Here is a 72,089-nt window from a genome sequence, read left to right as displayed (position 1 = left end):
GTCTTAGCTGCACTGGAATTCACAAAAACCTTTATTGTCAAATGTGATGCTTCAGGAAATGGAATTGGTGTTGTTTTAATGCAAGATGAAAGACCCATTGCTTTTGAAAGTCATCCAATCAAGGGAAAGTTTTTACGCAAAGCCATTTATGAGAAGGAAATGTTGGCAATACTACATGCACTTAAGAAATGGTGACTCTACCTAATGGGAAGACACTTTAAGGTAAAAACGGATCATGATAGCCTTAAATACTTTTTAGAACAAATATTATCCTCTAAAGAGCAACAAAAGTGGGTCACAAAGATGTTGGGTTATGACTTTGAAATCATCTACAAAAAAGGGAAGCAAAATGTGGTGGCAGATGCACTCTTAAGAAAGGATGAGGATGTGGAAGCACTGTTGTGCACCATTTCTATTATCCAACCAGATTGGATAAACGAAGCAAGGGAGGAATGGAAGAATGATGAAGAAGTGTGGGCACTTATTCAAAAGTTACAACAAGATTCCAATACATCTGATACATTTAGCTAGCAAAATGATTCGTTTTGGTACAAAGATCGCTTATACCTTTGTAAGAATTCCCAACTCAAACAAAAGATTCTTATGGAATTGCACATGTCTCCCTTAGGAGGGAACTTAGGATTTTAAAAAACTTACCACAAGGTTAAGAAGGAATTTTTTTGGGATGGCCTTAAATCAGATATTCAAAATTTTGTGGCAGAATGTTTGGTTTGCCAACAAAATAAAGTTGAAACAATTAAGACCCCGGGTCTATTAAAACCTTTATCCATTCCAAGCCAACGTTGGGAGGAGGTTTCAATGGATTTTATCACAGGTTTACCCAAGTTTGAGGGAAAGACTGTCATCATGGTGGTAGTTGACAGACTTACCAAGTATGCACACTTTTTTGCATTATCACATCCATTTAAATCCAGTATAGTTTCTATTGCATTTATAGAAACAATTCAAAAGCTACATGGAAACCCAAAGATAATTGTAAGTGACAGAGATCCCATTTTCATTGGAAATTTTTAGACAAAATTATTTTCTTGTCTCGGTACTCAGTTAGCTCATAGCTCATCTTATCATCCTCAATCTGATGGTCAAACTGAGATAGTAAACAAATGTTTGGAAGGATATCTTCGTTGCTTTGTATCTGATAAACAGACACAATGGGTCAAATGGTTGCCTCTGGCTGAATGGTGGTATAACACTTCCTTCCATACAGCAACAAAAATGACCCCATTTATGGCACTTTGTGGATACCAGCCACCATCCATCACATCATATTTAAGAGAAAATTCTAAGGTTCAAGCAGTGGAACATCACATAGAGCATCAACAACAAGTCCTCCAACTCTTAAAGGATAACCTCGTGTTGGCGCAGAATAGAATGAAACAACAGGTAGATCAACATCACAGCGAAATAAGTTTTGATGTAGGTGATTGGGTATTCCTACGACTACAACCATATAAACAAATGTCCCTCAAGCAAGCTAAGAAGGATAATAAATTATCACCAAAGTATTACGGTCCATACAAGGTGTTGCAAAAGATTGGTACTAAGGCATACAAATTGGAGCTTCTTGCAGCTTCTCGAGTGCACCCAGTTTTCCATGTTTCATGTTTAAAGAAGGTTATAGGCGACAAGCTCCCAGTTCAAACAATATTGCCAGAACTTGACGAGGAAGGAAAAATTATATTAGAACCAGAAGCAGTCATAGAAAAAAGAACTCGACAGCTACGAAATCGATCAATTTCAGAGTATCTCATCACGTGGAAGAACTTATCTGCTAAAGATTCCACATGGGAGGATGAGAATTTTATACAGAAGCATCCAAAACTACTCAAGTGTTGAGGAATTTTTTTTTTTGAAGGAGAGGGGCATGTTAGGTCTCTATAATACTAGTGATTACCCCATTACTATTGTAGTTATATCTGTTATTAATATTGTTGTGCCCCTATTATCCCCATATTGTTATTACTATGCCCCATAGAATCCCTCTATTGTTATTTTTGTGCCTTTATATTATTATTGTTAGGTCGGCTGGGTTATATTGTGGCTCCTTAGACTCCTATATATAGAAGGGAGGCTTTGTCATTTGAATCATCAAAGAATCATTCGTTTGTGTAATATAAAGGAGGTTTCCCCCTCGAAGAAGCTGAATTCTAAGGCGTTGATCTATCTTTTCTATCTTTTTGTGAGATGGTTTCATAACGTAACCCCATGAATGCTATGACCTCATCCATATTCTTAGGAGTTTCCCACTCCATGATAGCCCTTATCCTTTCTAGATCCACTATTATGCCTTCCTTGGAGAAAACATGTCCCTATTAATGTACTTCTGTCTGAAATAAATTGTACTTGATAAGCTTGGCATACAACTGATGCTTTCTTAGCAATCTCAAAATATTATTTCTAAGTGTTTGACATGCTCTTCCTCATTCTTAGAATATATTAATATATCATTAATGAATACAATCACAAACTTGTCCAGATAAGGACGCAATACATTATTCATCAAGCACGTAAAAGTAGCTAGGTCATTAGTTAAACCAAAAAGAACCACAACAAACTCATATTTCCCATACCTAGTCTTGAAAGAAATCTTGTAGATGTCCTCTTCTTTGATGCATACCTGATGGTATCTTGATATTAGATCAATCTTCAAAAACATTATTGCTCCCTTAAACTGATCAAACAAGTCATCAATCCTTAACAACGCGTACCTCCTCTTAATCGTCACCTTATTCAATTTTCTGTAATTAATGCACAACTTGAGAGTACAATACTTCTTCTTCACGAACAATATTGGTGCACCCCAAGGTGATAAAATTGGCCTAATATATCCCTTATTAATCATTTCCTTAAGCTGCAACTTCAACTCTACTAACTCTGGTGTGATCATCCTATAAGGTTCCTTTGATCTTGGTATTACTCCTAGTAGAAACTCAGTAGAAAAGTACACTCCCCCGTGGGGAGGAAACTCTGGAATATCTACTAGAAATACATCCTAAAAGTTTTGTAATAAAGGGTACCTCTTGAATATTTCTGCATCCTCAACATCCTTACCCATGTAACTATAAATATGAACTACAAACGTTAAACACCCTTTGCTGCAGATGCACTTAGCCTACATAAAAGTGACCATCCTAACTGATGTAGAATTATTCTTTCCTTCGAAGATTATCTTCCCCATTATCATCTAGGCACTCAATGGCCTTGTCATAACAATCTACTTTCTTCATGCGAATTTACAACCAATATATACCCAAAATCATACTATATGATTCCAATGGTAGTACATTCATATGTGCTACTGTAGACATACCATTCAACTCAATTGCACAAGCTCTTACCCAGTGATGAACTCTCTTCTTCGTACTTTTATCCAACCGCACCAACCAAGACTTTGCATGCACTTATTTTCTCAAGCCACACTTATTCACCAAGTTAGGATTAACATAACTATAATTAGGTTCATGGTCAATCAATATAAAAATGAGTTGACCACAAATCTTACCCTTCATTTCAATAATGGATGCCTGGTGATCTTCCTGCTTGTTGTCCACAACTTCATAAATCCAAGGAATTCTATGACCAACATCCCCAACTGTTTGCACCTCCTAAGCACTATAGATTTGAGGCCTGCCACCTTGGTACAATGGACAATCCTTCTTGCGATGATATTTTCCACATATCCAACCCTGAAATGGTCATGTACCATCAACTCTATTCTACTGCTCTCTAGGTTGTGACCCATGTCCCTTCTCAGTTGCATTGGACTTCTTTTAAGGAGCAACATTTTCTTTCTCACTTTCATCTTGAGGTCTTCCCCACTTCAGTGGCTAATTCCCTTTAACTTTCTAATTCCCCTTCAAATCCTGCTCAGGCTGAGCTTTGTGCTTTGACTTCTCATAACAATGCTCCAACTTTTGGATGGCCTCCTCCAATGATATGGTATCATTAAACTCAATCCAGTATCTATATGATGTCGGTAACCCACTAATGAATCTCTAAATATTAGCCTTCTCATCCTTGAGGTAAGGCACATTCCTCAACATCTCCAGGAACCTGCTACTATAATCATCATTTTTCATAGAACCCATCGACAACTCATATAATTTCTTAGCTATGTCATCATAGTACCTCTCCGATGGGTACTTATTCTTGAAGAGTCTCTCGAACTCATCCAAAATCAACTCTTCTTCTAAAATACCCTTGAATTTTTTCACATCTTCCAACCAAATGTTTGCTTTCCATTTAAGACTGAAGGTGGCTATTTTGGATTTCATGTTGTCTGAGTAGTTATGCAATATGAATAATTTCTTCATCCCAAGCAACCATTCCTATGCATCTTCTGACTTCTTCATCTCTCCATCAAATGTAGGAGGCTTGACTTTCTTGAACTCCTCAGGAAAGTACTCACTCCTCCTATAAGTATGATGATGGTGAGGATGATGATAATGTCTCCTGGATGAGGAAATAGAATGATTCTCATACATACCAGTCCTCCTGTCAGGGATATCCAGTGATCTACCACCTTTGACTATATGCCCTTTATTCAACCTGTATCCGAACCGAGACCTAAAAACATAGGGTCCATTAGTTTTCTCTTCCTACTCTTAATTGATCCTCAACTGTCCCTATCTCTACAAATCTGACAAGCTCTTAAGACTCACTGCATTAACTTCTTTCTTCTTTTCTTGAGCCCTTACAAGTCTTTCCTGAGCCTCAACCAACTTGTCATTGTCTTCTTTACAACTTCTGATCTCTACCCTCAAACTCCTCAATATATCTACTATCTATAGGGAGAGTCACGGGATATGTAATCTACCATTTTTCTCGTCATCTTTGACTCTATTCTTCCTGCAAGTAGGTCATATCATATAGACCAAATAGATATCAAAGTCATTACACATTAACATGATACTATATAGTCATAATCATATCAATATAACAACATCATGTATGACCATATCGACTATATACCATGACCCCATGCATGACAACCATAACCTTGCCAACATCATATTTTACCCAAAGAGAGCACAACTCACTCTAATACCACCCTATAACCTTCCTCCTCCAACATTTACCCACTTTCACTGGTTTTCCTTGGGTAAACATGAGATGAGGGTCACTATGATAAGACTCAACCACATATATAAACTTAAGGAAATGGAGTCGATGACTTAAGACCTTGATGACTTCCCTAAGGTGTTATAGGACCTCCAGGATCTACCCAACACCTCCAGGTGTCCAACCCTTAAGCTAGCTCTCTTTTTTGCTGACCTGGTCTCTCACTCGTTCCCTTGACAAGGCCTCCAAGCGATTGTAAACCTCTACTCGCTCCCATAGGCCTACTTCCCAGTAACTATGGAATTTTCCAGGCAATTCTGTGCTAGCGACCCCGAATTCTAAGCCACTTTTTCAGGGCTAGGACTTAGACCTCTACCCATAAATCAATGAAATGTCCAAAAATAATGAATAACGTAGGAATAAAGCTTCTAAACAAATAACATGAGAAAAGACTTAACATGACCCCTCCCAACTAGGACATGCATTCTGTCAAACACATGGTAAGCATGCAACCTACAAGTCATGAATGCATATCTGAACATAGGGATTTAAAACTTATCCAAGGTTTAACAAGAAGGACCAATTCCTTCTCAAAATAGTTGTCATAACACAAATTAGGTCATGCATTCATTAACTGGACATTCATTAATTAAAATGTGATCAGAGCCATACTTAGATCTATCATATAACCATGCTTATAACCAGTATATAACCAGGTAGATAACAACGATAAAAGAACCATTAAAGCAACATAATACAAGTACAATTACTTATCAAAGACAAGAGAAACTTTTCTCTTACTAACCATATGCAAAAGCTAACCAAATCAGAGACTTCCACATACCACCCAACCATAGATTGGGCTGAACCAAATCATTATTTTAGCCAATCACCCTCGTGCCATATTCCAAGCATGAATGTGGGATCTCATGGGATAAATCAATCCATAAAAAACTAAGGGAATCTAGAGGTTAAACCACCTCCACCCTCACATACCATAATCTCACCTAAACTAGTCCCGAGATCACAAAACCAAACCAAGCTTGGATGCCTCAGAATTCCTTCACCATACCTTGAGGAATTTTCCTGTCTCCACCCAATTATTGAGGGATTCTCGGAGAAGTCCATATCCACCCCAAACACTTGGTATTTTCTTGAGACCACCTCATCTAGATCCAGAACCTTTTGGCAATCCAAAGCTCAACCAAGAAAGAATCCCATCACACCATGGCTATCTAGAAATGGAAAGGCAAGGCTAAAGCCACTTTCGAAACTTGACACAACCCATACAAATGATAATAGATGAACCAAATACACACATGCACATATCATGCATTCCAAAACCAAGTAGGGAATCATACATGCAACTTGTTACCTACAAGTATTCATGTTGAAGATGCTTTATCTAGCCTTTCCTTGCTTGATCTTTACTTTCCTTGTCCTTCCTTTTCTTGCTTGCTTTCCTTTTCATCTTGGTGATCTTCTGCTCTTTGAGAATAATTCCAAAAATAACTAACAAAAGGCCCCAAATTGATGCTTTGATGTGTTTTTATTATTTATGCCTTAATTTATTCATTTTCCTTAATTTTCCTTCAATTTCCTCCTCACATGCAACATATGACCTTTCACCACCCTTTTCTCCTATTCTCCTTTATTTTCATAAATAAAATACAATAATTCCTTTTTTCATTTTCAAAGCCTTTGCCATTGCCTTTGCTAATTTCCCCTTAGCCATAATACACAACAAATGATTCCCACTAGGATGTTTTTCCCAACATTCAGCTCAGAATATGTGTCCGATGACCTTGGTCTTATTTTTCCTTTATTAATTTTATTACATGAACTTTTGACTCGGGGCTATTATCGATTTACCATGGATCTTTACCCAACACTGGAAACCCCTTTTTAGGAAAAGTGCTCACTAAACCAGGCCAATTTTATGCACATACCTATACTAGAATTGCATCATTCCACAAATTCAAGCATTAATCCTTTTATAATGTTATTTATAAGTGACATTGTATTCAAGAGTACATTAAAGTGTTTTCTTACATGTTTTTAGTCAGGGAAACTATGTCCCTTAGCACCGATATTCATACTTGTAGCCCAAAAATATTAATCCAATAAAATAATATTTAACTCAAGAAACATTTAAATGGATAAGGCATACCACTATGTCCCAAAACCAATGAATCATTTTCTATATAGTACATTGGAAACTATCTCAAGAATATGCTTCTAACCTATGCCAAAATATTTTACAATAAATGTCCCAAGTAGTGTTGGAAATCTACTATAGAATTGTAATAGCATGTTTCCATGTTGATTTTGATGATGAAATGTTTTCATAGAACTAATGATGCCATCCTCCTTCATCATTTTTAGTCAATGCATCATCTAAAAAATCAATAGATTGACATTAGGAATTAACAAGGCACTATTTATTTCACATAATCATTGTTCTTCTTACCATGCATGCTCCAAGTTGTGTATATGGGTTCCAAATCTAGAATGTCTCCAAATATGAGTGTATATATTTCATGAATCTTCCATTTCTAAGAAGAAGTAAATGTAGATTTATCCTTTTTGGCATTATGATGCATGTGTTGTACTTGATGGCAACCCACTTGTAGCAGAACAACTCACTTGTATATGGTAACTAGATAAATCTATAGAAAAGAGATCAAATGTGACAAAATGCATGATAGCAGTATCTACAGATGTCATGAAATGCAGGGCAACTTCAAGGAATCAGTTCAGAAGGAAACTCACTCAGATGAAAGATCACAATATAGTAGGTAAATAGCAAAGAATTGCATATCAGTCTTCACTGAATGAAGAAAGAGAGGTATACACAGGTTCACCATTGAGCAAGTTGCGTATACAAGCACGTTCATGGTATACAAGTCGCGATATGTACACACACACTTTCATAGAAGGAAAAGCACGTATACCTTGGAAAACTAAGTTTTGGTCCGAAGTATTTGGTCCATGGTATTTGGTCCAAGGTATTGACCCTAGGTATTTGATCCAAGGTATTGTTCCTAAGTGGTTGTGGTCTATGGTATTGAGAAAGGCCTAAAACTATAAAAGGAGGAGAAGATCATTAGGCCATGATACACAAGTATTGAATATTTTGATAAAGTGAGAGATCCAGTATGTAGGTTTTGGGTTTATGATGCTCCTCTTGATCTAAACCAAGGATGAACCTTATCCATTGATGGAGGACAAGATCTAACGATGGATCAGGATCTTAAGGCTTGGAATGAATTATCTTTATATGGTTTAATCATGTTTATTCTAGATTTGTACACTGACCCATGTGTTGTTCTATAAATATTATGAACTGGGTATAACTGAAGTCTGGAATAGCTGCAAGATTATGAATGAATATTTACAGATGTATATGCTGGTTGACTTTGGTAAAATCACGTATACACACAGGTTCGACACATCGAAGCAATGTATACCTTATGAACTATGATGTTTCAAGTTACAGTTGGTTCCGGTTGTTGATGTAGAGTTCTGGGTTTCACTTTATGTTTCTGGTGACTCCATTCTGGTAATAGTGTTCAGATTGATTGATTGTGATTTGCTTCAGTGATGATAGATGATATCTAATAATGGATCAGGATCATAATGACTTATCATTATGTGATATGATGGGCTAGATCTGGTTGCTAACACATTTATTATCCTTTATATGTAATGATCTTCCAAGTTGCATGTACACTCTGATGCATGGTGTTGAGGTTACAGCTGGTTCTGAATGATGATGCAATGTTCTGGGATCAAATCTGTGTATTGGTTACAGTGATCTGTCTATTCCAGCTGATTGATTGAATTTGATTAAGTTTGAATGAATGTTTGATTCAGTTGTGTTAGATATTCATGGATGGATTGATTCAGCTATGGTTGATTCAGAAAGTGAGGATTTAGTTTCAGTGATTAGTTGATGCAAATGTATTTGATGGTTGTATTACAATGGTGATTGATTTTGAGCTTCAATGCTTTTGATGGGTCCAGTATGAAAATTGGATGAAACATGGCTTTAAGATTATGGTGTTGTGTTCCAAGAATATCCAGTCTGAAAGTTTATGAAACATGGTCCCTGGAGGAAGAAAGAAGGTTGTAGCCTTTTGTAGGTTGGCGCCTACGTGCTAGTAAACATATCGGTTAGTACAATAGCTAGGGGGTTGTAGCTCCCTTCCAGTAGAAGCTGGAGAACGAGAGAAGGTTGTAGCCTTCTATAGGTAGAAGCCTACATACTGGTATGAGTCTGCACTAGTACAATGTTGTAAACATATTTTCTTATTATTAAAAGAAGACAGAGACGACGGCAGCAGGTGGTTTTCACCCACATTGGGTTTCCACCTTAAACCTTGGTTTTCATGTGTGTTGCTTATGTGTGATGGTTTTCTCTATTATTAACTACATATGGTTACTGTTTAATGTTTAAGAAAGTACTGATGCACAGACTAAAGATCAAGATATGATGAATTAACTGAATCATTAGTTCTTGTTTCCTTAAACATAGTTGCATGTACATGCGGGTTGCCCATATGGATGTAGCATATATAAATTTGAGTATGAAAAGAGAAAGATTATTGACTTGACTAATACTGATTCACCCCCCCCCCCCCTCTTGTATTATTTCCAACAATTGGTATTAAAGCAGGTCCTTTGGTAGAAGCTTGATTGCTTGAAGGACATCCGTAGAACAATGGGAAAGAAGCTAAAGAAGAAAGTGCCTCAGAAGAAGAAGACGTCTCAAAGGAACTATGACAGTGGGAGAATCGATTGGGGATTATGTGGAAGCAACTCTTCATATTCAGGATCACCTCAGAAAGAAGATGAACAAGAAAAAGAACTATCAGGTATGAATTTATTATCCTTTGGTGATACATTTCTCCATCCATTTCAAGATGATGAAAGTGATAGTGAAATAACTGAATTTTCTCTTATGGGTGAGGAAGAAAGATATCAAATAGAGGCATAATTTAAAAGGCTTACGGACAAAATTAGAGATCAACAAGATCTATTGGATGGAAGGGAATGTGCCTTCAAAGAAGAAGCTACCAAACTAAAAGCTCAACTAGAGGAAGGAAACAAAGTAAGGAAAAAATTCAAGGAAAAGGAAGATCAATGTCAAAAGCTACAGGATGAAGTGACATCATTAAGAAATGAAGTAAATGAAAGGAGCACAACAATCAAGAAACTCAAAAATAGATCCTGTTACTATGAAAGTCTTGAAGCTAAGATCCTCTCGCTAAAAGAAGATCTTGAAAAATCAAATAAGCAGAGTGAAGAACTACTCCAAGCTCTTGAAAAACAAGAAAATGAAGTTCTTGAATTAAGGCAACAGATGGAAGAAGGAAGAAAAGCTGAATAAATCATGAAGAAGTAGTATCCTGAAAAGGAAGAGCAATATCAGGTTGAGGTAAATATAGTAAAAGGTAAATTAGAAGAAAAGGATAAGCTCTCACGGTTTCAAGATAGTACTAAGCTCTTGGATGATATTCTTAGTAGTTAAAGGTCTCTTGCCATGAAAACTGGTCTTGGATTTCATGAATCTATGTCAGACGGAATAAGTCGATCTTGCCGACAAGATAGACCTTCCTAGAATCTAAAGAAGACCTAATGACAAGCAAACCAACCAGACACTATCTTTCTCTAAATATGCTTTAATAAACAAAGGAAAACAAGTGTTTTTAGGGCCTACCTTAGGTCCAACGCAAGTTTGTAGATGCCCTCGCTCCTTCAATCCAAATGAGCTCCTTTGTTGTGAATATGAAAACACAAACAAGCAAACAAATTAAATAGCACCTGAAAAGCCAATATCATAAAACATATTCAACATGAAAGTCAAGGAGTCCATGAAACAAATAACATGAGATACTTGTTGAGAAAAATGAGTTTGATTGTATTAATTCAAAAGAAGAAGAACTTTACAACCTGTGCCTTGACGCTGTACAAGCTCCTCCCAGGGTCCAGCAAGAAGTCTCCTCTACTTTGACAAGTTTCACTCACTCCCCAATGAAGCCAAAAAGGTATGTGATCTCTCCTCTTAAGCTCAACTAGGAAGTCTTAATTTCACCAGCATTTACCCTAAAAAATTTTCAGCTTCTAACCACCTTAGCAACCAGCCCAATGCATGAATTTATAGTGCAATGGAGGGAGGTTACTAAGTCCTCCTTCAAAGGGATAAAGCCCTCCTTCAAAGGAAAAGGTCCTCTCATCAAGGGATTAGCTCCTTCTCTTTTGGGATGCATGAACCACCTAAGAGCGGAAAATCCATGTCAAAATTCCTTCTAGAATCATCTAGAATTAACCCAAAATGAGTTTTTTAGAATAAAATTGCGCCTTTTTGACTTTCACAGGGGTCTGCACCCACACCTTTAGGGACAGAGCGGGCAGGTCCGCAGTTTTTGTAAACAGAAGGTGCGGGACCGTAGGTGACAGTGAGAGAAAGTGCAGAACCAGAGTTTCATTGATTTTTAATGTCTTTCTCTTATTTTCAAAGCTTGACTTGAACAGCTGAGGTCTTAGACTTGCTTAGGTGTTGTAGGGAAAAGTATCCGACTCGGATGACCCTATCCCACTCTAAGGGTGACAGTTCCTTAGCAACAACTGTAAAACAAACTACTTAAGGTTTACTTCTTTATGAAAGCAAAAGAGAATGGAGAAAGCACTAACCGTTTCCTTGCGCTTAATGTCGAATCCAAACTCTCCTCTTTGGCCGCTTGCTCCTAGCTCTTTGTTCTTCTTCTCGCCCAGCTACAATGAGATCCTGCACAATAACAAAGAAGGAAACTACAAGAGGCATGCAATCATAACTGGTTCATGGATTAGTGTAAACCAAACATGCAATCATCACAATATATAATTGAAACAAGAGCACATAGAAGAACCTCAATAGCTTTTATTAATGAAGAAATAAAGGTTCTGAGAGTATTACAACCATTGCAGGCTCCAACCCAGCAACACCTCCCAGCAGAAAGAATTGCTCTTCTTCACCTCTCTCAAACAATCACCCAATAACTCAGTGATGAAACCAACAGCATATCATTACTTTGCACAAAATTCCAGCCTCTTGAGCTCATAGGAGAGAGCTCAATATATAGATGAATTGAGAAAGGATGAGTCAGCTTGCAACTGAGGTGTAGCTGCCTTGTGTCCCCTCTCTCTTCAGTTAATCTTCAGTTGATCTTCAGTTCTTGAGTCCACTTGGTGAACCTTGCTTCCACTTGGAGAAACAAAGCCTCTGACTCATCACAAGGCGAAATACCTGACCCAAGTGTCATTTTTTGGAAGATTCCAAAGCAATGACTCACTGTGCCACATGTCCAAACTCGCCCAACGCAGGTGGGCTTTGTTCTACCTGCTTTGCAACGCAGGTACACCATGGAGCAGTTGTGTTTCAGCGCAGAAGCCTAGTGGAGCACCTGCTTTGATTTCAGGATTGCTTGTTTTTGAGTGTTTTCAGGTGGAGAACTGATCTGAGAGCTGTTGGTTTGCTGACCTTGTTCCTCTAGGGGTAGGAACATCATGTTTAGGGAACTTTGGATCCCTTGGATTATTGACAATTCATGCTTATTGCTGTAAGGCACAAAATTGTCTATAACATTAGGAGGACAGTACAAGTGATGATAGACCCATACTGACTGTAAATAATCATGGCGACGATATTTTTGTGTAACAGATTGCCCCCTAAAGTGCGAAGTCTATAGTAGATGAGGATTTCATTTATCATTTAGGAAGCGTGAAGTACTTTATCATTTCGAGGATCATCTTGTGGAGAGACCGGTTGGAACCTGTAAAAACATTCAATGCAAGATATATATATGATATCATATCATCACTGAGGTAGGCATTCCCATACTCAGATCAAAACTGACTTAGAAAACTAACTACTGCTCTGATACAGGAATGATCTTGTAAAACATCACAAATATAGACTCCTGTGGACACAGTATGGGAACAACCATCTGTTTATGAATAGTCCATTATATAATGAATACAAAATTCCTCGCAGCCTGGATTGTGGAAACTAGATCTAGGGTCTTCATTTCTACTTCCCGAAACAATACGATTCTATCCATGCGAATGAATGTGTTGATGTCGAACATGGTAGAAACCACTTGATTACCAGTCATTGATGTAAACTGTTAACAAGTGTGAGAGAAACCACCAGTGATGTCAATGGCTCTCAAAGTACTCAGTAAAATCCATGAAATGTGAATAAATGTGTTGATGTCAAACATGTCATGGAATCCTTTGATTGAAAGTCAATGATGCAACCTGTCGTCAAAGGCGAGAAACCCGCCATTGAGGCATGCAGATCCCAAGGTACTAACGATTTCTAGATCATCTTTCTAGATAATGAGCTGAAGTCGATAGAAAGCGATCCGTCGTAGGCAAGCCCACAACACGAAATCATAGATCAAGTTGAAGAAATTTAGTTGCAAGGATTGACTCAGTGATGGTCAAGATGGATGACAGGTATTTTGCAGATGAATGGCTTATTGGCAGTGACCTCTTGAACACATAACGACACGACAAATGGCTTGGTGATAATTAACCCAAAGTTAATACCCAGAAACCGGCTGAAGACTTTCAATGTGGTTTGATCAACTGTTAGGCAAAGGATTTCCCAACCCAGGTGAATAAAAGTGTCGTGTTCAAGAGCGGTTACAAAGTATGACAAACAGACTCATTTTTCTCTCTTTTCCCCCACCATTTCTGGCAAGTACCTCTTTATTTTTGACAAGCTTGAGGAGGATAACATTTGCTTGATTATAAGGTCATCCTTCGGATGAGTCCAACTTAGTTTAAATTCAAACCCTAAGAAGGAGTGGTTCGTTCCTGTTTGTAATTGAACAGGTCCTTTACTGTGAAATTTTAACGAGTCCAGTATAGGAGAAACTCGGCGTTTTTCAATTTTAGAGAGTCTGAAAAAACTTAAGAAAACTCCATGGTGACCTTTTTCATAAATTTGTGTCTCCCAAGCCCGAAAAAGAATAAAATAATACTTGAGAGAACCATTTGATCTTTTACGACCAAGGAGTACTTTTCGTCATTAGTGCCCTTGACCCGAAAAAGTAAAAAAGCGATCAACGAAACGTCGTTTTATAACCAATATCGAATTTGAAATGACAAAAATCCGACAATATTTTCATGTTTTTACGGTCGGAAAGGAGCTGTAAGTGGACCGTATTTTAATTCTGTTTTAACAAGTTTAAAAGAAAAACTCGGCGATCTTTTCAAGTTCTAGGAGTCAGAAAAGAGCTTAAAGGCGACTCTAATTTTTTTTTTGTCAAAAATGATAGATTTCGCCTGAATAATCCGTTATCCTGAACAAAAATGCAAACATTACTCATAACTGTTTGAAATAGATAAAAATGTCGCAAAAATACCTTTTCAAAGTGAAACATAAACAAATTTGCAATTTATTTACTCAAAAAACTTATAAAAAGGGCCTTCGTCAATTCATTTTTACCGTTTGAGTTTTGGGTGAGAAAATAGTGTTTTTGTTCAGAAAACTTCCCGTGAAGATTGCGGAAAATCTAACCGTCAGAATCGAACGTTGTCTTCTCCAGGTAATCCACATCATCTTACTCTTCATTTTTAACCATTTCATTTTTTGTTTTAGTCATTCATTTCATTTATTGGGAGGGGTTTTAGGCTTAAAACCCGCGCGCGGGGGCCCGGAGGTTTACCACTGCTGGCTTGCGGACCCCGACTTTTCTCCATTGGGGAAAAGTCAGGGGTCTGCACCTTCCATGTAGACAAGGTGCGGTCCCACGCACTGTGTCTAACCCGGAGGGTGTTGTCCCCGCCGCAAGGGTTTTTAACCCAAAAATTCTCAAAATTGGATCAAACAAAATAATTTCTAGCATTTTAATTTATCTTTTTACTTGATGTAGAGAGTACATCATGCTAGATTGGCGTGAACGAGAGCATGAGGACGTGGATGCTGCCGCATGGAACCATCAACCTTCACTTGATGCTTTGAAGGCGTGCGACTTGTACAAATTCTGGGCCATTCCTGGCATGAGGGCTCAGGTGGATTTCTTTACAGTGGCTGGTTGACAGATGGAGCATACAGGACCAGTGCTTCTTCAATGGTGGCCACCCGCTCGAAATCGAGCCGGCGGACATATATTTCTTGACTGGTTTGCCTAAGAGAGGTGAAGACTTGACTCTGTTTGGGGCTAGGCCAGGTGGCCAGTCTGTCGATAGCCTCTGGCTAGAGTTCTGCAACAGCCAGGCTAGAGACAAAGGGATAGACATAAAAACGATATCTCGTCCTGATCTCATGGTGATTGCGTTTACTGTCACTAGACTTTGCAGGGCTACCGCATTACATATTGCCACCAGATCCCAGATGCGTATGGCAGTTGATTGCTTTCGAGGCACCATCTTCAACTGGTGCAATGCTGTGCTGGCCAATGTGAAAGGCCAACTGAGCAGGGACAAAAACAGACAACTAAAGACTTTTGGTTATGGGGCTTTGGTTGTGAGTTTTAGCCTGGAGAGGGTTCCCATGTTGATCCCGCAGCACCTTACTGTTGGAGCTGGGCTTCCTTGAGAGCCCAAACTGATGCGATGGGTCGCAGTTATGGCCCGTCACCCGGATGAGAGGACAGAGGTTGCTCGATTCAAACCTGAGTATTTCCAATGGTTGGAAAACCAGGTCTTTTCTATTCAGGACTTCCCTTACGCTAGGGTAGATTTTCGTGGTGACCCAGACATGGCTCTTCCACCAGGAGAGCAGTGGGATGACTCAGGTAAAATCATTTTCAACATTTTTCCTATTTTAATTTCTTTTTATTATTTTTCCATCGTCTCAAAACTGATAGCAAAAGTTTCAAATGCAGATATGGGTCCACAGCGACCAGCCACTCTCCGGCCTTATGAGAGGAAACAACCAGTTGCAGCCGCTCCAGCCCCACAGGATGAGTCAGCAGAGGTTTTCGCCGAGTTGGAGGGTCATCTGGAGCACTTGACAGGAGATATTCTGGAGACCACTATAGATGACATTCCTCGTCGACTTTAGCGCTATGTGATTGGGGTCCCAGGACCTTTTAGGAGGTTCCTTTGCAAGGTGGCTCGTGCAGTGGTTTCTTATCGAGATCATCACCAGTGATAGGATGATCGCCTATTGTGGGCACATATGACAATTTTGTTTTTTGTACTTATCATTTTTGCCGATCATAAGGTGTTTTTTCCAACCTATGATCGAGGACGATGTATATTTTGACACACTCATATATATATATATATATATATATATATATATATATATATATATATATATATATATATATATATATATATATATATATATATATATATCACTATTGCCGGCTTATTTTGTAAATCATGTTATGGAATGGTTTTAAATTTACATGTATGATTAACGCAAATGTATACATAACATTCGAGAAGCAATTGCATCTGCTAATGTATTTAAAGATCCTGGAATATGTTGATATTCAATATAATCAAATTCACGTTCCAAGAGATGCACTCTCAAAAATAATCTTAATAACACTGGATTTCTAATCGCATACACTCTATTAAGCTGTAATAAAATGAGTTCAGAATCTAACCTCACTATCAAACACCGAATCCCAAATGAAATAGATTCAGATAATAACTCAATCACTGCACTATACTCGACAATGTTGTTCGTTGTTTGACTGAGGCTTACCCCATGCATAGATACTAACTCGTCAGAGGGTGAATAGATAACCCAAGCTGTGGAAGAAATATTTCGTGTATTACGACAAGCACCATCGGCGAAACCATTGTATGTTTGGAGAGGCATCGACATCTGCAATATCAAGAGTAAAACCAAGATAAGTAGGAATAATGACGAAAAAACACTCTCTAAGCTAAGCACACTGTTTAAACTAAAACACACCAGCTAGAAAGAAAAACTATCCTAACTAAAAATCTCCATACCCGTTCTTTAAGCATAATACCTCTTTAAGTAAAGACCATTTATGGGTTTACCCAAAGAGTCCCTGTCAAAGTCTACTAATTCATATGCCCCTTTTGCTAGCTTTCCCTTGAAAACATAGGGACCATGCCACATAGGAACGAATTTTCCAGCGCCTAATTTATCATTAGCTTGATCGTAAACTAAGACTAGATCCCCTTCCGAAAAATTTCGAGGGGTCACATTTCGTTCATACTGAGATTTCATACGTTTTGCGTGACTCTTGATTGCCAATGCAGCATCACATCGATTCTCATCTAGTTGAGCCAAGTATAACAAATGCTTTTCCTCTTCGGAAGTGGCTGGAAGTAACTCGATGGCCATTTACAGTGACGGGATTTCGCATTCAATGGGTAACACAACTTCCAGGCCATAGACTAGTTGGAAAGGAGTGAACCCTGTTGATGTTTTTACTGAAGTTCGGTACACCCAAAGCACTGAAAATAGCATGTTATGCCAATTCGACCGATGAATCCCAATGATTCGTTGGATCATGATGACTAAAACTTTGTTGATGGATTCAACGAGACCATTAGCTTGTAGATAATAAGGGGTTGAACTATCGTGACGCAAACCAAGCTTGCCTGTAAGTTCGGTCATCATAACGTTTCAAAAATGACACCCATGATCAGTAATTATCACTTGTGGGACACCAAACCTAGTAATTATATGATTGAACATTAAAATTGCAGCTGTCTTGCCATCTGCCTCAAATGCAGGCATCGCCTCGGCCCACTTGGTAAAATAATTTACCTCAAGGATGATATACGCATGCCCCCTGACTGAGTGAGGGTTACATGTAATAAAATCGATACCCCATTTGGAAAAAGGACCAACAACAATTATAGGGTGGAGAGGAGAAGGCAGAGTGTGCATCTTTCGATCAAAAATTTGGCAGTTGTGGCATTTTCGGACCGCAGTAATACAATCTTTAAACAAAGACGGCCAGAAGTAGCCAGCGCGCAATATCTTTTGGGCTGTGGCATACCCAGACATATGACCACCACACAATCCAGAGTGACAGTCATTTAGAACCCTTTCAGCTTCCTCGTGAGTTAAGCAACGTCGAAAAACAGAGTCCGCCCCATAGCGATAAAGGGTATCTCCAATAATCCTGTATTGTTGGGACTGGAATCGTATTTTCCGACGTTCTGACCTTGAAATTTCTGGCCGAAAGGATTGGGTCTGGAGATAAATGATGATGTCCCCATACCACAGATCTAAAATATTTATTAGAAACAAGGATTCGTCTGCAGTGGGCTCCTCCGCCATAGTTTCCGTATCAGTACGCGGGAAATCACACATTAACTCCGCAAAGACTAAAGATTTCTGGGACTTAGATTTCTCAAATTCCAAGTCGAACTCCTGCAGGATAAAAATCCATTTAGATTACTTTCCCCCTAGCAATTTCTTGGTCAAAATGTAGATCATAGGGTTGCAATCCGAAATTACTGTAGTTTTACGTAGTAAAATGTAGTGACGAAAACGTTGGACAACTTGAATAGCTGCCAATGCCAATTTCTCCACATGTGAGTATTTTAGCTCAGTTGGATTTAAAGTTCGACTAAGGTAATATATCACATGCTCATTTCCGAATTCATCTTCCTGAACTAAGACCATTCCAATGGTGGAATGAGAGGCGGCAAGATACAAGAAGTAATCCTGGTTTTAGTTGGGAGGATGCAATAACGGTGCATGGGTCAACGCGTGTTTGAGTGCATCAAAATATTTCTGAGCTATCTCATCCCAATAGAATGGAGTATTTTGTTTCAACAACCGGGTAAAACCCTTTGTAACCTTGGCGTAGTTAGGAATGAATCGTCGTAAAAAATTTGCTTTCCCTTGCAAACTTTGGAGTTGGCGAAGACTCGAAGAAGGAGGCAATTTGACGATAGCTTCGAACTTCGAGGGATCGACGCGAATGCTGGCTTCTGAAACTACAAATCCCAGTAATCGACTGGTTTCTATATAAAAGACACATTTGTGTGGGTTCAACTGAATCTAATAATGCCTACACCTCATGAAGATTGCTCGTAAATGGACGAGGTGATCAGCTTGATGTAATGAATGAGCAGGCAAGTCATCGAGATAGGTTTGCACAATGTGCTTGATGTCATGAAACGCATAATACATGGCCCTTTGAAAAGTTGCTCCGACATTCTTGAGCCCAAAAGGTAACTTGCAATAAGAAAATGTGCCCCATGGACAAATGAAAGCCGTTTTTGGTTGATCGGCAGGTAGAATATTGATTTGATTGTACCCGGAAAAACCATCCATGAAGGAGAATATTTCGCTGCCGGCACAATCATCAATGATTTGATCGATATAGGGAGTTGGGTAATTGTCCTTTGGACAGGCTCGATTGATGTCCCTATAATCGATGCATATTCTTATGGTTCCCTGCTTTTTGTTTACCGGAACAATATTCGATACCCAATCCATTAACAGGATCAGATAAATGAAACCTGCTTTGAGTAATTTTTCAACTTCTGCTTTAATTGTAGCAGCTTTTCTTGGGTTATCTGATGCAAACGTTGTCGAACGGGTTTAGCGTCCGGGTAAGTCTTGATCTCATGAACAACAATCGTGGGATCAATTCCTGGCATTTCCTCATAGGACCAAGCAAACACGTCGCGGAATTCTTGAAATAGGGCCTTATATATTTGAATTTCGTCATTTGTACATGAGGCACCTATATGAATGTTCTCAACAATTCCAGGCTTAACCGAAATGTCAATAGGAATAGTTCGAGAGATGTTTCCCAAATTTAACTCTGAATCAGGATGTTTCATTGGATTCTAAGGTTCCTTGACATATTCAGTCGTAAAAATTGATGAAAAATCATTTTCAAAACAATCATTCTCGGGTAAAAATGAAGATCTGTGATGGATATCTTCCCATGGTAAATCATCTACACATAGGATTTCACGAATTTGCTCATCAGAATGAACAAGTTCAGAAAACGTGATTAAATTCGAGCTAGATGTGAAAAGAGATTCCTCACGGACCACATTCATGAAGTCAATTTCGGTTGAAGATGGGTCGGTAAACGATTGCACGGCCTCATACGCAATTTCATATGGATTCAAAGGCATGACATCACCAAATGAGTCTATCTCAGTTTCAGAAGGAATGATCCAAGGATCATCATAAACTATGGTGTCTGATGTAATCATATGAATAGTTGCAAATGAAGACGATGCGTTGATTGAAGGAAAAGGAAAAGTTCCCAGTAAACCAACATCTTTAACTAATCCTACTCCAACATCCTTATACGGGATAGTCATTTTACCGACATTCTGAATGCTTTCAGAAGAGGCTGGGTCTGATGAAAAGTAAGCCAGCTGGTCTATTGTTACGATGTTTCCATTATGAGGAAACTTTATAACCCGAAAAACTGATGAAGCGGCCGCTGTCATAGCGTAAGACCAACTTCGACCCAAGAGAAGGTTGTAATCTAGAGGGGCATCAACCACCTCCACATCTAGATTAACGGTTTTTCCTTCAACCCCTATAGGAAAATCCTGTAGAATGCCAAAAGGATGAAACCCACGGCCATCAAAGGCCTTTAGAATCATCGTGGATTGATTTAGCGAAGGAGAACCAAGCGATCGCCAACACTGTATCGACATAATACACGTTGAGGCTCCCTCATCAATCATAGTCTAATGAATAGGCCTGTTTTTGACTATCACTGGGATTTGGAAAGCCATTTGATGAGGTAAACACGATGTACTATTTTCTAGATTGAAAATTATTAGGTTCGAGTCCTGAACATCAACAGCTCCTATAGACGAAAAAAGTAATTTACGTTGTGCTGGACATGATTGCAGCACTTCCAAAGCTGAAATTACTGAGGGTGAAACAGTTAAATCCTCAACAATGTTATAGTTCTGAGCCACTCTCGCATGTGGATTGAAAGCTGACTTTCGAAGTATACCCTTGGTGGGCGGTTTGATTACCAAGTCTGGATTAGGTTTCTCGATCTGTAGTGGATCGGAACTGGGAGCCGAGGTTGATGGATTAGAATGAGAAGATTCTGCTTCTTTACCATCAACAGGACTTTTACTACCATAATCTTGTGATCGAGTCGCAATCCTAACATGGGACATCATCAGTATGGGTTCTTCATTGGCACTCAAGGAAGAACCTATCATCTTACTGTCTTGAGCTGGAAAAGGATCCTTCAAAACAGCAGGCGTTTGGGAACCTTTGACAATCTTCGCAACCTCTACACGATGAGGGCAGTCTCTTGTAAAATTTTCATCGTCACAAATGAGACAAGGATAATGAGGTTTGCGTTTTTCATCATTGGATTCCGATTTTTCAGGTTTCTCCTTTGAATTTTTGTCCGTTTTATTCTTCTTCTTTCATTTGTTCTTCCCACTGGATTTTGATTTGGCTGTAGATGACTCTACAACGTGAATATCGGTGGAAATTTCTGCAGAAGAATCTTCTGTTGGGGAATCATGCAAGGTTATGATAGGAGAAGAATTCTTGGAAGACTTCTTCTTACTTTTAGTGTTAACCGTACCAATCATACCATCGGCGGCATGAGATCCTGAAGGAGCTGCAACGATTTGATTTTGCTTGGGAAGATCGGGGATTTTCTCGTGTAACGTACATGACTGAGTATAGACTAAGTCAAGTTACTGTGCTTGAGAAATTACTTGCTCCTGAGTAACAACTCCGGCTTTAGCTACATCTTCAGTGATCTTTGGCAACAAAGATTTTACAAACCACTCAGCCAAGATCTGATCCGGAATAAAAACCTTCACTAAACGCCATTGACTTCTCCACTCATGAATATGATCTGAAATGTAAGTGGATGTCGATTGTTTTAACGAAGTTAACAATTCTGTGCCATTGTCATATCGGACTGGCAACTGAAAATGAGTTAAAAACGAGGTAGCTAACTGACTAAAATTATAAAAAGTGCCTCGCGGTAACTCAATGTACCACTTGGCTGCGAGACCAATTAGAGTGCGCTGGAAAAGTCTAAGACGGATTGAATCATCTGAAATGGAGTTAGACGCACACCAGAGGTGGTAAGTCATCACATGGTTCGACGAGTCCTCTCCTGATTTACCTTCGAACTTAGGAATGTCACTAGGAAACTTATTCGGCATTGGTGGCCAAAATGGAAGATAATCAATGGGATCGTTCGTTAGGCGCGACAAGTCAGGTAAGTCCAAATTTGCGATAAACGGTAACTGACGATTAGGGTCCCTAAAACTCTGGGTCATGAGACTAGCCCTAGGAGGAGGATATCCAGGATAACTAGGAATAGGAATTGCATTTGGGATATTGTATCCTCCCGGAAAATCAGGATTAACGGGACCGTACTGGGGTTGTTGAGGTTGTTGATAAGTGTACCCAAGGTACGGTTGATACTGATAGACTGGCTGCTGCACAGCAGGACCGAATTGGTACTGTCCCTGGTACGGTTGATAAGTAAATTGTGGTTGACTTGTAACAACCATACTTGAACCAGGTTATCCTACAGGCATCTGAACCGAAGTTTGAATCGTAGATCCAGACGGTGGTAAAGATGTCTGAGGAGTAGATACAGGAACATTACAAACCAGAGCTGTTGATACTCTAGAAGTAGGTGGGGTAGATTGAACAGATGTTGCGGTAGTTGTAGCAGTCGTTTGAGGTGGAGTACGAGGTGTACTAGGCCCAGGTTGAGAAACTACCAAAGGTACAAAAGATTGAATGTTAGACTGGACTGGTTGCTAGGGTGTACTAGAAACTAAGGGTTGTCCAGTTTGAGATGACAACTGTACATTTGGCTGCAACACCTGTTGAGTTTGTGATGGATCCCACACTATGTTCATTCTGGGGTACAGACCCATAAAAGGTTGAGAATATTGAGGACCATAACCGGGTTGAGGGTAGGATTGATAATTTAAAGGTAGATTTCCCGTTCCTTGAACATACGTTTGACCGGAGGGTGGTTGGAAACCTTGGTTCGAGTACCGACCTTGGGGTTGATACCCTTGAGGCACGTACTGATACTGGGGTTGACCTCGAGGAACATACTGTCCAGTAGGTATGTACCGTCCTTGAGGTTGCCCCCCAGATGCAAATTGGGTACCTTAAGGTTTCCCCCCAGGCGATAATTGAGAAAGCCCCCCAGGCAGTAACTGGCCACCTTGAGGTTGAGGATTGGGAATAGAACCTGACATCATGAGAATGTCTTCTACGCTCAACGGCTTAGTACCATTACTTCCAGTTAATAACACTTGCTCAATGGTTTGAGGAGATGCTCCTGAAAATGTACCAGAAAGTGACTGATACCCAGAGGGAACAAAAGGAACACCGTACAATAAGGATTCAGACGATTGAGTAAACATGGACGACTGCCTTGACATATTTAACGGAGGATAATAACCTCTAGGTGTTGGGTGATAAGGAACACGAGGTGGTGAAAAGCTTAACCCTGGGTTTTCTAAAAAATTAGTCAAAGAAAGATACCAAGTACTGCTCCTAGGCGGACTGTAAAAAAATGATTCACACTCCCTTAGTTCAATAACAGGTTGATTTTCAGGGATAGGGATGCCTACTTCTTCTTCCGGAGTAGCAAGTTCTTCAATAGCAATAAGTCCAGCAGGAAGATCTTGGGTGATTACTCTTTCTACCCTAGGTGAACCAAGACCACTAGAAGCTGGAGAAGCAAACCCCGATGTCGGAGTAGCAACAAATTCACTTTCAGGCTCGAATATTTCAAGTTCCTCGCCTATATCACTAGTATATGAAAAGCTACCAGTAACTTCGGAAACAGACACTGACTATGGATTATAATCTGCTACTAACGCTTGAAAATCAGGATGTACTATCAAAGAAGATTCTCCTTCTTCAGGTGACCCAACTCTACTGTCTCTAGGAGTAATGATGACTTTCAAGCCTTCAAGCTGGCTCGGTGAAAACTTAGGAGGTTGGCCCCGAAGTCTACAGGACTTCCTCGGTAATTCAGCCACGGTTAAAAACTTTTAACTACTTCACACGCAAACAAAGTAAACTATCAATGAAAACCACCTAAAGCCTCTACAGAACCAAACAAATTTGAATCACACGCCTAAAGAATCTAGGAGATCAAACACACACAAACAGTAACTTTCCATACTGAAAACACTAGTTGGTGATGAAATCCAACGTCGCAGAGTTCAATACAGAAATGGCGGTTGGAACAGTTACCCCAGCAACCTGCTTAATGAATAGACTGGCACAAGTTCCTCCACTTAACCGTCTCGAGTGAAGAGAACCCCCCAGAAAATCCAAGTGAGTCTAGCCGACGTCTGCTCCAGGTACAGTGGGATCTTCCCACCAGTGTCACCTTAGGAAGAATCCTAAAGAATATGGCCACTAAGGTTACCAACTGAAAAAAAAAATATACCTGGGGGAACAGTCTACGATCCGATATGCACACAAGGGCAGAGTAGCAAAATCAATCGCCTTGAAGGCTCCTTGACATAATCCAAGGTTTACCAACAAGTGACCCCAGGCTCCTCGATAATGGTTAATATGAGGTTTACCATTTTTAATACGTGAATATCTGGCGTCGTTCCCAATGAGGAAGGATTGATTCCCACACTGGTTCAGACACGATCTCGTGCTTCTCCTTTATGAGGAGCTTTCCCAGAGCATAAATGCAACAATTGGATTTCTTCCATACCACAAGATACAGCTACTTTTTTGTTTTTACTGTCTTGGAGAGTTAATTACTCTCCTACTCCAAGACACTAGCCTAAGCTAAGTTGGTGTATCAGTGCCCTAGAAATAAAAATGTTACTAGATGAATTTTACTTTAAGCGTTATTTTTTATTAGTTTTTGTTTAAGTCAAAAGGTGCGGAGATGAAACTCGTGATGTGAAGACTCGACTCAAAATCACTAAAAATGCACCTAAGATGATTTAAACAATCTTTTTCTCTTCGATGAACTTCTAAACTAAGAAAGAGTTTGAGAATGCAAATACTTTGTAAACACAAATCCTTCTTAAGAAACAAATTAAAAGAAGAGCTTTTGTCCTTTCCAATGCACTCAAAACGAGACAACTAGTTATTTCACAAAAATTTCCTTTTTTCGTTTCAAAGCACTCAACCACTACAAAAACAAACTTTTTTCAAAAGAGATTTTTTATTTTTTATAGAACACTCAAAATTATGGAAATGACTAACTTTGAGATCTATAAACTATAAAAACCTATTTGAAGTCAAAGCCTACAAGATGTCTTTTTTAAGGATGTTTTACTTAGCTAGATGTAAGCTAAGGACCAATTTATGCAGAATCACAAATCAGTCAAGAACAACCAATTTTGTTTTCTTTTTGAAAATGAAAATCCAAACTTTTAAACACAAGCTTTTCGAAGTTTTGTAAAGAGAAAACTCAAAGCGTATTCCTCAACAAGGGGAGATTTCATAAATGGTCAGACTCATAAGAAGGCTGGTAGACACCAAGGTGATCTGAAGTCCCTACAGCTTCTAAGCTCAAAGCCACTACACAACCAAAATGAAAAACAAGCCCAAGAAGAAAAACTCCTAGGAATTTCACCTAAAACCCTAACACTAATGAAACAACCTAAGGAAAGCTTCTGACAAGTTATATGCAGGTCTGGGCAGTGGATAACAATTTCTAAACAAAAACTAAGCTGACTAACAGAGGAAGTCTTAGGTTTTTCAAAATTTTGACAGGGTCCGCAGGCCCATAGTTAACACAGGTGTGGTCCCGCTCTGTGCTAAAAGCAAAGGTGCAGATAGGTACGCACTGTGTCAAAAGGTTAGGGTGTGGTCCTCTCCCAAAGCTATGAAAAATGAAAAATAACCCTGGATCTACAAACTCTACCCAATTTTACACACAACAAGCCAAAAACATAAACAAAAACACAGTTTCTCAGGTCAAAGTAAAAACAAGGAAAAAATCAAGTCCCCAGCAGAGTCACCATTTTGTCACACGGAATAAGTCGATCTTGCGGACAAGATAGACCTTCCTAGAATCTAAAGATGACCTAATGACAAGCAAACCAACCAGACACTATCTTTCTCTAAATATGCTTTAATAAACAGAGGCAAACAAGTGTTTTTAGGGCCTACCTTAGGTCCAACGCAAGTTTGTGGATGCCCTCACTCCTTCGATCCAAATGAGCTTCTTTGTCGCAAATCTGCAAACACAAACAAGCAAACAAATTAAATAGCACCTGAAAAGCCAATATCATAAAACATATTCAACATGAAAGTCAAGGAGTCCATGAAACAAATAACATGAGATACTTGTTGAGAAAAATGAGTTTGATTGTATTAATTCAAAAGAAGAAGAACTTTACAACCTGTGCCTTGACGCTGTACAAGCTCCTCCCAGGGTCCAGCAAGAAGTCTCCTCTACTTTGACAAGTTTCACTCACTCCCTAATGAAGCCAAAAAGGTATTTGATCTCTCCTCTTAAGCTCAACTAGGAAGTCTTAATTTCACCAGCATTTACCCTCAAAAATGTTCAGCTTCTAACCTCCTTAGCAACGAGCCCAATTCCTGAATTTATAGTGCAATGGAGGGAGGTTACTAAGTCCTCCTTCAAAGGGATAAAGCCCTCCTTCAAAGGGATAACTCCTCTCATCAAGGGATTAGCTCCTTCTCTTTTGGGATGCATGAACCACCTAAGAGCGACAAATCCACGTCAAAATTCCTTCTAGAATCATCTAGAATTAACCCAAAGTGAGTTTTTTAGAATAAACTTGCGCATTTTTTACTTTCACAGGGGTCCGCACCCACACCTTTAGGGACAGAGCGGGCAGGTCCGCAACTTTTGTAAACAGAAGGTGCGGGACCGCAGGTGACAGTGAGAGAAAGTGCGGAACCAGAGTTTCATTGATTTTTAATGTCTTTCTCTTATTTTCAAAGCTTGACTTGAAGAGCTGAGGTCTGAGACTTGCTTAGGAGGACAGTACAAGTGATGATAGACCCATAGTGACTGAAAATAATCATGGTGACGATATTTTTATGTAACGGATTTCCCCCTAAAGTGCGAAGTCTATAGTAGATGAAGATTTCATTTATCATTTAGGAAGAGTGAAGTACTTTATGATTTCGAGGATCATCTTGTGGAGAGACCGGTTGGAACCTGTAAAAACATTCAATGCAAGATATATATATATATATATATATATGAGATCATATCATCACTGAGGTAGGCATTCCCATACTCAAATCAAAACTGACTTAGAAAACTAACTATTGCTCTGATACAGGAATGATCTTGTAAAACATCACAAATATAGACTCCTGTGGACACAGTATGGGCACAGCCATCTGTTTATGAATAGTCCATTATATAATGAATACAAAATTCTTCGCAGCCTGGATTGTGGAAACTAGATCTAGGGTCTTCATTTTTACTTCCCAAAAAAGTACGATTCTATCCATGCGAATGAATGTGTTGATGTCGAACATGGTAGAAACCACTTGATTACCAGTCATTGATGTAAACTATTAACAAGTGTGAGAGAAACCACCAGTGATGTCAATGGCTCTCAAAGTACTCAGTAAAATCCATGAAATGTGAATAAATGTGTTGATGTCGAACATGTCACGGAATCCTTTGATTGAAAGTCAATGATGCAACCTGTCGTCAAAGGCGATAAACCTGCCATTGAGGCATGCAGATCCCATGGTACTGACGATTTCTAGATCATCTTTCTAGATAATGAGTTGAAGTCGATAGAAAGCGATCCGTCGTAGGCAAGCCCACAACACGAAATCATAGATCAAGTTGAATAAATTTAGTTGCAAGGACTGACTCAGTGATGGTCAAGATGGATGACAGGTATTTTGTAGATGAATGGCTTATTGGCAGTGACCTCTTGAACACATAACGACACGACAAATGGCTTGGTGATAATTAACCCAAAGTTAATACCCAGAAACCGGCTGAAGACTTTCAATGTGGTTTGATCAACTGTTAGGCAAAGGATTTCCCAACCCAGGTGAATAAAAGTGTCGTGTTCAAGAGCGGTTACGAAGTATGACAAACAGACTCATTTTTCTCTCTTTTCCCCCACCATTTTTGGCAAGTACCTCTTTATTTTGGACAAGCTTGAGGAGGATAACATTTTCTTGATTATAAGGTCATCCTTCGGATGAGTCCAACTTAGTTTAAATTCAAACCCTAAGAAGGAGTGGTTCGTTCCTGTTTGTAATTGAACAGGTCCTTTACTGTGAAATTTTAACGAGTCCAGTATAGGAGAAACTTGGCGTTTTTCAATTTTAGAGAGTCTGAAAAAACTTAAGAAAACTCCATGGTTGACCTTTTTCGTAAATTTCTGTCTCCCAAGCCCGAAAAAGTATAAAATAATACTTGAGAGAACCGCTTGATCTTTTACGACCAAGGAGTACTTTTCGTCGTTAGTGCCCTTGACCCGAAAAAGTAAAAAAGCGATCAACAAAATGTCGTTTTATAACCAATATCTAATTTGAAACGACAAAAATCCGACAATCTTTTCATGTTTTTACGGTCGGAAAAGAGCTGTAAGTGGACCGTCTTTTAATTCTGTTTTAACGAGTTTAAAAGAAAAACTCGGCGATCTTTTCAAGTTTTAGGAGTCAGAAAAGAGCTGAAAGGCGACTCTAAATGTTTTTTCGTCGAAAATGATAGATTTCGCCTGAATAATCCGTTATCCTGAACAAAAATGCAAACATTACTCATAATTGTTTGAAATAGATAAAAATGTCGCAAAAATACCTTTTCAAAGTGAAACATAAACAAATTTGCAATTTATTTACTCAAAAAACTTATAAAAAGGGCCTTCGTCAATTCATTTTTACCGTTTGAGTTTTGGGTGAGAAAATAGTGCTTTTGTTCAAAAAACTTCCCGTGAAGATTGCGGAAAATCCAACCGTCGGAATCGAACGTCGTCTTCTCCAAGTAATCCACATCATCTTACTCTTCATTTTTAACCGTTTCATTTTTTGTTTTAGTCATTCATTTCATTTTTTGGGAGGGTTTTTAGGCTTAAAACCCGCGCGCGGGGGCCCGAAGGTTTACCACTGCTGGCTTCGAACCCCGACTTTTCTCCATTGGGAAAAAGTCAGGGGTTTGCACATTCCATGTAGACAAGGTGCGGTCCCACGCACTGTGTCTAACCCAGAGGGTGCGGTCCCCGCCGGAAGGGTTTTTAACCCAAAAATTCTCAAAATTGGACCAAACAAAATAATTTCTAGCATTTTAATTTATCTTTTTACTTGATGCAGAGAGTACATCATGCTAGATTGGCGTGAACGAGAGCATGAGGACGTGGATGCTACCGCATGGAACCATCAACCTTCACTTGATGCTTTGAAGGCGTGCGGCTTGTACAAATTCTAGGCCATTCTTGGCATGAGGGCTCAGGTGGATTTCTTACAGTGGCTGGTTGACATATGGAGCATACAGGACCAGTGCTTCTTCATTGGTGGCCACCCGCTCGAAATCGAGCCGGCGGACATATATTTCTTGACTGGTTTGCCTAAGAGAGGCGAAGACTTGACTCTGTTTGGGGCTAGGCCAGGTGGCCAGTCTGTCGATAGCCTCCGGCTAGAGTTCTGCAACAGCCAGGCTAGAGACAAAGGGATAGACATAGAAACCATATCCCGTCCTGAACTCATGGTGATTGCATTTACTGTCACCAGACTTTGCGGGGCTACCGCATTACATATTGCCACCAGATCCCAGATGCATATGGCAGTTGATTTCTTTCGAGGCACCATCTTCAACTAGTGCAATGCTGTGTTGGCCAATGTGAAAGGCCAACTGACCAGGGCCAAAAACGGACAACTAAAGACTTTTGGTTATGGGGCTTTGGTTGTGAGTTTTAGCCTGGAGAGGGTTCCCATGTTGATTCCGCAGCACCTTACTATTGGAGCTGGGCTTCCTCGAGAGCCCAAACTGATGCGATGGGTCGCAGTTATGGCCCGTCATCCGGATGAAAGGACAGAGGTTGATCGATTCAAACCTGAGTATTTCCAATGGTTGGAAAACAAGGTCTTTTCTATTCAGGACTTCCCTTACGCTGGGGTAGATTTTCACGGTGACCCAGACATGGCTCTTCCACCAGGAGAGCAGTGGGATGACTCAGGTAAAATAATTTCCAACATTTTTCCTATTTTAATTTTTTTTTTTATTTTTCCATCGTCTCAAAACTGATAGCAAAAGTTTCAAATGCAGATATGGGTCCACAGCGACCAGCCGCTCTCCGGCCTTATGAGAGGAAACATCCAGTTGCAGCCGCTCTAGCCCCACAGGACGAATCAGCAGAGGTTTTGGCCGAGTTGGAGGGTCATCTGGAGCGCTTGATAGGAGATATTCTGGAGACCACTATAGATGACATTCCTCGTCGACTTTAGCGCTATGTGATTGGGGTCCCAGGACCTTTTAGGAGGTTCCTTTGTAAGGTGGCTCGTGCAGTGGTTTCTTATCGAGATCATCACTAGTGATAGGATGATCGCCTATTGTGGGCACATATGACATTTTTGTTTTTTGTACTTATCATTTTTGCCGATCATAAGGTGTTTTTTCCAACCTATGATCGAGGAAGATGTATTTTCTGACACACTCCTATATATATATATATATATATATATATATATATATATATATATATATATATATATATATATATATATATATATCACTATTACCAGCTTATTTTGTAAATCATGTTATGGAATGGTTTTAAATTTACATGTATGATTAACGCAAATGTCTACTTAACATTCGAGAAGCAATTGCATCTGCTAATGTATTTAAAGATCTTGGAATATGTTGATATTCAATATAATCAAATTCACGTTCCGAGAGATGCACTCTCAAAAATAATCTTAATAACACTGGATTTCTAATCGCATACACTCTATTAAGCTATAATAAAACGAGTTCAGAATCTAACCTCACTATCAAACACCGAATCCCAAATGAAATAGATTCAGATAATAACTCAATCACTGCACTATACTCGGCAATGTTGTTCGGTGTTTGACCGAGGCTTACCCCATGCATAGATACTAACTCGTGAGAGGGTGAATAGATAACCCAAGCTGCGGAAGAAATATTTCGTGTATTATGACAAGCACCATCGGCGAAACCATTGTATGTTTGGAGAGGCATCGACATCTGCAATATCAAGAGTAAAACCAAGATAAGCAGGAATAATGACGAAAAAACACTCTCTAAGCTAAGCACATTGTTTAAACTAAAACACACCAGCTAGAAAGAAAAACTATCCTAACTAAAAATCTCCATACCCATTCTTTAAGCATAATACCTCTTTAAGTAAAGACCATTTCTGGGTTTACCCAAAGAGTCCCTGTCAAAGTCTACTAATTCATATGACCCTTTTGCTAGCTTTCCCTTGACATCATAGGGACCATGCCACATAGGAATGAATTTTCCAGCGCCTAATTTATCATTAGCTTGATCGTAAACTAAGAAAAGATCCCCTTCCGAAAAATTTTGAGGGGTCACATTTCGATCATACTGAGCTTTCATACGTTTTGCGTGAGTCTTGATTGCCAATGCAGCATCACATCGATTCTCATCTAGTTGAGCCAAGTATAACAAATGCTTTTCCTCTTCGGAAGTGGTTGGAAGTAACTCGATGGCCATTTGCAGTGACAAGATTTCGCATTCAATGGGTAACACAACTTCCAGGCCATAGACTAGTTGGAAAGGAGTGAACCTTGTTGATGTTTTTACTGAAGTTCGGTACGCCCAAAGCGCTGAAAATAACATGTTATGCCAATTCGACCGATGAATCCCAATGATTCGTTGGATCATGATGACTAAAACTTTGTTGATGGATTCAACCAGACCATTAGCTTGTGGATAATAAGGGGTTGAACTATCGTGACGCAAACCAAGCTGGCCTGTAAGTTCGGTCATCATAACATTTTGAAAATGACACCCATGATCAGTAATTATCACTTGTGGGACACCAAACCTAGTAATTATATGATTGAACATGAAAATTGCAGTTGTCCTGCCATCTACCTCAAATGCAGGCATCGCCTCGGCCCACTTGGTAAAATAATTTACCGCAAGGATGATATACGCATGCCCCCCGGCTGAGTGAGGGTTACATGTAATAAAATCGATACCCCATTTGGCAAAAGGACCAACATCAATTATAGGATGGAGAGGAGTAGGTGGGGCGCGCATCTTTCGATCAAAAATTTGGCAGTTGTGGCATTTTCGGACCGCAGTAATACAATCTTTAAACAAAGATGGCCAGAAGTAGCCAGCACGCAATATCTTTTGGGCTGTGGCATACCCAGACATTTGAGCACCACACGCTCCAGAGTGACAGTCATTTAGAACCCTTTCAGCTTCCTCGTGAGTTAAGGAACGTCGAAAAATAGAGTCCGCCCCACGGCGATAAAGAGTATCTCCAATAATCCTATATTCTTGGGACTAGAATCGTATTTTCCGACGTTCTGACCTTGAAATTTCTGGCCGAAAGGATTGGTTCTGGAGATAAATGATGATTTCCCCATACCACGGATCTAAAGTACTTATTAGAAACAAGGATTCGTCCGCAATGGGCTCCTCTGCCACAGTTTCTGTATCAGTACGCGGGAAATCACACATTAACTCCGCAAAGACTAAAGATTTCTGGGACTTAGATTTCTCAAATTCCAAGTCAAACTCCTGCAAGATGACAATCCATTTAGAGTAATTTCCCCCTAGCAATTGCTTGGTCAAAATGTAGATCATAGGGTTGCAATCCGAAATTACTGTAGTTTTACGTAGTAAAATGTAGTGACGAAAACGTTGGACAGCTTGAACAGCTGCCAATGCCAATTTCTCCACATGTGAGTATTTTAGCTTAGTTGGATTTAAATTTCGACTAAGGTAATATATCACATGCTCATTTCTGAATTCATCTTCCTGAACTAAGACCATTCCAATGGTGGAATGAGAGGTGGCGAGATACAAGAAGTAATCCTGGTTGTAGTTGGGAGGATGCAATAACGGTACGTGGGTCAACGGGTGTTTGAGTGCATCAAAAGATTTCTTAGCTATCTCGTCCCAATAAAATGGAGTATTCTATTTCAACAACCGGGTAAAACCCTTTGTAACCTCAGCATAGTTAGGAATGAATCGTCGTAAAAAATTTGCTTTCCCTTGCAAACTTTGGAGTTGGCGAAGACTCGAAGGAGGAGGCAATTTCACGATAGCTTCGACCTTCGAGGGATCCACGTGAATGTCGGCTTTTGAAACTACAAATCCCAGTAATCGACCTGTTTCTATACAAAAGACACATTTGTGTGGGTTCAACCAAATCCGATAATGCCTACACCTCATGAAGATTGCTCGTAAATGGAAGAGGTGATCAACTCGATGTAATGAATGAGCAGGCAAGTCATCGAGATAGGTTTGCACAATGTGCTTGATGTCATGAAACGCATAAGACATGGCCCTTTGAAAAGTTTCTCCGGCATTCTTGAGCCCAAAAGGTAACTTGCAATAAGAAAATGTGCCCCATGGACAAATGAAAGCCATTTTTGGTTGATCGGCAGGTAGAATGTTGATTTGATTGTACCCGGAAAAACCATCCATGAAGGAGAATATTTCGTTGTTGGCACAATCATCAATGATTTGATCGATATAGGGAGTTGGGTAATTGTCCTTTGGACAGGGTCGATTGATGTCCCTATAATCGATGCATATTCTTATGGTTCCCTACTTTTTGTTAACCGGAACAATATTCGATACCGAATCTGTTAACAGGATCGGATAAATGAAACCTACTTTGAGTAATTTTTCAACTTCTGCCTTAATTGCAACAGCTTTTCTTGGGTGTATCTGACGCAAACGTTGCCGGATGGGTTTAGCGTCCGGGTAAGTCTTGATCTCATGAACAACAATCGTGGGATCAATTCCTGGCATTTTCTCATAGGACCAGGCAAACACGTCGCAGAATTCTTGAAATAGGGCCTTATATATTTGAATTTCGTCATCTGTACACGAGGCACCTATATGAATGTTCTCAACAATTCCAGGCTTAACCAAAATGTCAATAGGAATAGTTCGAGAGATGTTTCCCAAACTTAACTCTAAATCGAGATGTTTCATTGGATTCTGAGGTTCCTTGACATATTCAGTGGTAAAAATTGATGAAAAATCATTTTCAAAACAATCATTCTCGGGTAAAAACAATGATCTGTGATGGAGATCTTCCCATGGTAAATCATCTACACATAGGATTTCACGAATTTGCTCATCAGAGTGAACAAGTTTAGAAAAAGTGATTAAATCTGAGCTTGATGTGAAAAGTGATTCCTCACGGGCCACATTCATGAAGTCAATTTCGGCTGAAGATGGGTCGGTAAACGATTGCACAGCCTCATACGCAATTTCATATGGACTCAAAGGCATGACATCACCAAATGAGTCTATCTCAGTTTCAGAAGGAATGATCCAAGGATCATCATAAACAATGGTGTCTGACATAATCATATGAATAGTTGCAAATGAAGACGACGCGTTGATTGAAGGAAAAGGAAAGGTTCCCAGTAAACCGACATCTTTAACTAATCCTACTCCAACATCCTTATACGGGATAGTCGTTTTACCGACATGCTGAATGCTTTCAGAAGAGGCTAGGTCAGATGAAAAGTAAGCTAGCTAGTCTATTGTTACAATCTTTCCATTATGAGGAAACTTTATAACCCGAAAGACCGATGAAGCGACCGCTGTCATAGCGTAAGACCAACTTCGACCCAAGAGAAGGTTGTAATCTAGAGGGGCATCAACCACCTCCACATCTAGATTAACGGTTTTTCCTTCAACCCCTATAGGCAAATCCTGTAGAATGCCAAAAGGATGAAACCCACGACCATCAAAGACCTTTAGAATCATCGGGGATTGATTTAGCGAAGGAGAACCAAGCGATCGCCAACACTGTATCGACATAATACATGTTGAGGCTCCCTCATCAATCACAGTCCGATGAATAGGCCTGTTTTTGACTATCACTGGGATTTGGAAAGCCATTTGATGAGGTAAACGCGATGTACTATTTTCTAGATCGAAAATTATTAGGTTCGAGTCCTGAACATCAACAGCTCCTATAGCCAACAAAAGTAATTTACGTTGTGCTAGACATGATTGCAGCACTTCCAAAGTCGACATTGCTGAGGGTGAAACAGTTAAATCCGCAACAATGTTACAGTTCTGAGCCGCTCTCGCATGTGGATTGAAAGCAGACTTTCGAAGTATACCCTTGGCGGGCGGTTTGATTACCAAGTCTGGATTAGGTTTCTCGATCTGTAGTGGATCAGAACCGGGAGCCAAGGTTGATGGATTAGAATGAGAAGATTTTGCTTCTTTACCATCAACAGGACTTTTACTACCATAATCTTGTGATCGAGTCGCAATCCTAACATGGGACATCATCAGTATGGGTTCTTCATTAGCACTCGAGGAAGAACCTATCATCTTACTGTCTTGAGTTGGAAAAAGATCCTTCAAAACAGCAGGCGTTTGGGAACCTTTGACAATCTTCGCAACCTCTGCACGATGAGGGCAGTCTCTTGTAAAATTTTCATCGTCACAAATGAGACAAGGATAACGAGGTTTGCGTTTTTCATCATTGGATTTCGATTTTTCAGGTTTCTCCTTTGAATTTTTGTCTGTTTTATTCTTCTTCTTTCATTTCTTCTTCCCACCGGATTTTGATTTGGCTGTAGATGACTCTACAACGTGAATATCGGTGGAAATTTCTGTAGAAGAATCTCCTGTTGGGGAATCAGGCAAGGTTATGATAGGAGAAGAATTCTTGGAAGATTTCTTCTTACTTTTAGTGTTAACTGTACCAATCATACCATCGGTAGCATGAGATCCTGAAGGAGCTGCAGCGATTTGATTTTGCTTGGGAAGATCGGGGATTTTCTCGTGTAATGTACCTGACTGAGTATAGACTATGTCAAGGTACTGTGCTTGAGAAATTACTTGCTCCTCATTAACAACTCCGGCTTTAGCTACATCTTCAGTGATCTTTGGCAACAAAGATTTTACAAACCACTCAGCCAAGATCTGATCCGGAATAAAAACCTTCACTAAACGTCGTCGACGTCTCCACTCATGAATATGATCTGAAATGTAAGTGGATGTCGATTGTTTTAACGATGTTAACAATTCCGTGCCATTGTCATATCAGACTGGCAACTGAAAATGAGTTAAAAATGAGGTAGCTAACTGACTAAAATTCTAAAAAGTGCCTCGCGGTAACTCAATGTACCACTTGGCCGCGAGACCAATTAGAGTGCACTGGAAAAGTCTAAGATGGATTGAATCATCTGGAATGGAGTTAGACGCACACCAGAGGTGGTAAGTCATCACATGGTTCGACGGGTCCTCTCCTGATTTACCTTCGAACTTTGGAATGTCACTAGGCAACTTATTCGGCATTGGCGGCCAAAACGGAAGATAATTAATGGGATCGTTTGTTAGGCACGACAAGTCAGGTAAGTCCAAATTTGTGATAAACGGTAACTGATGATTAGGGTCCCTAAAACTTTGGGTCATGAGACCAGCCCCAGGAGGAGGATATCCAAGATAACTAGGAATAGGAATTGCATTTGGGATATTGTATCCTCCCGAAAAACCAGGATTAACCGCACCGTACTGAGGTTGTTGATAAGTGTACCCAGGGTACAGTTGATACTGATAGACTGGCTGCTGTACCACAGGACCGAATTGGTACTGTCCCTGGTACGGTTGATAAGTAAATTGTGGTTGACTTGTAACAACCGTACTTGAACCAGGTTGTCCTACATGCATTTGAACTGAAGTTTGAATCGTAGATCCAGACGGTGGTAAAGATGTCTGAGGAGTAGATACAGGAATAGTAGAAACCGGAGTTGTCGATACTCCAGAAGTAGGTGGGGTAGATTGAACAGATGTTGCGGCAGTTGTAGTAGTCGTTTGACGCGGTGTACGAGGCATACTAGGCCCAGGCTGAGAAACTACCGAAGGTACAGAAGTTTGAATGTTAGACTGGACTGGTTGCTGGGGTGTACCAGAAACTAAGGGTTGTCCAGTTTGAGATGACAACTGTACATTTGGCTGCAACACCTATTGAGTTTGCGATGGATCCCACACTATGTTCATTCTGGGGTACGGACCCATAACATGTTGAGAATATTGAGGACCATAACCGGGTTGAGGGTAGGATTGATAATTTAAAGGTATATTTCCCATTCCTTGAACATACGTTTGACTGGAGGGTGGTTGGAAACCTTGGTTCGAGTACTGACCTTGGGGTTGATACCCTTGAGGCACGAACTCATACTGGGGTTGACCTTGAGGTATAAATTGATACTGGGGTTGACCTTGGGGTACATATTGAGTCTGGGGTTGACCTTGAGGAACGTACTGTCCTGTAGGTATGTACTGTCCTTGAGGTTGCCCCCCAGGCGATAATTGAGGCTGCCCCCCAGGCAGTAACTGGCCACCTTGAGGTTGAGGATTGGGAATAGAACCTGACACCATGAGATGTCTTCTACGCTCAATGGCTTAGTACCATTGCTTCCAATTAATAACCTTTGCTCAATGGGTTGAAGAGATGCTCCCGAAAAAGTACCAGAAAGTGACTGATACCCAGAGGGAAGAAGGACCACCGTACAATAAGGATTCGGGCGATTGAGTAAACATGGATGACTAACTTGACATATTTAACGGAGGATAATAACCTCTAGGTGTTGGGTGATAAGGAACGCGAGGTGGTGAAAAACTTAACCCTGGGTTTTCTAAAAAATTAGTCAAAGAAAGATACCAAGTACTGCTCCTAGGCGAACTGTAAAAAATTGATTCACGCTCCCTTAGTTCAATAACAGGTTGATTTTCGGGGATAGGGATGCCTACTTCTTCTTCCGGAGTAGAAAGTTGTTCAATAGCAATAAGTCCAGAAGGAAGATCTTGGGTGATTACTCTTTCTACCCTAGGTGAACCAGGACCACTAGAAGCTGGAGAACCAAACCCCGATGTCGGAGTAGCAGCAAATTCACTTTCAGGCTCAGATATTTCAGGTTCCTCACCTATATCACTAGTAGATGAAAAGCTACCAGTAACTTCAGAAACAGACATTGACTATGGATTATAATCTGCTACTAACTCTTGAAAATCAGGATGTACTATCAAAGAAGATTCTCCTTCTTCAGGTGACCCAACTCTATTGTCTCTAGGAGTTACGAGGACTTTCAAGCCTTCAAGCTGGCTCGGTGAAAACTCAGGAGGTTGGCCCCGAAGTCTACGGGACTTCCTCGGTAATTCAGCCACGGTTAAAAACCTTTAACTACTTCACACACAAACAAAGTAAAATCTCAATGAAAACCACCTAAAGCCTCTAAAGAACCAAAAAAATTTGAATCACATGCCTAAAGAATCTAGGAGATCAAACACACACAAACAGTAACTTTCCGCACTGAAAACACTAGTTGATGATGAAATCCAACATCACAGAGTTCAATATAGAAATGGTGGTTGGAACAGTTACCCCGGCAACCTGCTTAATGAATAGACTGGCACAAGTTCCTCCACTTAACCGTCTCGAGTGAAGAGAACCCCCCAGAAAATCCAAGTGAGTCTAGCCGACGTCTGCTCCAGGTACAGTGGGATCTTCCCACCACTGTCACCTTAGGAAGAATCCTAAAGAATATGGCCACTAAGGTTACCAACTGAAACAAATATAACTGGGGGAACAGTCTACGATCCGATACGCACGCAAGGGCACAATAGCAAGCTCAATCCCCTTGAAGGCTCCTTGACATAATCCAAGGTTTAACAACAAGTGACCCCAGGCTCCTCGACAATGGTTAATCCGAGGTTTATTGTTTTTAATACGTGAATATCTGGCATCGTTCCCAATGAGGAAGGATTGATTCCCAACACTGGTTCGGACACGATCTCGTGCTTCTCCTTTAAGAGGAGCTTTCCCAGAGCATAAATGAAACAATTGGATTTCTTCCCTACCACAATATACAACTACTTGTTTGTTTTTACTGTCTTGGAGAGTTAATTACTCTCCTACTCCAAGACACTAGCCTAAGCTAAGTTGGTGTATAGGAGCCCTAGAAATAAAAATGTTACTAGATGAATTTTACTTTAAGCGTTATTTTTTATTGGTTTTTGTTTAAGTCAAAAGGTGCGGAGATGAAACTCGTGGTATGAAGACTCGACTCAAAATCACTAAAAAAGCACCTAAGATGCTTTAAACAATCTTTTTCTCTTCGATGAAGTTCTAAACTAAGAAAGAGTTTGAGAATGCAAATTCTTTGTAAACACAAATCCTTCTTAAGAAACAAATTAAAAGAAGAGCTTTTGTCTTTTCCAATGCACTCAAAACGAGACAACTAGTTATTTCACAAAAGTTTCCCTTTTTCGTTTCAAAGCACTCAACCACTATAAAAACAAACTTTTTTCAAAAGAGATTTTTTATTTTTTATAAAACACTCAAAACTATGGAAATGACTAACTTTGAGATCTATAAACTATAAAAACCTATTTGAAGTCAAAGCCTACACGATGTCTTTTTTAAGGATGTTTTACTTAGCTAGATGTAAACTAAGGACCAATTTATGCAGAATCACAAATCAGTCCAGAACAACCAATTTTGTTTTCTTTTTGAAAATGAAAATCCAAACTTTTAAACACAAGCTTTTCGAAGTTTTATAAAGAGAAAACTCAAAGCGGTTTCCTCAACAAGGGGAGATTTCATAAATGGTCAGACTCATAAGAAGGCTGGTAGACACTAAGGTGATCTGAAGTCCCTACAGCTTCTAAGCTCAGAGCCACTACACAACCAAAATGAAAAACAAGCCCAACAAGCAAAACTCCTAGGATTTTCACCTAAAACCCTAACACTAATGAAATCAACCTAAGGAAAGCTTCTGAAAAGTTATATGTAGGTCTGGGCAGTGGATAACAATTTCTAAACAAAAACTAAGCTGACTAACAGAGGAAATCTTAGGTTTTTCAAAATTTTGACAGGGACTGTAGGCCCACAGTTAACACAGGTGCGGTCCCGCTCTGTGCTAAAAGCAAAGGTGCAGATAGGTATGCACTGTGTCAAAAGGTTAGGGTGCGGTCCTCTCCCAAAGCTATGAAAAATGAAAAATAACCATGGATCTACAAACTCTACCCAATTTTACACACAACAAGCCAAAAACAGAAACAAAAACACAGTTTCTCAGGTCAAAGTAAAAACAAGGAAAAAATCAAGTCCCCAGCGGAGTCACCATTTTGTCACACGGAATAAGTCAATCTTACGGACAAGATAGACCTTCCTAGAATCTAAAGAAGACCTAATGACAAGCAAACCAACCAGACACTATCTTTCTCTAAATATGCTTTAATAAACAAAGGCAAACAAGTGTTTTTAGGGCCTACGTTAGGTCCAATGCAAGTTTGTGGATGCCCTCACTCCTTCGATCCAAATGAGCTCCTTTGTCACAAATCTGCAAACACAAACAAGCAAACAAATTAAATAGCACCTGAAAAGCCAATATCATAAAACATATTCAACATGAAAGTCAAGGAGTCCATGAAATAAATAACATGAGATACTTGTTGAGAAAAATGAGTTTGATTGTATTAATTCAAAAGAAGAAGAACTTTACAACCTGTGCCTTGATGCTGTACAAGCTCCTCCCAGGGTCCAGCAAGAAGTCTCCTCTACTTTGACAAGTTTCACTCACTCCCCAATGAAGCCAAAAAGGTATGTGATCTCTCCTCTTAAACTCAACTAGCAAGTCTTAATTTCACCATCATTTACCCTAAAAAATGTTCAGCTTCTAACCTCCTTAGCAACGAGCCCAATGCCTGAATTTATAGTGCAATGGAGGGAGGTTACTAAGTCCTCCTTCAAAGGGATAAAGCCCTCCTTCAAAGGGATAGCGCCTCTCATTAAGGGATTAGCTCCTTCTCTTTTGGGATGCATGAACCACCTAAGAGCGGCAAATCCACGTCAAAATTCCTTCTAGAATCATCTAGAATTAACCCAAAGTGAATTTTTTAGAATAAACTTGCGCCTTTTTTACTTTCACAGGGGTTCGCACCCACACCTTTAGGGATAGAGTGGGCAGGTCCGCAGTTTTTGTAAACAGAAGGTGCGGGACCGCAGGTGACAGTGAGAGAAAGTGCAGAACCAGAGTTTCATTTATTTTTAATGTCTTTCTCTTATTTTCAAAGCTTGACTTGAAGAGCTGAGGTCTGAGACTTGCTTAGGAGGACAGTACAAGTGATGATAGACACATACTGACTGCAAATAATCATGGTGACGATATTTTTGTGTAACATGATTGAAGGTGAATCTAACTCACAAAGTAAAGCAAGGAACTCTAATGCAAAATCTGAAATGCCCAACAAGGAGATGAGAGGTCAATCCCATCAACAACTAAGGAATGAAATTCTTCAAAGAAAATCTTTTACTCCTAACTGTGGAAATGATAGTCGGTTATTTCCTCAAATGAATAATGTTGAATGTTTTATATGTCGTAATCTTGGACATATTGCAGCAAGATGTGGAAGTAGAATGGTTCAAGACCATCACATAGAAAGATCATCATCTTACAGGTACTTCAAGGGATATTGTTTTTCTTGCAATATGTTTGGTCACAAAGCCATTGATTGCTATAGAAGAAATACGAAACATGTAAGATGTTATGCATGTAATAATATTGGACATATAGAAAAGGAATGCAGGAGAAAATATCGGGCACCATACCAAAAGGAGAAAAAATCATCACACTTGAAGATATGGAAGAAGAAGCAAGTACAGTCAGAAAAATGTAGCATGGCACATTGTATAGACATGACAGACTTAGAAGAAGCCGAAAGTATGAAAATTCAATGTTCTAAATCTCATACGCAAGTTTCATGAAGACAAGTCACATATATACACAAGTTCAAAACTCCACAGTCACGTATATGTAGTTTGAGAAAAATGTTGTGGGTCAGTCTCAGAAAAATTGATGTGATATGATTTAGAAAATTATCAGCTACCTTTTCTGTCGTAGATGACTACAGTATGTGGATATTATTTAGAAGTCTTTTGATCCTAACAAGTTGTTGTATATCTGATTGATTATGATGCCTTGACACTTCTTATTGATATATGCAATGATCAGATCTGACAGTGAACAGGTTCAGGGGGAGAACATGCTATGCTTCTAACAAAGCATTGTTGGCATTATGTTTAGAAGTCTTTTCGATGATGATGATGCTTATGTGGTTAGCGTTTAAATTTATACATCTTGCTATGTGACGGTTATAAGTTTCCCATGATGAAATATCAGATGATACTTATATTAATCGGGGTTACATAGTTGTTATTCAGATCCGATTTATGGATGATTGTGGATGACTTTTTGATGATGTATATATATGTTTCTTACATGGTGATCTTCATAAGGACAAGGAGAAGTACAAATCTTGAGTACATAACTTCATTAATTGATGATGAGCCACTCATTTCTTATATGTTGCAGTCAAAGATGCATAAAATTCATATGGTGCAGTTATGATACATGATTCCTATAGATCTTGGCTCTCACACGGTTGAGGATTGTTGTTGTTGATGATATCAAGAAATCTTGACAAATGACCATGAGCTCATGGTTTTCTAGATACATATTGATATCTCTTTGATGGATACATGGATGATTACTTAAGTTGCATATTGTTGGTTGGCCAAGAGAATGGTGTTATTGCAGACATAGCTATTTGAAGACATGGATTTTCGAAGACATGGCTTACTTAACCACATAATGATGATGAGTTCTTATCTTATGATGATAGGTTGATACTCACATATGTTGATTATCATGGTTGATGCTTATCAGATATGGGATGTTCCCTAGTGATGATACATGGTTGATATATTGAAGGTCCTTGTGGAAAGATCATGCAGTTCTTGATGATGATGTGAAAGATCATAATGTGATGACTATGGTGTTTTCACATATGATATGGTGTGAATGATTTTGTGTTACTGCTTGGAGATATGACATATGCTGAGTTGATTCATGGAAGGTTATGATAAGGCTCTTTCTACTAAGGAAACGAAGCAAGTTGATCTTGATGAGATCAAGAGGATGAGTTGATATCTATATGCAAACATACTTTGTCATAGGTTAATGATATTTTAATGAATGTATACAAGTTTCTGGTTTGGATGTTGACAGATGATTATGGTGCAGATCATACATGGTGTATGATAGTTATTGATGACTATCATGGTCTAGTTTAGACATTTGGTCTCTGTTATAAATGTCATGTATATCATTCAATGTAAAGGGCATATAAAGACCCATGTTGTAATAATTTGTCTCTATCTGTCGTAGTCTATTGATGAGTCCTTTTTGGTCATATGATGTTATTTCTATCATGTATAAACAATTGGTATATCCCCACTTGGTTGGGAGATGGATGTATGTATGAGTCTTTGGTGATAGGAAGGTCATTTGTGATGTATGTATAGAGTCATGTTCTTATTTTAGAACACATTTTTGTAGACCTTGCTTATGCTCAGGGGGCACATGGACTCAATCATTGGAGCTCAATCAACACACTTCAACATATCAGGGAATTCAGCATGCACTCAGGGGGAGCATGGCCCTTTGCCCTTGATGTCAAAGGGGGAGAATATTTTGGTGTTGCTTGTTTCTACAACTTGTAGTAATCAACACCAACATGGTTTCCATCAAGTCCAAAGGGGGAGATTGTTGGCATTATGATGCATGTGTTGTACTTGATGGAAATCCACTTGTAGTAGAACAACTCACTTGTATATGGTAACTAGATAAATCTACAGAAGAGAGATCAGATGTGACAGAATGCATGACAACAATATTTACAGATGTGATGAAATGCAGGGCAACATCAATGAATCATTTCAGAAGGAAACTCACTCAGATGAAAGATCGCAGTATAGTAGGTAAACAACAAAGAATTGTAGATCAGTCTTCACAAAATGAAGAAAGAGAGGTATACGCAGGTTCACGGTATACAATTCGAGTATATGTACACATACACTTTCATAGAACGAGAAGCATGTATACATTGGAAAACTATGTTTTGGTCCATGGTATTTTGATTCATGGTATTGGTCCATGGTATTTGGTCTGAGGTATTGACCCTAGGTATTTGATCCAAGGTATTGGTCCTAAGTGGTTGTGGTCCATGGTATTGAGAAAGGCCTAAAACTATAAAAGGAGGAGAAGATCATTAGGTCGTGATACACAAGTATTTAATATTTTGATAAAGTGAGAGATCCAGTATGCCGGTTATGGGTTTATGATGCTTCGCTTGATCTGAACCAAGGATGAACCTTACGGTTAATGGAGGACAAGATCTAACGACGGATCGAGATCTTAAGACTTGGAGTGAATTATCTTTATATGGTTTGATCATGTTTATTCTAGATCTGTATACTGATGCATGTGTTTTTTTTATAAATATTATGATCTGGGTATAACTGAAGTCTAGAATAGCTGCAAGATTATGAATGAATATTTATAGATGTATACGTTGGTTGAATTTGGTAAAAGCGTGTATACACGCAGGTTCGACATATCGAAGTAGCATATACCTTATGAACTATGATGTTTGAAGTTACAGTTGGTTTTGGTTGTCAATGCAGAGTTCTGGGTTTTGCTTTGTGATTCTAGTGATCGCATTATGGTAACAATGTTTAGATTGATTGATTGTGATTTGCTTCAGTGATGATGGATGAGATCTAATAATGGATCATGATCATAATGACTTATCATTATGTGATCTGATGGGCTAGATCTGGTTGCTAACATATGTATTATCCTTTATATGTAATGATCTGGGTATGTCTAAAGTTAGGAAGTGCAACAAAGTTATAAGTAAGTATTTCCAGATCTATACACTGGTTCGCTTTGATGAAGTTGCGTATACACGCTGGTTCAGATCTTCCAAGTTGCATATACACTCTGATGCATGGTGTTGAGGTTACAACTGGTTCTGAATGATGATGCAGTGTTCTGGGTTCGGATCTATGTACTAGTTATAGTGATCTGTCTTTTCCAGCTGATTGATTGAATTTGATTAAGTTTGAATGAATGTTTGATTTAGTTGTGTCAGAGATTCATGGATGGATTGATTCATCTGTGGTTGATTTAGAAAGTGAGGATTGAGTTTCAGTGATTAGTTGATGTAGATGTATTTGATGGTTGTATTACAATGGTGATTGATTTTGAGCTTCAATGTTGTTGATGGGTCCAGTATGAAAATTAGATGAAAAGTGGCCTTCAGATTATGGTGTTGTGTTCCAAGAGTATCCAGTTTGAAAATTTATGAAACATGGTCCCTGGAGGAAGAAAGAAGGTTGTAGCCTTCTGTAGGTTGGCACCTATGTGCTAGCAAACATATCGGTTAGTAGAAGAGCTAGGGGGTTGTAGCTCCCTTCCAGTAGACGCTGGAGAACAAGAGAAGGTTGTAGCCTTATGTAGGTAGAAGCCTGTGTACTGGTATGAGTCTACACTAGTACAATGTTATAAACATGATTTATTATTATTAAAAGAAGACAGAGATGACAGGAGTAGGTGGTTTTCACCCACATTGGGTTTCCACCTTAAACCTTGGTATTCATGTGTGTTGCTTATGTGTGATGGTTCACTATGTTATTAACTGCATATGGTTACAGTTTAATGTTTAATAAAGTACTAATGCACAAACTAAAGATCAACATACGATGAATTAACTGAATCATTAGTTTGTTGGATATACGCTTGTTTCCTTAAACACAGTTGCGTGTTTGATTCACCCCCCCCAGTATTATTTCCAACAATCCTATAGATTCGCAAGCTCATGTAATCCACTAAAACAAGAGACAAGAATTTACTTCTACTCTTTACAACGAAAGCACATAAGTATCGAGCAAAAAAATAATCGACAAGAGGAATAACATCAATGGCACATAACACAATAAGTATCCAGGGAAAACCACAACTAAAAACCCCACTATCTGTATTGCATTAACCAGAAATCCAAGATGATAATACAATTCCTGTTCTCATAAGAACAATCCTAGCACTTAGTAAAATCAATCTCCAACTCATAAGCAAGCTCTTGGACAACACTTAGCCAATTCTCCTACTCTCCAAGTCCCTATTTCCTTGTTCCCTTGGTCAAAGAATTTGGATAAATACAATATGCTCTCTCAACCTGGAGCTTAATCTACACAAGTATTTCCTATCCTCCACCTGATGACTTTCTTTGGCCAGTACTTAGCCAAATTTCCAAGCCTCCAAGCTTTTAATTCTTTGCACAATTCCTGAGAGAATTAGTCCATATTTAAAGGGAAATTCCTCATCCATAACTGTGCAATCTAGGTTCAGTTCCTAATTGCATGCATCGTCTATACAACCCGAAAAATTATACAACAAATAATACATTGTCCCTGCACTCTAGTCTCAACTGGGTCTTTCTCAAAATCGACATGCATGAGTTTCTGATGAGGGAATATTTAGTTAACTAGAGTAGCAATAGTTGAGTGCACTAATGAATCAACAGGCTGTTAACTCATTATTAGTTCCTCAAACAGCTTGGAACTAATTTAACTGGAATTAACTCAGTAAACTGAGCTAACTAATTACCACTCCTACTTAAGTCATCCTGGACCCCTATAATATAGGGAGAACATATACATGACTTTAGAAAGACTTCCAACTCGAAATTCCTAAGTTAACTAAGTCAAATCACTCTAGTTAACTATTAAAAGTTGTGATGAGAATAAAAATCGATTTTAGTTCTCAGTTTAATTCATTTCTTGTTGCCATTTTCAATAGTAAAAATGGTGATGTTTGTTACCTTTTTATACTTCTACTATTAAAGTATTCAGGTTTCTCAATTTCTATATATTAGATGAGCCTTCCCTCAAGTAACCTGAGAACACATAACCTTTACCTCAATGAATAGGATTGCATTGTCGCGTTGTTCTCATTAATTGTTGATCTTGATATGTCACTAAAACATAGCTATTGTGATGATATTTGTCTTTACATGTATGCTTGGTCTCAAGTTAGAACTAAAATAGCATGTTTTCTAAGGCACTTACACTACTAAATACATGTTATAGGGTCTTAATGTCCCCATACATTCCTTGTGCAATACAAAAAAAGTGTAATATTTCCATATGATCATGAAATTTAAGGCCAATAAAACACCATATAGTATACCATTTCCATAATATCTTATGATATGTTTCTAATGATTTCTTTTTGTAATTTTTAATTGTAATGATGGACCAAGGAATCATTCTATTGGTTATAGACATTTTTTGCCAAGAGTGCAGAGAAGATATGACATAAAACATGCAAACAAAAAAATCATGACTTCAATGCAACAATTGTTAGTTTGGTATGGAAAGCAGTGGAGTTTAATATTTGTAGGTTGCAGACATTCTGAATGGAGCCCAACCCAGTTATCTTGTACTATAATGCTTTGACTTGGTTAAACATTATTCAAGTGGATTTCTTGTAAGGATGAGGATTTCCCACTACGAACTTGGTGTATGGTGCTATTGTCTCATGAAATTTATGGTTGATGTTATTATTGACAAACTAAAAATAACACCTTAAGTATTTTTATTGATAAATTTCATAGAAGGTGATTAAGTGACTTCCACAATTTTGGTTATGGTCGAGCCATTCCTAGGTAGGTGTGGTCTGGTGGTGTACAAACATCTCAACCCAAAACTATCGACCCAAAACTATCCAAAAAATTCTTTGAGGGTATAATGTGTTTCCTTAAAATTTATACTAATTTTTTTGGCACCACTTTGCATTAGGAAAACACAAAACGTCTCATTGTATGACAAGAATGTTTCTTGCTTAACATAACATATCATTCACTCAAGATTCAAGATATATGGCTAGTATTTAAGAATCCCATTTAGATTTAATGTGCTAATAATGGTTCTATAGGATTTTATTCTACACAAAATCAAAGGAAATCCTAAGTGTTGGAAACTTGAGATAGTACTCTTACAAGTACAATAACTTTCCCAAACAAAACCAACATCCAATCATGAACTTAATATTTTTGTGTCATTTTTGTGTCTTCCCTTTCTAGTCCATGTTACAAATAAGTATAAGCTTCCATCAACATTTTCTTTATATGAGGTTAAGCAATAAAATGGCCATTTCTAGCTTCTAAGGACCTCTCCACATTTCCTAGAATGAATAGATAGCCTGTATTAAAAAATATATGTTCTTAAGGGATTGTGTTAGTGACAAAAATGGTCACCCATACCAACAACAACATTGCACCTTCAAAAATATTTGTTCAAAAGGTACCATATGTGTATAGGTCATCCAACAATATCTCCCTGAACACTCATCACCTTGTAAGTGTTGAAGAATGTAACTAATTTCAGTATTCATAATTACCATTTGACTCATGTCATGATGTAATATTTATGTATCCATGAAAAGAATAAAATTAAATGATGTAAAGATCAAAAGAAAATTATTTATAAAGCATGGGTTTCATGCTTGGGTCATTTCTCAATAGGTCAAAGAATCCTTTGAGTTCTTATACGGTTTATCACGAGTCAAAGGTCATTATTATATTATTAAAGACCCTCATTTGCACTTGTATCAAAATAATAAATATATTTTTATGATTTAGAAGTGTTTAGTTGTTCCATAATTTCAAGTTGGCTAGCTAGTGTATGTCGATGTTATGTAGGCTTGACGAGCCACACAAAAGACTATAAAAGGATGAATTCGATCTCCATTTGAATAGAGACAAGTGAACTCACATATCTTAGCTTTTGTTCTATGGTTTGGAGGAGAAGTGAAGGTATGAAAGAGAGTCTCCAACACATGTGAAGGAGGTATATTATGTCCTATGCAAGGGATCTAGGGTTACCTCAGGTTTTAGGTTACATAAGGTACCACAATTGTTCTTGAAAAGGATTATTTGAAGAGAACCTATATCGTTGTCATTGGAAACCTATGAAGGAAGTCTAGCTGGTTGATTGGTGGAATTTCGGGTCTAAGATTTGGTCTTGGAAGTCTCCTTTTATTTAATTCTATAAGAAGAATTTCTTGTGGGATTTCCCCTTTGGAGGTGTTTTTCCTTGGCTTGGAGCCTATTTGTGGTGTCTCTCTCTTATGACTATGATCTGTATGATGAACATAAGCATAATAAAAAAATAATAAGAAATAAATATCATAGATAACTGTCATGTATGAAAAATGGAATAATAAGCTACCCTAATCTTTAATTTTTCCAACATGGTATCAAAACATTGGTAGCCAAAGTGATCACTATGAATTGAAGACTTGCAATTGTTTTGAAGATTGAAATTCTCTAGGCCTAGAATATACTTGTTCTTCATTGTTCTTGCTCCAATCTTGGCACCAATAGCCACAAATATGAAAACTTAAGCTAAGGTCATACAAGGAATTGCAAACATAACTCTAGGAATGATTTGGAAGGACGGGAGGCCTATATTCTACTTCAAGAGAATATTGCAGATCTATATGACCTTGTTGAGATCTACCAAGTGTTTTAGATATGGCTTAGAAGAAGTCTGAATTCCTCGTTTTTCTCATTGATTAAGGGGAGAGGGCCTCAACCCTATAATAAATTCACTATGATAAGAAAGAGAGGTTGAGACCTCTACAAAAGTGGAAAATACTACGCATAAACAACCACATGTATTGTAAAGTGGAGGAAAGGCCAGATAGGAAACCTTATCATCATTTTTTAGAGGTTCATAATGGAAAGCAGAGGCTTAATCGAAATCAAACTTCCCATTAGGGAGAACAAAAAGTCCTAAAAATCAAGTCCTATAATCACATTTTCTGCAAAATGAATTAAAATTTCAATAGGATAGAAATACACATTCTAGCTAATAAGAGAAGATATCTTGTCGAGGAAATAGGTTGACCTATATGGAATACAATATGGGAATATTATTAAAACATATAGAGTGAACATATGAAGCCTTAGTTTAATAATTGAATCACAAAAAATACCTACTCCAAGAAGGATTCAGATATCCCAAGAAATAGGTACCAAACTTATTCATTGATTTTAGAAGAAAGAAAATCTAAAGTTAATATAAAATCCTAGCTTGAAAGGTTGTAGTAGCATCTAAATTCATATTCCATGAGATTTTGCGAGTCAATAGACTGATGGAGAGATCTTTTTTGTGGACATTGTTAGGGTCCTATAAATTATAGGATCATAAGTTGATTATCTGTGAATTTTCATGATTGTGATTTTTGTAAATAATGTTTCATTCTGCAAATGATTTCCAAAGAAAAAATAGAAAAAATAGAAGAAAAAGAAAAGAAAGGGGATACAAAAGAAATAAAAAAATATATATGTGAAAAACAAAAGAAATAAAAAATAAGAAAAAATGAAAATACCCCAAAATAAGTGAGCAAGTCTAAATGCCACTGCATTTCAAAAAAAAAAAAAATATGCATGAGAAATGCCTTTAGAAAGTTTGAATAATGTGCTAGTTAAAATGCCACATTAGAGTTAGATAAGTAGGATTAGTTAGTTTAATCACATTGTTTAAGCGTGATTAAACTTGTTGAATAAAATTAGATTAGTCAGAATAAAAATTGTTTGACCACACAGTTTAATCGTGGTCAAATTTGGTTTAATTAGGTTAGTTAAGGTTTGATTAATTAACCACACTGTTTAAACATGGTTAAATTAGATTAAAATAAAATTAATACAATAGTGTTATCGCATTGTATAAACACAATTTTCTATAGTTATAGAATAAAGTGTTTTTTTATATGACATGTTGTCATTTTGAAAATAATGAACACACAGATCTGAAAAATAGAGATTTCACCTGCCCGGATCAACGACGGGTGAGGAGTTCGGACCCCCCCAGCACCTTTGACGATTAAGCAAGGTGGTGGTCCAAAAAGAGGTCTCTCCATTTATTGCCCATATAATGTGTCATCCTCTCACTCACTGCGGACCCCCCCCCCCACCCCCATGCCTAAAACTGCATACCATCCCACCCCGCCATGAAGTCCACCTTTTGACTCCTTCTTTCATTACCATTGACTCCACTCTGCGCTCCCGCTCCACTGATATTTCACCATGTGGCACATCATGGTCGCCACTCTACCCCAATTCAACTCTACCACATGGAATTCCCTACTTGACATCTATCTCATCACAAACACCTCCCTCCCCCACTCCACTACCGTTCTGACACATGGCACTCTTCTAATAGTCATTATGTAACCACTCCTGTGACAACGGACCTACCTCGTTAAAAACTAAATTACACTGCTAATCAGACTTTTGCTAATAAAGAAAACCATAACATGTTCATTCGCCCTCCTTTCACTACTCCAAATCATTTGAAGCCAGAACTTTCTTTGGCACCTAGTCAACATACAAAGTCTATGTTTAGACTTTCCAGTCATTGAACCAACCTGCCATTGTGACCAGTCAATGATCGAACAACCTCTGTATGCCCAGCCACCAGTTTTCGTTCAATTTTCCCAGGTAAACTCTAAATTCACAGTTCTTTTCTGTCTACTATGGCTCCTAAAGGCAAAGCTAAGATTACATAAGAGAACCCTCTCCTACCCCCTATCATTGATCTGGACCATCAACCTCTAGTAGACCAAGAGTACAAAATCAGTGAAACCAGTTGTGAGTTCGACCTTTATGAACTCCACAACTAGTTAAAACAGAAATTTATAGACCTTAGCGATGAATTGGGCCTGTGGGATTCCTCCCTACCCCAATTCATTTTCCCTTAGACCTACCACTACCTGAATTTGTCTCATGGTGCCAATTTCGATATATTCCTAGTCAGAGGGCAATTGTGGCCCAAAATAATGACATTATTTTCACCATCACCTCTGAATCCATCTCCTAGATGCTCCAAATTCAAAACTATGCACCTCTGAAACCTTTTACAGTAGATTCCCTCATGGAACTCTACAAGAACCTAACCTTTCCTCATAGAGCAAATATTTTTGAAACATTTCTCCCTGAGGATGCCCAATTACCAAAGAAGAATCCCCCCTATTCATCCTCCATGTTCCCTGAGATGACTAAAAAAATCATCTCCATTGTTTCTTGTTTACTAGGCTATCAATCTATCAGTGGGTTGATGAGGCCATCATAGGGTTTTTGTCAATCTTCTCAACAAATGAAAATCCCCCAATTATCTTCAACTACAGTGAGTTTCTAGTAGATGCCATCCATGAGCAGTTCTTAAAATTTTCCACATAAGGAACCTTCAAATATGCATCAGTTCTGGTTTTTTTTTGTATCATCAAGCAAACAAATTTCAATTTCCATTGCAGAGATTGGATGAACAAGGCAATGCCCAATCTATAATTCATTGGACTTCCTTGGTGAGGAAGCATTCAAATGAGTTTACTTTCAGTGACTTTGTTGACCAATTTTTATATACAATCTCTTGCCTATTGAACAGTGAAATTGAACCTAGGATAGGACCTAAAATAAGAAGGATTTTACACCTTAGTGATCAGACCAAAACAGGTGATTGGTACATGTACCATAATTACACATAAATTAGGGTGTATGGGTGTGAATTAGTACCTTACAAATTGCCAAAGTTTGTCCCAATGAGAATTTTATCATTAGAATACATTAGACAAATGATTTATATGGATGATCTCCATTTTGTAACAATAAAGAGAAAATTACAGTTTAAAATTAAAGCACAGGTTGGCCCTTTCATCTGCAACACAAAAGAAACAGATAAAGAAGCAAACATCCTCATAAACAAAGTAACTCAAACTCAACTTTAGCTAGTCATATGACCACTTGGGAGTGATTTCAAAGCTAAGAGTAGAACATAATACTACTCCATACATTCACACTCCTAGGTTAGAGATTGAGAAATACATGAACTAGGATCAATGGATTGAGAACACTCTGCAGGAGGTAAAAGAGAAGGTAATATTTAATACAACATCACAAAATCATACACCACATAAGACCAAGGGAAGAGGTTTCCCCCACAGTGACATAAATTCTAGAGAAATAATTTCAGATCTACAAGAAGAGGCAAATGACTAATCCAACATATAAAATCTTTCAAGAAGAGAATACACAGTCCACCATTATTCTGACAGGCCCTCAAGCTTCAAAGAGGACTGGAGATATTTTTGTAGGGTCTCCATCCTCTTCAGTCTCCCAGGATCCATTAGACACCTCTCAGTTAGGGGAATTGGTTCATGACCAAGTTGAACCAAACATATTTGCTAAGTATAGAGAAATCAAGAAGAAAAATGAACAGCTAAAAGCTACAACATATACACAGTTTTGGAAGTAGACAGCCTCTTCATAGCATAGGTTGCTCTCTACCTTTGACACAGAGAAAGGGAAAATGCAGATAGCCTTCCTGCATGCTGAGGTCCCTTTCCCAAAGACTCATGAATATTATAAGAAATCAATTTTTTCTTTCAATACTGATCAAATTCACCCAATTGATCAAATAGACCTACACAAGAAAACAGGGGAGATGTTATACTCCACTTTGAAAACTTCAGCAATGAAAACTTCTAGGCTGCAAGCCTCTGTAAATAACATCTAGTCTTAGCTTAAATTAGAGAAAGTCTCTTCTCTAGCCAAAGATACAAAAATCAAATCACTTGAAGACCTTGTAATTAAACCGGAATATCATCCCAACATTGTGAAAGAAGCAAAAGGGATTATCAAAATGAAAATTGTTGACATTGCAACACTTAAGAAGCAACTCAAGCTTCCCTCCATAGAAACCCACAAACTAAGGAAGCCAGATAATTAGAGAAGGAAAAAGAATATATGTTCAGAATCATTACTGAAAAAAGTGGACAAATCAAAACCATGAAGGTTGAAATGGAGAAATTGTTAAAGGAAAGAGAACAATCCACACAGTTGGTATCCATTCCACTGGAAACAGTTCCCATTACTTCTACATCACCAACAAGGGCATCCACGTCAAGAACCATCACTGAGGGGAAATCTACATATTCTTCAGAGGAACTTATCAAAGCAATGGATAATGTGCCAATCAGAGGACAAGAAACTAAGAAGCTGAAAACTCAGCTGAAGAACCTTCAAGAGAAGAAGCTAGAGATTAACAATCTATACTTGGTTGAGTTGCAGAAAACTCATAAATTAACACAAAATATTGAACAATTTCAAAATGAACCAGAAATGGCACAAACATTGGCATAGGCAAACGAAAGTATATGGGTGGAAATAAATGAGGCCATGACTGAAATATGGCCCCGAATTCAGATTATTTTTTAGCAAGAGGATTTAATACAAAGGTCCAAAGAGGTAATTAAAGAAGTGAAAGAATATTTAGGGTAGAAGCTAGGTGAAGCCACTGCTCTGATTAGAATTTTAAATTCAAAGACCAAGGAAGAATTGGAAATTATAGATAGGACATAGACAATTTTAGAGGTGAGGAGGGTCCTTACAAAAAGGAAACTTATGCTTCAATTTCGAGAACAAGTGTCACAATATGGAGTCTATCATTCATAAGTTCCATAGAAAATTTAATGTGCTAAATTAGAAGGGACTGCCAGGTCTGATAGGGATTGGAGAAAAACTGATCAGACTAGAAGATTGTCGCCATAAATTATATACCATAGTGAGAGATAAGTCAAAGTTTTCTACTATCAAAGGAAGTATCACAAGGAAAGCCTTCATCGAAGCTTTGGACTTTGATCTACTGATCAAACAATGATATGAAGCACTTTTTTATTATCAAACCTACTTTTCAAAAGCATACTCAGGTAGATGAAACTTGCAGGAAACTAGTCAAATTCTCCTCCCCAAGTGAAGACAGATGGGACAAATTGTGTGAGTTACTTAGGTAAGACAATTTTTTATTTTCAATAGTAAGGCAACACTTCTTCTGGCTGAGTCATCACTAGCAATCCTGGAAGATAGTGCCAACGCACTATAGCAGTTTTAGATGCCAAGTTTTTTTTACTATTTCTGTAATCAGTTTAGGATATTTTGTAAAAAATCTTCATATTTTCACTCAAGATATTTTTGATAATTTTTGTATAAGTACTTCACAAATAGAAGTACAAATGTTGGGACTTGTATCAAGAAAGCACATTTTGATGTAAATTTGTTCATTGAGATGAAAGTGATCATCTCATTAATACAGAAGATTATTCGAGGATTCATGTGTCAGGCTAATTGGTGATGTTTTTCCTTTTGTAAACTTGTTATATCTCTGTTTTCATATGTTTTCTTATCTAAATTGTTTAAAAGAAGATGAAGGGATGAAATTATTTAATCACAAACTTTCTTGGCTCCTAAGCAATTTATATTTTTCCAAATTGAATTTAAATATAGAATCATGTTAAAATGCTCTATGTTTAATGGAATCTGAATCTATTCCTCCCTCTCACTCCACAAAGCTTCAAAGATCCAAATAGCCTTCCTACCTTGCCCTGTTTCAATATTTTCTAATATTTATATTTTTGATCACCATAATACTTTGACTCCATTGCCCAATGGCCTTTCTTTTTAGTTTGAACCAAACATTTCAAAAAAAAAAACTCTGAACCTAATATCTAGCCTAAAATCCCAAAACAACAAATTGAAATCCAATAGAGATCCCTCTCCGAGTTTAGAAGGGATAACTTCTAAGATTGAAAGTGGTTTTGTGGTTACCTTTGGGTTTCTTTCATAGCCTTCAGAAATTACGGAGTGATAACATCCTAGCAACCATGCTAGGGAATTCACAAATATGATTTGTATTAAACTTTCCCTGGTCAAAAAATTTAGTTCAGTGCTTAAAGCTATTTCTAGGTTTGTGGCTAAGAAATAGATCTAATTTAAGGTTATTTTCCACTTATAAGTTGTACATATTTTATATCTGTAAATATACTATAGTAGATCTAACTCCTAAGAAGATATATACAAGAGCTAATCCATATCAAAATCCATGAAAAATTGTAGTTAACCCTGAAAAAATTCTTAGAAAGAAATGTTTAGATGAGAGCCAGGCAAGTAATAATCCTCTCCCTACAGTTACTTCTCTACCTAAAAGCTTTGAAACAGTAGAAGACATAGAATTTGATTTACCATTTGAACATAGTCTCTTCCGAACTAAATCTGATATTTTTATAGTTGAAACTTTTTTTGATGAAAACATCTTAAAATCCTACATTTCAAAGCATAAAGCCGTGAAATCAGATTCTAAGGATGATGTCATCAAACATTTAACAAACTTGAAGTGTTGGTATCTAAACTAGATCAAGATGTACATAAATATCTTGAATCACCTAAATCATCACATTCTTCTTCTACTGCTTCATCCCCAACCCCAAGATCAATACCACCTATTATTTCTATCCCAGTAGATATTCCCCCTGTTTATACTACCCCTCCATCAATTCCTCCTGTTTCTACTATTCCCTTAGGGATTCCCCCTGTTTCCACTATTCTGCCAGCTGTTTCTACTACACCTCCATTTACTTCCCCTACTACCAGTATACCCATTTCATCTACTATCCCTACCACCTCTACACCAACACAACAAAGTGTAATCTTACCTCCTTTGATACCTTCCTCATCCACTTCCATTGTAGTTACCTCCTCCTCTCACACACCCATCATGGTAGGTAGGTATGCCCCCCTAGTTTTACCTAGACAGCTCAATGCCATGCCACAAGACTACCATAGTAGAATACCTCAATTTGATAGCATAGGCCCAATAACTGCTCAACAACATGTAGATAGGATGAATGACTATTTAGACTTACAAGAAATTGATGAGGATGATGTAAAGATGAGACTATTTGCTCAAAGTTTAACAGGGGAAGTGAAAAAATGGTTTAAATAAAAGCTGCCTCTATCCCAGACCTTACACAATTCCATCAGAGTTTTCTTGTAAGATGGGAAGTGAAGAAAAACCCTCTTCAAATTTTAGCTGAGTATGAAAGTATCAAAAGATCCCCTGGTGAAACAGTCTAGGACTATTGTGCTAGATTTAACAAAATTTACAACTCTATCCCAACTGCCATACAACCCCCACCAAGACTAGCCCTGATCAAATTCCGTAATGGATTTTATTGAGACATGTCTTATCAACTTAGAGAAATCAATCTTGCTACTCTCGAGGAGATGCAGAGAAATGCAATTAGTGTAGAAGCTAATCTATTAGCTAAAAGACCTATGCTAAAAGCTGAAAGGAGAGTATCTATTAAAGAGGAACCTATTTCTTCCTCATCCAATGCTAAGTTGGATAACTTAGTTAGGTCTATGGAAATAATGATAGATAGAATAAGTTTAACTGATAGAGCTCCTCCAAGAAATAATTAGGGTGGCCCTAAAAAAAGAAACCAAATTCTTAGGAGGAATCCACCCATAATCAAGAAAAGAGAGAAAAGAGGCCCAAATGATTGATCTAGGTGGATGTTGGTGGCCACCCACCTATCCCATTTATACCCCCACAATTGTCTCTTTCAGTTTTTCAGTTTCCTAAAATGTAGCATAGTTTACTATTTTTAGCGGTTTTTCAGGTCCTGAAATTTCGGAGCCGTTTTGAGGCTCTAAACGACGTTTTTTGGGAAATATGGGGGCAACATGGGTCCAAGGGTCCAAGGACCATGTTGCCCTTCCCAAAGTGGTAGTTCTCAGAGAGATCTTTCTAACGAGCTATTGTACGCGTCAAATGGAGATCGTACGCCAAAGTTACGACCTCGGGAAGTTGATGTACCAATTTATCCAAACGGGGCCCACAGTTTGGCGTTTCATCTTCTAGGGTTAGGTTTTAGAATGTTAAGGGTTTTCCATTGTTTCTCAACAATAAATAGGCCTTCGAGCCTCATTGTAACACAGTTCAAAGGCATGTAGCCACCACATCTCTTCTAAGAGATAAGCTACCATCGCCCTAGCTAGTCTATTTCCATTATTGTTTGTAAGCATATTTCAGTATTTTACATTAATGAAATGAAGTATTATTTCCACTGCATATCTGTGTTTATGGTTATCTCTGTAATTTGCTGCATTCCTGTTTAAGCCCGTATCAGTGGTATCAGAGCAATCTACTTTTTCTCTATTTTTCTTTGCATGTCCCCAACGAGGTCGGGATATAAGGAGTTAGGGCTTGAACTGGTTGAACCTTTACAAGACCAGCCTTGCAAATCACGACGGCCTCCCATGGAAGATGAGAAGAAAGATGAGCGGGCAAGAGATCCTATCAAAATCTTGCTTGAAGAAGCCCTCAAGCGACAATGGAATGCGATGATGGACAACTTTGCTTAGATCCTTCAGCGGCTACCCAAAAGTGACGCATCGGATTCCAGAAGCTACTCTGGAAACGCCACGCCCTTTAAGATACAAGTTAATTTTGAAATCCCCATCTTCGAGGGTCAAATAGATGCAAATGCTATAGATAAATGGTTAAATCTGCTAGAAGGGTATTTTTCTATTCATGAATTTTCGAGTTGGGAAAAGATTGTTTTCGCTCTTCTCAAAGCAACCCCCCACATCAAGGACTGGTGGGAAACCTACTGCGAGCAGAAGGATGAAAGCATAGGCTCACTATTTTCAACCGCACCCACTTGGGATTCATTCCGGGATGCCATCAAGGAGCAGTACTACCTTGTAAAAGCTATGAGGACAAATACATAAAATGGACCATGCTGCGACAAGGACGGGACCAAGATGTGCCAGAGTTCACAAACACTTTTCATACCCTTCGCACACAGTTGGGTATCAAAGATTCTGAGCTGCATCTGGTACTCAAATACCACGGTTTCCTACACAGATACATCTAGGAAGAGATGGAGTTCCTGAACATCTCCTCGCTCGGCATGGCGTATCGATACGCTGTCAAAATCGAGCAAAAGTTCAAACAGAAGAAGCAAGACTTCAGATCTGCAAATCTGAAGACCAGAGGAAAAAGCCAAGGCAGGGTAACACAAGACAACCCGTTGAAGCTACAAGAAAAGAACAACACCATGAAGTCGAAGAAGGACACAGGAAAGTGGTGTGAGTTCCATAAGAGTCCCACTCATAACACAAGTGAGTGTCGGACCAAGCAGTCATTGGCGGCCAAGTTGAAGGCTTTCGAATCAGATGCATGTTCCAACCCTGAGCCAGAACTTGACAAGGGGAATGCCAAAGGGAAGCAGATCATTGATGTGGATCCCAGTGCCACTGTTGCCACCGCCAAGATTCAGAAAAATGAGCCTGAAGAGCCAAAGGAGGGGGAACGTCTTTTCCACTCACAGATGTGGGTGAAGGGTTTGCCACTGCAATTCATTGTTGACAGTGGCAGCCAAAAGAACCTCATTTCAGCAGAGGTTGTGAAGCGGTTGGGCCTACCGACTACACCACACCCACAACCATACAGTATCAGGTGGCTTCATGAAGGACGAGATCTCAAAGTTTGCCAGCAGTGCTGCCTTCCCTACAGCATCAAACCATTCACAGACGAGGTATTGTGTGATGTTACACCTCTAGATGTTTGCGATGTATTATTAGGCCAGCCATACTTGTGGAGGCAACATGCTGTGTATGAGTCAAGGCCTCGTGCTATCATTGTTTCTTTGGATAATTCATTATACAGGATACCAGAGATAGCCCCACCTACCACCACCTCTTTTATCACTACTAAGAAAGGCAGCAAGCTCATCTCACGGACTAGGAAATTTATTTTTTGTCTGGTTCGCTCCCAACGTAAAGGGAAGATTGTTGCTACATCCATGACCCCCGCAAAGGTTTCCTCCACGCAGCAACAACAGTAAAGGGATACGATCATGAAAGAACATAGGAACAACTTCTCCTCACCCACAGGGGTACCACACAAGTTTCAGGTGGGCGACAAAGTTTGGTTACATCTACAAAGAGAACGCCTTACCAGAACCCATCAGAAACTTAGACCACTCCGACATGGTCCTTGCACTAGTACCAAGGCTACGGGAAACAATGATTTGAAGCACAACATTCCTCCATTCCTTCACTTGCACCGAGTGTTAATGTGGACCGTTGCCAATCATGCTTCCCACCATTTCTGGACACATCAGAGATTGTATAATAGCTCACCAGAGACCCAACTCAGCAGAAGCTTCCTCATCTCAGGGAGGAACTCAACGCAATGGGGACCATTGCTTCCTAAGGGGGGAGGAATGATACAGGCGGATGTTGGTGGCCACCCACCTATCCCATTTGGACCCCCACAATTGTCTCTTTCAGTTTTTCAGTTTCCTAAAATGTAGCACAATTTAGTATTTTTAGTAGTTTTTCGGGTCCTGAACTTCTGGAGCCATTTTGAGGCCCTAAACAACGTTTTTTGGGAAATCTGGGGGTAACATGGGTCCATGGACCGATTTTTCCCTTCCCAAAGTTGTATTTCTCGGAGATATCTTTCTAACGAGCTATTGTACGCATCTAACGGAGATCGTATGCCAAAGTTACGACCCCGAGAAGTTGATGTACCAATTTACCCAAATGGGGCCCACAGTTTGGCATTTCATCTTCTAGGGTTAGGTTTTGGAATGCTAAGGGTTTTCCATTGTTTCTCAACAATAAATAGGCCTTTGAGCCTCACTGTAACACAGTTCAGAGGCATGTAGCCACCACATCTCTTCTTAGAGATAAGCCACCATCGCTCTAGCTGGTTTATTTCCATTACTGTTTGTAAGCATATTTCAGTATTTTACGTTAATGAAATGAAGTATTATTTCCGCTACATATCTATGTTTATGGTTATCTCTCTAATTTTTTGCATTCCTGTTTAAGTCCGGATTAATGATCAACGATGGATCAGGGCTCCCTTCCAAGAAAAATATGTTGATGAAGAAGTTGAGTTGACAAAAGATCTTGAAGAAAACTACATAAATTTATTTGAACAAAGTGACATAGATCATATTTTCTTAACCAAATAAGACCAAGATTTGTTCTTGCCATCACAACCAGAAGCCCTCCCTTCTGAGTTAGATGAGTATAAACAAGGATACCAAAATGCTATAATGGAATTGCATAAGAAATATAATCTAAGAAGCAAAAAGACTGTTGGAAATCCTCCCAGAAAAACACAGAATGATGCCCCTTCCACTAGCCAAAAAAAGGATGAATCTCAAAAGGAGGCTCCTAAAAAACATGATCAGAATACCAAATAGATAGACAAACCTCAAACCTCTTTCAGCATTGAGACTAAGTTGTCTAAAGTTAAAATTTCAATTCCTTTAACAGAATTAATCAATAAAAATGTATATAGGTCCCAAGTTATGAAAGCCCTGAAAATAGGGGAAGGGACCAATACAGTAAACCTGACTGATGACCAGTATGAGTTATTATTTGGACCAGAAGTGGAAGGAAAATATCAAGATGAAATTGTGCCTCCTTTCTACATTAGTTTGAATATTCATGACAATATTATGCATAACAAAATGCTTGACTCTGGTGCTTCCCATAATTTGATGCCCAGAGCCATCATGGAAAAACTGGGTTTAGATATAACAAGGCCTTACAAATATTTGTATTCCTTTGATTCTAACAAGGTTAGATGTCTAGGTAGCATCAAAGACCCGCGTGTCACTTTAGCCCAAATCCCAACCAAAATTCTAGTCATGGACATTGTAGTAGCATACATACCCCCTAAGTATGGAATGTTACTGTCAAGATGTTGGGAGAAAAGTTACAAGGTACTTTTCAAATGGATATGACCTATGATACAATTCCTATTTTTGGTCAGCATAGAAGACTATACAAGGAGACTCTCATGAAATAAATAGTTAGTAGCCAAGAAAAACCAACAAATTACCCCCTATACTCTATGCATTCAAATTTAGACTCCATTTTATACAATGATGAATATGTAGAGGAGGAAGCTTCACATTTAGAAGTTGAGCTAAGCAAGACAAAGGAAATGAAATTTGAACCTTGGAAACCAGAGGAAGAGAGTGAAACCCTATGGAACATGTACTTTGATGGGGTTGTAAGCAAGGAAGGAGCAGGGGTAGGTGTTTGGATTCAAAACTCACAAACAAGGATAACTAAAGGACAATCTTACAAACTAAACTTTCAATGTACAAACGATAGAGCTGAATATGAAGGATTAACATTAGGACTAAAAATTTTAAATAGGTTAGGGGAAAAAAAAATTTGCACTGATATTCATAACTCATCATTAACCAGATTAAAGGTGAATATTCAGCCAAGCACCTTAGATTAAGAGCCTATAGAGATGCAGTCTTAGATTTTCTTCATTGTTTCCCTAAATATCAATTGTATCTTGTTCCTAGGGGCCATATTATTTTTGTAGATTCTTTAGCTACTTCAACTAGTAAAGGTGTCATTCCATCCTAACTAAAAATATGAGGTTGAAATAAAACACAAATCGGCTATCCCAGATAATGTAAGATATTGGCAACTTTTTGGAAGTGGAAAACGAGTAGAATTTTTTTTACAATTAAAAGACGATTTTGAGTCTATAAATATTGATACATATGATGATGTAGATTAAAATAAAAAAGAAATAGTGTTAAATGAAACTTATGATAATCAAGAAGAAATTGAGGTTCTCCAACTAAAAGACAATGTGTTTCCAAGAGGATTGGTCCCATTGGAAGATATTTTTGACTTCAATGATGTATCCAAGAAGCCAAAAATAGAACAAGTAGGAGCCAAGGTAGAGGACTATAACATTGAAATTACAGAGAATCCAAAAATTGTGAAACTGTCCAAATCGTTGCCTCCTAAAGAAAAACAAAAATACATAGAGCTACTTAAGGAATTCTCTAATGTGTTTTCTTGGAGCTATGAAGATTTAAAATCATATGATACTACTATCATACAACACACAATTCCCATTAGGGAAGATCAAAATCCATTCAAATAGAAATTGAGGAGAGTGAAACCAATCTTATTACCTTTGATAGAAAAATAAGTAAATTTTTTTTTTGATGCAAATATCATTGGACCCCTCCGATTTTCAACATGGGTCTCTAATCTAGTACCTACTAGAAAGAAAACAAGTGAAATTAGGCTCTGTGTGGATTTTATGAATCTGAACAAGTTTTCTCTTAAGGAAGACTGCCCTCTCCCCAAAATGGATCATATCCTAGAAAAGTTAGTTAGTTCTGTTAGCCTCCTGTTGCAACAGGTGTTCATCTTTCATGATTGACAGTTTTACATGCCAAATATGTCATACTTTTCATACTGCAATGCTCCATATTTCTTAAAGAGGCCAAAGAAGAGGCCATGAAAATGTGCCAGTCTAAATGCCACTGCTGTATTCCAATTTTGATGACTTAACCATTTTTGAAGAATGTTCTGTAAACGGGAAGTCCAAATCGCTTAATCTTGGCTTCCTTAGGTTTAAATTTCTTGTTTTAGAATGTAGAGAATTGATATCTATCCAAACAATTTAATCTTGGAAGATTTGTAGATAGGTAGAGAATTAAAGTAGCCCAACTGCTTAATCTGGGCCCTTGGCAGAAATAAGTGTAGATTTAGATAGGAGGGCAGTCAAAAGAAAAATTGTAAAGCAGGGTCTGCAAGTCTAAGTGCACCCAAACGAAAAAGAAGAAAAAATGCTAGGTAAGTAGGCTGGGTAGGTAGTTTTTGAGGTTGCAGAATGTTGATATGTGATCAGTTTTGTGTTTTAAAGTGATATTGTACTTTAGTTCACAGGTACAAGGAAATTTTCATTTGGAGGAGCTCAAACTAGACATCTCTAACCTCCCCTTCTTCCTCTTCCCCCAAATCACTCACTAATTTCCCTAAAGAGGTCAAGATCTACTTCATTCCTCTTAGTTTCATCATTTTCCATATCATTTTCCTGGTGAAGATCTGCTTCACTCAAAGATTTCAATTCTTCCTCTATGAGTCACTTTTCCCCCTTTGATAGCCCAAGATCCACATACTTAGCGCTTTCTTGTCATTTCCATATTAACTACTGACTCTATTATGTAAATCCATATCTGTGTTCCCCTTCCCCTACTAAAATTATGTTAATAGCTCCCCTATATACTTATCCCCTCCCCCTGGTTGAAACATAACCATAAGTTCATTGGGAATTGCTAAGTTTATCTGAAACTTAGCAAGAACCCTCATCTCCACACTCAAACTATCTCTTCATGCATATTACTCCATCACACAGCATAAAATTCCTTTCATGTGTATAAAAACCATCTTATTTGACTTATTTTCACCCTCCCAAGGCATAAACCCCTTGTTTTGCCTTAAAACCCTTCTCAAACTGCATAAATCCATCTTTCTAGGCTTTCGGACCCCTTCCGATGCCTTTATAAATCTGTTATAACCCATAAACCCACACTTCTAATGTTTAAAACCCCCTCCATTTAATAAATCATTTAAATCGTGCTGCGGGCCCCATCCCTAATCCTCCGCTGCCTCATCTTTGCCGCCAACCATTGGATCTGGTGCGCCGCAGATCAATGGTGCGCGGGTCCTTTCCCCAGCGAAGACGCCGAGGGTTAACGCCCAGGAGATTGGCGGTTTTGCCGTCGTACTCCCACCATGCGTCACCCTCTCGACTGTGGCGGAGCCTCCTCTGCCGAAACCACCTATGTGGATAGGCGGTGCGCCCAAAACCGTAAACCGCCTTCCCCCCTCCTACGTCAGCACCACGTCACCCTGCCACATCACCATCCCGCATCGGCCTCCTGCCACCATGTCCTTGCCATGTAGCTGCCACCGTACTGGCACATCACCTCCTCCGCCATATCGCCACGTCACCCGGCCATACTGCTGACGCCATTTGTTGACGTCATCCTGCCACGTCACCGCCGTACTGGGACCCACTGTTGACGTCATGCTGACGTCATCGTCTGAAATTGCGAAAGGCGCAAATCACAGCCTAGGAAGCCCGGATAGGCCAAAATGGAAAGCCCCTCACCGCGCGGCCCCCAGCAAGCCCGAAAGGCGTAGAATGACCCGATTTTCTTCGTGAAGCATTCAGAAAGGGGCAAACACAGTTTTTAAAGAAACAGAGGGCTGAACAACTACCATGAAAGATCGATGGGACAATCTAAACCACTCAGAAGATATTAAAGAATCCAGGATCAGTGCCAAAGAGTATCAGAGGGAAGATGAAGTGGCAAAGAGTATCAATTCAGCAACATTGAAGCAGGTGAAAGTTAAATACCTTCATCAAAGTTAGCAAAACAATTAAGGCCATTTAAAAGCCTATCTGGTCGGGATTAGTGCACATTAATGCCAGCAAACAACAGCAAAACAAAGTTAGAGGTGGAGATAAAAGACAAATCACAGTTATTACAGGAGGAGTGCACCGAGCCACCCAGGACAGACATTAACTCAGTTTGATACAACTGCCCTCAGTGCAGCTCAAAGATATTTTCATGCATTTATTTCTGGATAAGATTAGGTTAAAGTAATCATTTTCTTTCAGACCTGTTTAGGTCGGATGTAATAGATTAATTTTTGGATAATTTTCCCTATTTATACGGACCCTCTCTATTGTTTAAAGGGTTGGTTTGTTGATAATCTTCATTAGAGACTTGCACTGGATATCTGAGATGTTTTACTTAATCAAAGATTGCTGAAAAGCTTTGGGGAAACGACTGTCTTCTCTGTGTCTAATGGTTTCAAGAATTGAATGTGGAATTCTTGTGTTGCAATATGAATCAATAAGTGTTCTTCACCTCTATTATTTCAATTTCATTTATGCTTAAGTTGCAAAACGAAGGATTGGTTTAGAATTTGCTTAGCTACACTCTATGCTCAATTTTTGTGGCTTCTTAATGTTTTCTTCTTGATCTAGGCATAAATATGAATTCTGTTATGGCTCATGTTTGACCTATTTCACATATGGATGACTGTTATCTAGGAATTCTTAACTGCTCCTAGATAGGGCTCATTTATCTTCTTTCTGCTAACCTGAATGAGAGATTCTTAATTGCCCCTCATTCCTTAGCCTTTAGTCCATCTCTTTTACCTTGAATGATTGTTTCATATGCAGCTAGCTTGCTTCATATTCCTTCTTGTGACCAAGAAAACGCACCAGTAGTCCTACTCCTTGACTCCACGCCCAATGGTTCTAAAAATTTCATGCTATCCCTGCCTCCTTACTTGAAAGCATCATCCTTCCCACCAAAAAACAAAACAAAACCCCTTGAACTCAATAACTAGCCTAAAAACCTTATAAACAAAGCTAAATCAAAAAGAGATAGCCCTCTCTGATTGCAGGTGGGCTAGAACCTGCAGTCCAAAGATTAGTCTGTGGTTACCTCGGTCGTATCCTTTTGAGCCAACCAGAAGGACAACCTGAGTGATAACATAATGGCGACTCCACTGGGGACTTCCTCAGTTATTTTCACAAATCAAGTTGAAAAACTCCATAGGAACAAAAATCAGTGCTGTCTGTTCCTTAAAACTACAGATGAAGTTTGAATGTCGGCCAGGAAGCCTTTGAAACTGTTCTTGCTTTGCAGTTACAGGAGTAAATAAATGTTGCTTCAGTCAATCTTCATGCTAGTTTTAAACTACAGATAGCTGTCCCAGAAATTTGATCAGTTCCTTGCTAATTCTAAAAACATTCACATAAAATACCAAAACAAATTCAGAATCTGGCTCCCAAAAACAATTCTCGTTATACTAGGTCAAATCCAAACCCAAATCCCCCAGCTTCTTTTGAAAATCCGAACTTAATCCCAAAAATCCTTAGGAAGCAAGAACAAAGAGATTATTTTGCTGATAATAGTCCTGAAGCAGTTCACCCAAGCAGTGTTGCAACCCCTGTCAAAGTTTTATTTCGTTCAACCCCTGATTCCCCTTGTCCATCATCTACTTCCCAAAGAACTCCTTCCACACCTCCATTCACTGCACATACTCCCATTACCACTACTGTTGTTACAGCTGTTCCAGTTGTCCCTGTTGTTCCGGTCATCCCTGTAAACATGGCCAATAGATATGCACCCCTGCAATTACCTGCAAACCCTGGGGCTATGCCTCAGGATTATCAAACTAAAATCACATATTTTGATGGAACTAGTACTTGCACAGCCCTTCAGCATACAAAGAAGATGCAAGACTACTTTGAGAACTATGAAATAGATGATGATAGTGTGAGAATGAAAATTTTTGTTCAAAGTTTAACAGGTGATGTAAGAACTTGGTTCAGATCACTTGCTGCAAATTCCATAACCACTCCAGATGAGCTTTACCAAGCCTTTACCAACATATGGGAGAAAAAGAAAGACCCCTTGCACATACTTGTTGAATACGATACAATAAAAAGAGGCCCTCAAGAGTCTGTCCTAGATTACTGTGCAAGATTCAATAATGTCTATGATGCAATACCATAGAACCTAAGACCTCCACCTGACCTTGCCTTGTATAAATTCCCTGATGGATTCAACCCAGATATATCCTACCAGTTAAAAGAAAGAGCCCCTCAAACCCTTGCAGACATGCAAAATGTTGCTGTTAGCGTAGAGGCCAACCTAATTGCCAAAAGAAATAGAGCTAGAATGGAGAGAAAAACCTCTTTCAAAGAAGAACCCTTAGCCTTAGATCAGAAACTTGATGCTATTATCAATGTCATGCAAAGGCTAGGAGACAGAGTAGAAAGTGTTGAGAGGAAATCATCATGGGAAGGACAATAGTCCAATACCATAAGGAACCCAAATTTCAGGAAAGCGCAGAACACAAATGCTGGTAGGTCTAGTCCAGACCATGATATAAGACCACCTTTTCATGAAAATTATGCGGAAGCCTCTACATATAGTGAACCCCCGGAGGACACTCACATAAACTTGGTGGATTCGAGGGCTGAGCAACAAATTTTCCTAACTCAACAAGACCAAGATGAGCATGACTTTAATCAATTTCAGACGAAGTCAGGTGAGTCTTTTGATTTTAAACAAGGCTATGATACTGCTGTGTATGAGGTCCACAAACAATATAAGCTGAGAACTAGGACCATTGACATTCCTGAACCTAACAAACCAAAGGATGGCAAACAGCCCAACAAGATTAAAGGCAAGGCTATCATAACAGAACCAGCTGATATACCTGTCCCAAACCCGCATCAAGTAACTGTAGAGGACATAACACAAATGCAACCTTCTATTGACCAGCCTTTGCCACCTCTTTCCTCGGAAAAGAACTCGAACAGTGTTCCAAAAAGCTCTCCTAAAGCTGAAAAACTGCAAGCAGTCACTTCCCATAACACTGATAAACAAGACCAAATTGCTGATACTCCAATGGAAAAAGGGAAACCTGCCTCTCACAATACTAAAACCCAATCTGAAAAATCATTTGACTTAGAGGCAGAAATAGGTAAATTGAAGATATCCATCCCCTTATCCGAACTGGCCAAACATGATGTGTATAGGCAACAAATTCAAAGGTCACTTCAAATGCCAGAGGTAAAGGATGATGTGAATGTTCTTGATGATCAACCTGAGCTGCTGTTTGGTCCAGAAGTTAATGGAAAATCAACATTTGGACCTGTCCTACCCTTTTATGTCAGTTTACATATACATGTCAAAGTCCTGCACAATGCCATGTTCAACTCAGGTGCCTCACACAACCTTATGCCCAAAGCTGTAATGGAAAAGTTGAACCTTGATGTTACAAGACCCTACAAAGATCTATTCTCCTTTGACTCAAGTCAAGTCAAGTGTTTAGGCCTCATCAAAGACCTGTGTGTCTCCTTAGTCCAATTTCCTAACAAGACAATTCTCATGGATGTGGGGGTTGCTAACATTCCACCAAAGTATGGCATGTTATTGTCAAGATCTTGGGGAGAAAAACTCCAAGGATCCCTCCAATTAGATCTCTCTTATGCCACTATATCTATCTTTGGGCAACCAAAGAGACTGTATAGAGAAACACTGATGAAATATGTGGTAACTAGTGAGAGCAAGCCTGAAAATTTTCCCATTTACTCAATCCATTCTGATATGGATTCTTTCATTTTATTTAATGATGAAATAATTCCTCCCATTTATGACAAGCTATTGGCTTTAGAACTTAACACACACATCAATGAAAAATCGGTTGCCCATACTGATAAAACTGTCAAAACAATCAAGGCATCCAGCTTACAAGAAGAACCTCCCCAAACAGAAAATTCAAATTTGTCCACTGCAAGAATGACTGAAACTCTTGACACTAACTAGAAGTAAAAAATCACATGGTATTTAGAGTTTTATGGCTCTGTCAACAAGTTAGGAGCGGGAGCAGGTGTCTGGATTCACACTACACATAACAATCATGCAGAAGGCCATGCCTACAAACTAAATTTCAAATGCACTAATAACATGGCAGAGTATGAGGCTCTCCTCTTACGCCTTAAACTGCTCAAAGCTCTAGGAGCTGCAAAAGTATCCATTTTAGGTCACTCTGATTTAATCATACAACAGATGAAAGGTAATTTTTTTACCAATGACAATAGAATGAGGGCCTATAGGACTGCTGCCACTACTATACTCAATACATTCACTCAATCCAAGCTTGCCAAAATTTCAAGAGAGTATAACATTCATGCACACAGCCTAGCCACTTTTGCTAGTACATGCAAGCTTCCCTTTGAGCCAAATCATCATTTTATTGCTGAGATAAAACACAGGCCCGCTGTCCCAAATAATGTTAAAGCTTGGCAAGTGTTCGAGAATGATGCCCGGATTAACAATTTCCTCACTCTTGAGCATGAGTTTTCAAATATTAACATTGACATGAATGTTATGATGGATGAAAAACAGCAAACGAATGAAAATCAGCGGGCTGTAACACCTATAACAGCCAAACGAATGCTAAACCCAACTGTTTTTGACAATAAAAGCATAAAAGAGCTGAAACAGATGCATTTGGAGGAAATAGCAGAAATAGAGGCCGAGATCGTTGATCTGAAAGATAACTTTCTCCCTGCTAGCCTCACTCCGTTGGAAGACATGTTTGATGCTAATGATGTTCCCAAAAAATAAAAAATGCAACCCCTAAACGCTACTATAGAAGAACGTAACATCAGGACAACAGAGAAGCCCAAAATGATCAAATTATCCAAAAATTTGCCACCTGATTAGAAGCCCAAATATGTTGATTTGTTCAAAGAATTCCAAGATGTATTTGCTTGGAGTTATGAGGACTTAAAGTCCTATTACACCTCAGTAATCCAACACACCATTCCCTTAAAACCAAACCAAAAGCCCTTCAAACAGAAACTGAGGAGAATCAATCCTATGCTTCTCCCTTTGATTGAAAAGGAAGTGAAAATAATGTTTGAAGCAGGTATCATAGCACCCATTAGATTTTCTGAATGGGTATCCAATCTCGTTCCTACAAGAAAAAAGACAGGTGAGATTAGGCTATGTGTAGACCTAAGAAATTTAAACCATGTCTCCCTAAAAGACCACTACCCATTGCCAAAAATGGATCATATTCTGTAGAGAGTAGTGGGGTCATCTAGAATTTCTTTGCTAGATGGATTTTCAGGTTTTAATCAAATACTGGTTCACCCGGATGACCAAGACAAGAAAGCCTTTACCACACCATGGGGAACATTTAAGTATGTGAAGTTGCCATTCGGACTTAAAAACGTTGGTGCTACCTTTTAAAGGGCAATGGATATTGCATTTGCCAAAGAAATACATGATTTCCTAGGTGTATATCTTGATGATCTAACCCCTTTCTCTAAATCTGATCAAGAGCACCTGAAACATTTGAGGAAAATATTTATGACATGTAGGAAATATGGCATTTCCTTGAACCCCAAGAAATCCCTCTTTGGCCTTGAAGAAGGCAAACTCCTTGGCCATATCATATCAAAGGACAAGATTAGAATTCACCCTAAAAGAATCCAAGCCATCCTCTAAATCCCATATCCAAGAAACATAAAAGAGTTGCAAGCATTCCTTGGAAATATCAACTTCCTAAGGAGATTTATTCCAAATCTAGCTAAGCTGATAAGATTGTTAAGCAACATGTTGAAAAAGGATGCCAAGGTAAGATGGTCTCTTGAAACCAAACAAGCCTTTGAGGGCATAAAATCTGCCTTAACCCACGCCCCTGTCCTCACAAGTCCACAATTTGATAGGGACTTTGTCATATTTTCTTTTGCCTCTGATCACACCATAGCTGTTGTCCTTTTGCAAAAGGATGATCAGGGAGCTGAAAAGCCAATTGCATTTTTCAGCCAAGCCTTAAGAGATGCCCCTTTGAAATACCCAATCATGGAGAAGCAGGCCTATACCCTGGTCAAAGAAATCAAAGATTTCCGAGTGTACATTTTATATTCACATGTGATTGCCTATGTCCCAAATGTTGTTGTAAAAGGCATATTAACCCAAGAAGGATTAGAGGGCAAAAGAGACAAATGGATTGCAAACATCCTTGAGTATGACATAGAAATAAAACCAACCAAGCTCATAAAGGGACAAGGTTTAGCCAAACTAATGTCCAAAATAAACTTTCAAGCCTTAGACATTAACCAATTGGACAATGAACAGGAGCTGGTGACTCCACAGATCAATGAAACCATTTTGCAATCCCCATGGTATGCTGATATATGCTTTGTATTGTTAAACCTGTTTGCTCCCCTAGGATTGTCCAGAACTAAGAAAATATCTTTAAGAATGAAGGCTTCAAAGTTATGTGTCATAGATGGTGCTTTATTTTGGAAAAATCATGAAGGTATATTGCTTAATTGTTTAACCATGAATGAAAATAACAATGTCATGAAAGAATTCCATGCAGGTGACTATGGAGGGCATCTATATTGGAAGTCTACTGCTGATAAAATTCTAAGGGCTTGTTTCTATTGGCCCTCTCTTTTTGTAGATGTAAAGAAGTTTTCCATTTCATGTCACAAATGCCAAATCTTTGAGGGAAAAAGAAAGTTGTTGCCCTTGCCCCTTAAACCCATCTCAACTGAAAAGCCTTTTCAACAATGGGGTCTTGACTTCATTGGAGAAATCCATCCCTTTTCCTTAGGCCAGCACAAATGGATTTTAACAGCCACCGACT

Source organism: Pinus tabuliformis, chromosome 2_2 (genome assembly GCF_031772625.1).
Source record: "Pinus tabuliformis cultivar Carrire ecotype Pingquan chromosome 2_2, CPIR1, whole genome shotgun sequence".
Taxonomy (NCBI): domain Eukaryota; kingdom Viridiplantae; phylum Streptophyta; class Pinopsida; order Pinales; family Pinaceae; genus Pinus; species Pinus tabuliformis.
This window is presented reverse-complemented; position numbering follows the sequence as displayed.